Raw genomic sequence first — 72,089 nt, 5'->3', positions numbered from 1 at the left:
GGCTATTTTTTGCTTCTTTTATATCTGCAGAAAGGGATTCTAATCTATTTTCAACTCCAGCTAGTATTCTTATTATTGTGATTCTAAATTCTGGTTCAGACATCTTGCTGGTATCTGTGTTCGTTAAATCCCTGGCTGTCGTTTCTTTGTGCTCTTTCTTTTGGGCTTAATTCCTTCGTTTTGTCATTTTGAAGGGAGAAAAGGAATTAATGAGGTAGAAAAATTGAAATTAAAAAAATAGTGAAATTTAAAAAATATTAAAATTAAAAATTAAACACACACACACACACACACACACACACAAATCGAATAGATGATGCTTGATCCTAGGTGTGTTTTGGTCTGGGTGTTGAAAATGGGGGAAAGAAAAAAGTGGGGGGAAGAAAAAAAAGGAAAAAGCTTGAGAATTTGAAAAAATGAATACACTGAAGTAGACTAAAATGAGATGATGGGGGTAAAATAGAATTTTAAAAAATATACACAAAAGTAAAACATATAATAGAAAAAAATTAAAGAAAAATATTTTAATAAAAATTAAAAATAAATATTTTTTCTTTTTCTGTGTTTAAGAAAAAAGAAAAGAAACAAAAAAGAGAAAAAAGATTTAAAAAAGAAAGAAAAAAGAAATCATTTGAAAATTTGAAAAAGTGAATAGACTGTAGTAGACTAAAATAAAATGATGGAAGTAAAATAGAATTTGAAAAAATTTACATAAAAGCAAAAAATATAGTAAAAAAATTAAATAAAAATATTTGTAATAGAAATTGAAAGTAAAATGAAGTTTTTCTCTTTCTGCACTCAAGAAAAAGAAATGAAAAAGAGAAAAAAAGGAAAAAAAGGAAATTGAAAATTTGAAAAGGTGAATACACTGAAGTAGACTAAAATAAAATGATGGAAGTAAAATAGAATTTAAAAAATTACGCAAAAGTAAAAAATATAGTAATAAAAATTAAAGAAATATTTTTAATAAAATTGAAAATAAAAATGAATTGTTTTCTTTCTGTATTCATGAAAAAGAAGCATAAAAGAGAAAAAGAAAAAGAAAGAAAGAAAATTGAATAGATGAACCTGCTAACAGATTGAAGTAGGACTGAAATTGCTTCGTTTTCCCCTAGAAGTCAGTCTACGTAGTGCTTTATAGTCCATAAACTAAGCCGAAGGTGAGACTTGTGTTCTAGAAGAGCGAAGTTGGCTCACTTGGGCAGGGCTCAGTGTAACAGCTCTGCTTTTCACTAGATGGTGCTGCTAGCCTACTGGGGTAGAGTGTTGCAGCGCTCATAGGTGCCTGTGCGCATGAGCAGGAGCGGTAAAAAATGGCGCCACTCAGCTACCAAGTCTTCTCCCAGATCAGCAGTCGTGCACCGGTCCTCTATCTTCAGCTCTCGTCCACTCCCCGCTTTTTTACTCTCCGTGACCAGGCCCCAGGCAGTACCTCTCTCCTGAGTTTTGTCTCAGATGCGGCTGTTTTTCCAGGCCCCTTACTTCCGAAGGACTGCGGCTTTGACCCGTTCCACCCCTCTGTGGGAGGGTCTCACCGAGCAATGGCCAAATGCTGGCTGCACCCAGGAACGCCTGCTGGACCCTGCTGCTGCCGGTGCCCCGAGACTGCAGCCAGGTACCAGCCCGCCCCAGAAAAAGTTTGTGAGACAGTGTACCAGCTGCATTTCAGGGATTATGGAAAATCACAACACACATCTGGCACCTGGCTTCACCCTTAACGACCTTGCCCCAGCACCAGCAAATGTGGCCGCCTTCCGGGGTCTGCTGGGACCAGGTGGCTTCAACAGTCTCTACCAAATGTCCTTCCAGCAGTGGAACCACTTTTCCCCGTGTGGCCCGAGAACCTCCCGGACCCCACTCTGTTCCTGGGGATTCGCCCTTCCCACCAGAGCACCGTCAGGTATCGAGCTGCGGAGTTGCAGCCTTTGCGCTCCCCTTGTTTACAGTCTTAATGGAATTTAAACCCTTTCCTTTCTCCTTTCTCCCTTTTTAGTTTAGTCCCTGTGGCTGTCCAATTTTCCGCTTTCTCTCCAGCTGCTTTTGCGGAGGGGTGCTTTTCCCGTATTCTCCCCCCTCCCCAGTCTCCGTCCCCTCTCCACCTGCAAAAGAGATTGCCTACCTTCTGCAGTTTCTCTCTCCCCAAGTTCACCTCTGCGCGCCGTGTACCTGCTGAATTCTGTGGCTCAGGTGGTGCAGATTGTTGTGTTAATCCTCCAATTAGTTTTCTAGGTGTGTAGGATGGTTCAGTTTTGGTCTGGCTGTATTTCATGGACATGAGACACACAAAAAACTTCCATGCTCTTCCGCCATCTTGGCTCCTCCCTCCTAAAAAAAAAGTTCTTTCTATATTTTATATATTAAATCCTTATTAGTTGCATGAGTTGCAAGTATTTTCTCCCAGTCTATAAGTTGCCTTTTTCACTTTCTTGATAATAGTATTTGATGTGCAAAGGTTTTTAAATTTTGATGAATGCAACGTTATTTTTTCTTTGGTGTTTATGATTTTGTTTTTCCTATTCCCAAACCTAGTGTAATAAAGATTTTCCCCCTGTATTTTATTCTATGAGTTTTATTAGTTTAGCTCTTACATTTAGGTCATTGACCCATTTTTTAAATGTTTATTTATTTTTGAGAGAGACAGAGAGAGAGACAGAGAGAGCACAGGGGACGGGCAGAGAGAAAGAGGGAGACCAAGGATCTGAAGTGGGCTCTGTGCCGATAGCAGAGAGCCTGATGTGGGATTCGAATTCAGGAACCCTGAGATCATGACTGGAGCCAATGTTGGATGCTTAACCAACTGTGCCACCCAGGCGCCCTGGTCAGTGACCCATTTTTGAGTTAGTATTTGTATATTGTGTGAGACAGGGGTCCAATTTCATTCTTTTGCACGTGGATGTCCAGTCATCCTGGCACCATCTGTTAAGAGACTATTCTTTCCCCATAGAATTGGTCTTGGCACCCTTGTTGAAAATCAATTGACCATATATGTGAAGGTTTATTTCTGGACTCTCAATTTTATTCCATTGGTCTATATGTCTGTAAGTAGGCCAATACCACACTGTTTTGGTTAGTGTGAACTTGTTTTTAAATTAGGAATTGTGAATACTCCAAATTTGTTTTTATTTTTCAAGATTGTTTTGGCTATCAAGACTTCTTTCAATTGTGTAAGAATTCAAAAACTGGCTTTTGTGTTTCTGAAAAAAAAAGATCATTGGAATTTTGATAGGCGTTGCATTGAATCTATAGATTGCTTTCCTAGTATTAACATCCTAATGATATTGTCTCATTTACTCATGAGCAGACATGTCTTTGCATTTAAATATTTAGGTATTTAATTTCTGTCAGCAATTTTTACATTTCCAGTATACAGATATTTTACCTCTTTGGTTAAATCTATTCCTAAGCATTTTATTCTTTTAGATGCAATCGAATTGTTTCCTTAATTTGCTTTTTTTGATTGTTCATTGCTTCTGAATAGAAACACAATTAACTGTTTTCCAGTTTTATCAAGAAATAATTGACACACATTACTACATAAGTTCAAGGTATACAGCATGATGGTTTGATTTTTATATATTGTGAAAAGATTACCACAATAGGTTCAGCTAGCATCCATCTTCTCATATAGATAGAATAAAAAGAAAAGGGAAAAAAGGAAAAATATTTTCTCCTTGTGATGAGAACTTCTAGGATTTTCTCTTTTAACTTCCCTGTATATCATATAGCAGTTTTAGCTATAGTCGTGTTATACATTATATCCCTAATATTTGTTTATTTTATAACTAGAAATGTGTACCTTTTGACCACCTTCCTCCAATTCTCCCACCCCCGCACCCTTACCTTTGGTAACCACAAGTCTGATCTCTTTTTCTACGCGTTTTTGTTTTGTTTTGTTTAGATTCCACATGTGGGATTACACAGTATTTGTCTTTTGCTGTCTGACTTATTTCACTTAATATAATGCCCCCAAGGTCCAACCATGTTGTAGTAGGTTTTTCTTCTTTTTTATGGCTGAATAGTATTCTATTGTATATATGTATACGGCACCTTCTTTATCTAGTCATCCATCAGTGAACAATTAGGTTGTTTCCATGTCTTGGCTATTGTAAATAATGTTGTTATGAACATGGAGGTGTAGATATCTTTTCAAGTTAGTGTTTATGTTTCCTTGGATACATTCCCAGAAGTAGAATTGCTGGATCATATGGTGGTTCTGTGTCTAATTTTTTTGAGGGTCCTCCATACTGTATTTAATAGTGGCTGCTCCTTCTTACAATTGCACCAACAGTGCACAAGTGTTCCTTTTCCTCCACGTCTACTACAATATCAGTTATCTCTTATCTTTCTGATGATGGCCATTCCAACAGGTGTGAGGTGATATCTCATGATGGTTTTGATTTCCATTTCCCTAATGACTAGTGACATTGAGTATCTTTTCATGCACCCATTGGCCTTTCATGTGTCTTCTTTGTAGAAATGTCTATTCAGGTCTTTTGCCCACTTTTTTTTTTAAAGTTTTTTGTTTGTTTATTTATTTAGAGTGTGTGTGCACATGGGAGGAGCAGAGAAAGAGGGAGAAAGAGAGAATCCCAGGCAACCTCTGCACTGTCAGCATGAGCCGAATGCAGGGCTCAACTCACAAACCATAAGATCATGACCTGAGCCAAAATCAAGAGTCAGATTCTTAACTGACTAAGGCCACCTAGGTGCCCCTCTTTGCCCAGTTTTTTTTTTCACTCTTGAGTTATATGGGTTCCTTATATATTTTGGATATTATTCCCTTTTCAAATATGTGATTTGCAAATATTTTTCCCCCTTCTGTAGTTTTTCTTTCTACTTTGTTGATGGTTTCTTTTATTGGAAACATAATTGATTTTTTGGAGTATTTATCTTGTTCCCTCCAACTCTGCTGAATACACTTAATAGCTTTAGCAGAGTTTGTGTGTGTGAGTCTTTAGAATGGAGTCTTTAGAATTTCTGTATATAGGATCATGTCATCTGCACATAGGGATGGTTTTACTTTTTCCTTTCTAATTTAGGTAAATTTTATTTCTTTATGTTGCCTAATTGCCCCACATTTCACCTTTGAGTATGATGTTAGCTGTGGGTTTTCATAAATGTCTTTTATCATATTAAGGAAGCTTGCATCTATTCCTAGTTTTCTGGGTATTTTTATGATGAAAGGATGATGGGTTTTTTTCAAGTACTTTTTCTGCATCCATTGAGACTATCATGTGTGTGTGTTTTTTTCACCCTCAATCCATTCATGTGGTGTGTTAAATTGATTTTCTTGTTTGAATCACACTTGAATTCTGGATATAAATCCCACTTGGTCATGATGTATAACCATTTTAATATACCGTTTAATTCAGTTTCCTAGTATTTGGTTCATGGTTTTTACATCTCTATTGATAATGAATATTTATCTGCAGTTTTATTTTCTTGTAATGTCTTTGATATCATGGTAATACTGTCCTCTTAGAATGATACTCTAAATTCTGGAAGAGTTTGGAAAGAATTGGTATATATACTTTTTTAAATATTTGGTATAATTTACTAGTGAAGTCTTCTGGTCTTATGCTTCTCTTTGGGAGGCTTTTGATTATTGATACAATCTCCTTACTGGATATGGACATTTTCAGATTTTCTATTTCTTCTTAAGGCATTTTTGGTAGTTTGTGTTTCCAGGAATTCATTTATGTTGTGTAGGTTATCATCAGATTTACTGAAATATAATTATTCATAGTATTTTTTATAATCATTCGTGTTTCTGTAAGATTAGTTGTAAGGATTCTACTTAAATTCCAATTTTAGTTACTTAGGTCTTTTTCCCCCTTACTCTAGGTAAAGGTTTGTCAATTTTGTTGATATGCTTTTGTTTTTGTTAGTTTTATACATTAACTTTTTTTTAAGTAGGCTTCATGCCCAGCATGGAGCCCAATGCGGGACTTGAACTTACAACCCTGAGATCAAGATCTAAGCTGAGATCAAGGGTCAGATACAACCTATTGAGCCACCCAGGTGTGCCCTTCTCTGTTAACTTTCTGTTCTCTGTTTCTTTTAGTTCCACTCTAATCTTTATTATTCCTCCTTCTACTAGCTTTGAGTTTAATTTGTCTTTTTAAAAAATTCCTTATGGTGCAAGTTAAATTATTCCTTAAAGGTATTTTTTTCTTTTTGGGGGGCTGGGTGACTCAGTTGGTTAAGCATTGACTTTGGTGACCTGATGCTCAGTGAGCTCAAGCCCCACTTTGGGTGAACATGAGACCTGCTATGAGTTCTGCACAGTCTCTCCCTCTCTCTACACCTCGTGGGATTCTCTCTCTCTCCTTTCAATCTCTGCCCCCTGCTCACTCACACTCTCTGTCTAAAAAATAATGTGTGTGTGTGTGCACGTGAAATGTTGAAAGAATCAGTCATATACATCCCACCAAAGAATATAAAGAAGTGGTCAAAAATAAACACACTCAAGCTCAGGGGGAAAGCAAACCTAAATTTAAAAAAAATATTTTTTATTTTTTAATATATGCATTTACACCACACACTTCCCTCTTAACATTTTTTTCTCCTTTATCCCATAAGTTTTGATATGCTGTGTTTCATTTTCATTTGTCTCAAAGTATTTTCCAATTTCCCTTGTGATTTCTTCTGTGACCCATTGGTTGTTTAAGAATTGGGGCATTGGGGTGGCTCAGTCAGTTAAGTGTCTGACTCTTAGTTTTGGCTCAAGTCATGATCTCATGGTTTATGGGTTCAAGCCCTGCATCAGACTCTGCACTGACAGCGTGGAGCCTGCTTGGGATTCTCTCTCTCTCCCACCTGTCTCTGCCCTTCCCTGCTCACTCTCTCTCTCAAAATAAATAAATATGCATTAAAAAAAAGAATGGGCAATTTAATTCCACTTATTTGTGAATTTTCCAGTTTGCCTTCTGTTACTGGTTTCTAGTTCAATCCATTGTATAGATATTTTGTGAATGATTTTACTGTGAAGATATTTTGTGTTGATTTACATCTTTGGATATTTACTGAGATTTATTTTGTCCTCTAACATATGGTCTAACCTGGGAAATGTTCATGTACATTTGAGAAGAATGTATACTGTGCTGTTTTTGGTAGAGTGTTCAGTACATGGCTTTTAGGTCTAATTAGTTTATAGTATTGTTCAAGTCCTCTGTTTCTTCATTAATTTTTTTAGTCCAGTTCTCCCATCAATTATTAAAAGTGGTGTAGTAAAGGGTGCCTGAGTGGCTCAGTTGGTTAAGTGTCCAAATTCAGCTCAGGTCATCATTTCACAGTTCACGAGTTCGAGCCCTGCATTGGGCTCTGTACTGACAGCTCAGAGTCTGGAGCCTGCTTCATGTTCTGTGTCTCCCTCTCTCCCTCCCCCTCCCCTGCTCACTTTCTCTCTCTCTCTTTCTCTCTCCCTCTCAAATAAATAAAAACATTTTAAAAAGAGTTGTAGTAAGTCTCCAAATATTATGTAGAACTGTTTGTTTCATAATCCTTAGTTCTGGCTTCATATATTTAGGGGCTCTATGGTTAAACGTGTATATGTATATAATTATTATATGTTTTTGCTGAATTGACATTTTTATCAAAATATAATGTTCTTATTTGTCTTTTATAAACTTTTACTTTAAGCTTATTTTTTATGATATTAATATAACTACTTTAGCTTTTCTTTGTTTACCGTTTACAGGGAATTTTTTTTTTAATTTTTTTTTTCAACGTTTATTTATTTTTGGGACAGAGAGAGACAGAGCATGAACGGGGGAGGGGCAGAGAGAGAGGGAGACACAGAATCAGAAACAGGCTCCAGGCTCTGAGCCATCAGCCCAGAGCCCGACGCGGGGCTCGAACTCATGGACCGCGAGATCGTGACCTGGCTGAAGTCGGACGCTTAACCGACTGCGCCACCCAGGCGCCCCTATAGGGAATATTTTTTTCCCCATCTTTTCACTTTCAAACATTTGTCTCTTCATATCTTAAATGAGTGTCTTGTAGATATATAAATAGGTCAGGTCATTTTACTTACCCAATCTGCTAATCCCTGAATTTTGATTGCAGAGTTTAATCCATTTACATTTAAGTAATTACTGATAAGGAAGAATTTGCTTCTCCCGCTTAGCTCTCTTTTTTCTGTATGTCTGTTTTTTGTTGCTGTTGTCCCTTGATTCCCATATTGCTGCTTTTTTTTGTTTAATTTAGTTTAATTTTTGTAGTACAACATTTTGACTTCCTCCTTCTTTCCCTTTCTATATATTTTTTGTTTATTTTCTTAGTAATAGTTATAGGACTAAAATTAACATCTTAAACTTACAACAACCTAGGGGTGCCTGGGTGGCTCAGATGGTTAAGCGTCCGACTTTGGCTTGGGTCATGGTTTCCCAGTTCATGGGTTCTAGCCCCATGTCGGGTTCTGTGCTGACAGCTGGGAGCCTGGAGCAAGCTTTGGGTTCTGTGTCTCCCTCTCTCTGCCCCTCTCCTGCTCATGCTCTGTCTCTCTCTGTATCTCATAAATAAATAAATAAATAAATAAATAAATAAATAAATAAATATTAAAAAAAAAACTGATAACAACCTAGTCTGAATAATACCAACTTAGTTTCAATAGTCCATAAATTCCCTTTTTCTGTACATCTGTATCTCTCCTCCTTATATTATTATCACCAAAGAATACATCTTTATTTGTTTGCTTGTTTGTTCATGCTTATTTTATATTATATCCTTATGGTGTGCTCATTAATATAGATTTATAATTTTGTTTTATGTATTTGACTTTTTAATCACATAATTTAAAAAATAGGAGTTACAGAGAGTATATTAAGACTGACTTTTCTATTTACATATGTGGTTACCTTTACCAGTGAGTTAGAGGAAACAAAGGCAAACACCTTGCATCAGTCCTTCAGGTAGCCCCCAGATAGGTTAGGAAAGATAAGCACAAGTCTTTGAGAATAAGGTCTATTCTGTTCCCTCCAGAAGCAGAGACTATGTTCCCATATGTGAAATGTGGGCTGTGCTCTTCAAGAATGCTGCATAGTGGGAAAAGGGAGTCAGCAAAGGCAATTAGAAACATACAAATTGGGGCACCTGGCTGGCTTAGTTAGCAGAGCATGTAACTCTTGATCCCAAGGTCATAAGTTCGAGCCCCATGTTAGGTTTAAAGCTTAGTTGGGAAGGAAGGAAAGAAGGAAGTACACAAAGGTTTCTTACCATTTTAATGTTGCCTTTTTCTTGATCCAATAGTCTCTTCATTGCTATAAACTTTTGCCTTTTTCCCAGAGTTCTGACAAAATAGATTCTGACAGTTTTTGTTCAATTTTTCAATGTTTCTGTGGTGGGATGGGCCCCTGAAGCTATCTACTCGACCATTTTTATTGGTGTCTCACCTCCTATTCTCTTTTAAAGCATGTACTTTAAGTCCATTCCAATGAAGTTTCATCCACACCACTTCACCAAGACTGTTCATTTCTAGATCACCTGTGACCTCCTATAATAAGGGCTCTGGTCACCAGTTCCAACATGTGTGCGTGTTTTTCTCTAAACATCCAACAATTCTCCAAAACCAGCTGGGTATCCTACAATTCAACTCAATTCTGATACTATGTATCCAGAGATAGCATCAGATTCCATAGGTTAAGGGCTCAGTCTCACAAGACTGCCCTTTACTTCAGATGCCAATTGCAAACCCATATTGTTACCTGTGCTTCTGACCCACTGGTTACAGGTTAGAGGTTCCCACAACCACCTCCTTAGGTTTCATTAATTTGCCAGAGTGGGCTTTAGATGCCAGTCATGAGTCCAGATCAATACTGGTACTTCTCACAGACTAGTTATAAGGCAAAGTTTCCCATGACCATTTCCATAGGTTCAATTAATTTGCTAAAATGGCCACAGAACTCAGGAAGCCTATTTACTCACTAGATTACTTTCTTATTACAAAGGATTTTAAAGGATACAAATCAACAGCCAAATGAAGAGATACATAGGGTAAAGGTCCCAAAAAACAGTTTCTGTGCTCATGGAATTTGAGCCTAGCATGGTGGTATATGGAAGTGTTCTGGTTTCCCAACCTGGAAACTTTCCAGATACCCCCCCCACTTTTGTTATGAGGCTTCATTACATAGGCATTATTGATTTAATCACTGACTGCTGGTAATTGATTCAACCTCCAGACTCTCTCCCTTCCCTGATAATCAGAGGTGGGACTCAAACTTCCTCCCCTCTGTTCATGGTTGAGTCCCCTGGCAACCATCCCCCATTCTTTCTTTATGGATTTGAAGCAATTTCAGGAACTGAGGACAAGACACCAAATATTAAAGCAAAAGATTCTCCCATTGCTGTTATCATTCAGGAAATTCCAAGTATCTGGGGAGCTATAAGCCAGAAACCATGGAGGAAGACCAAATAAATATATATGAGAAATATATTCTGCTTATCTCAATGACCAAATATATATTTCTTATAAATCACAATATTGTGCCTCCTCACTTGTAAATCCTCATCTTACTTGATCTATCAGCCTTACTTAGCACTTTTCTCTTTTTAGATTCCAAAACTCACACTCTTGTTTCTCCTACCTTTCTTGTTGTTCCTTTTAATCTCTTCGGTCATTTCTTTCCCTTCTCATCAGTTGTAGTGTCTAGAATGAGGGTGTCCTTATTTGCCCAGGACTTTCCTGGTTTTAAAACTGGAAGTCTCAGAGCGCCTGAGTGGCTCGGTCAGTTGAGCATCCAACCTCGGCTCAGGTCATGATCTCACAGTTCGTAAATTTGAGCCCTCCCTGCATTGGGCTCGCTGCTGTCAGCCTGTCAGTGTGGAGCCTGCTTTGGATCCTCTGTCTGCCCCCCGACACCCCACCCCTGCTTGTGCTCCTTCAAAAACTAAATAAAATGTTTAAAAAAAACCCGGAAGTCTCTTATTCAGGAACTGACTTCATCTCAAGCAAACTGGGAAGGTTGGTCACGTTTTCCAGAGCCCATTACTTGACCCACTTCTCTTCTCTGTCTGCACTCATCCTTTGGGGATCTCATTTATTCGTATGACTTTAGAACTCTCTCGGGGCACCTGGGTGCTGCAATTGGTTAAGTGTCCAACTCGATTTCAGCTCTGGTCATGATCTCACAGTTCATGGGTTCAAGTCCCACAATGGGCTCTGCACTGACAGTACAGAGCCTGCTTGGGATTCTCTCACTCTCTCTCTCTCTCTCTGCCCCTCCCCCCCCCGCTTGCACTCTCTCTCTCTCAAAATAAATAAATAAACTTAAAAAAAAAAAAAAAAGAACTCTCTCTTGAATTCTTCCTGATATTTGAAAGGTCTACTTGACTTCTCAAATGTATCCTGTCCTACACTGAACTCCATGATCTCTTTCTACATATGCTGCTTCAGGAAACTTCCCCATCACTGTTGATGATTCCCTCTGTGGATGGCAACTGTACCCTTTTAACTGCTCAAGCAAAATATCCCAAGGTCACAATCTGTCATGAAATCTAATTGTATCTACAGAATATCTCCAGAATCTTAACAGTTATCACCACCTGCACTGCTACCACCATGGTCAAAGCCTATCACCTGTCTTTCCCCCTGCAATAGAGTCCTAAATGATCTCTCTTCCTCTTTGTCTCCTTTGTCTATTCTCAATACAGCAGCCAGAATGATCCTTAAAAAAACAAAAAACAAAAAACAAAAAAAAAAAAAAACCTTTAAAAAATGTTATTGTAGTGAGAGCACTTAACATGAGATCTAACCTCTTAATTTTTTTTTACGTTTTCCTTTCAGTAGTCTTAATTACAAAGAAAAAGTGGTATATATAGCAGGTCTCTGTTTACGAGGATGTGGAGACATGGAAATTTCCACTGTGGTGGGGACGTAAAATGGTGCAGCTGTTGTAGAAAACCATATGGAGATTCCTCAAAATATTAGAAATAGAACTACCATATGATCCATCAATCCTACATCTGAGTGTTTACAAAAAAAAAAAAAACAAATTAGAATTTAAAAGAGATATTAGCATTCCGATGATCATCACAGAACTAGCCACAATCGTCAAGATGTGGGAACAACCCAAATGTTCAACAGATGAATGGATAAAGAAAATTTGGCTGATACACACAATAGAGTATTATTCAGCCTTAAAAAGAAAGAAATCCTACAGAATGTAACAACGTAAGGACATTATGCTAAGGGAAATAAGCTAGTCACAGGACAAAAGTGCATAATTCCACCTATATGACGTATCTACAAAACTCAGAGAGTAGAATGGTGGCTGCCAGGGGCTAAAGGAAGGAGGGTGAAATGGGGAGTTGCCAACCAAAGAACCTAGAATGACCTTTGTAAGATATCATTTCACCTAACTCACAGAGTTAGAGCCAAAGCCCTTGCAAAGGGTACCTACCAGAATTAGACACCCCTTACTCAGGTGATTTCAGTTACTTCCCAAAGCACAGCCCTTATACATCTCTGGTTTCCCCAAGATTCTAATCCCTAACCTACCCTGTATATTCTTTCTGCTGAGTGAATGCTTCACTGCACCCCATATCCTCCCAGCACAGTCCTTATGCTTTATGGAACTCCTACTCAAGGATCAGCAGACTCCTCCCCTCCTTCTCTAAATATTCCCTCCACCACTTTGCAATAATTGAAGTCTGTCTGTCCTCTGTGGGCAGTAACCTCCTTCAGTTCACCCAAGCAGAGGCTGTTTAGGCTCTCAGACTGAAGGTTGAGAGTCAGAATATAGTGCCCCTTCATATTCCTCCAATGCCAATTCTTGACCATAGTTCTCCATTCTTCTTCTTCTTCTTCTTCTTTTTTTTTTTTTTGAGATTTATAAAATTTAATTCTTAAATAGAAAAAGAATAGAAGTAGTTGGCCAAAAATTCAAATTGGGTATACACCAGAACCCAGCCCCCCAGTCATCCACCTGCACATATATGTGTCCCTGTACATGTATACATGTACACAAATAGACTCATACTTGCATCTTTACAAAGCGTGTACACATATAAACACATAAGAGCAAACATCTCACATGCACACATGAAAGTCTGCTCATCTACATGATTGTTTTTGTAAAATGAGATCATGCTTTTCATAGTTTCAGTTTATTAGTATACATTTTCTGAAGTAGTATATAGATACATACAGAAAAGTGCACCCATCAGTTTGACGAATTGTCTCAAAGAGAATATACACATTAATACTCTCTCACTGCTTATTGCTTTCACTTAGCACTGCATTGTGGAGATCTTCCCATCAATACATAGAATTCAAGCTAATCCCGTTTAATGAGTCCATTCTAGGGCTGAATGTATAATTTATTTAACTAGCCCTGAATCTTTAGGCTTTTTGCATTATTCTGTTAGAAAAATGCTATTGTTACTATTTTATTTATTTATTTATTTATTTATTTATTTATTTATTTATAGAGCATGCATGAGCAGGGGAGGAGCAGAGAGGGAGGGAGAGACAGAGAATCTCAATCAGGCTCCACACTCAGTGCAGAGACAGATATTGGGGCTCAATCCCACCACCCTGGGATCATGACGAGCTGAAACCAAGAGTCTGACGCTGAACTGACTGAGCCACCCAGGCACCCCGATACAATTATTCTTGTGTATGTCTGTTTGGCTATTTTTATGAACGTATCCAAGAGTGCAAATACTGGGTCCCCTAGCCATGTTATGCCAACATGTCCACAAGTCCCCTTGCAGCCTACTGTCCATTAGACGGCAGCCTGGCCTTTGTTGCTCTGGGGCTCCATCATCCCCATGGGGACTCATGAGCTCAGCTCTGGGCCTGCCTCTCCTGCCATCACCCCAGCCACCAGAGGAGCACCTCTGAACTTCCTAGTGATGCCACTGCTCTTGTCATCAGGGCATTGCCAGTGGCTTCAAAGGATGGAGTGTCCTTGGGGTCCTCCTGTTGAACATAACCCCCTGGGGGACTGCTGGCCTCATAACATATGCCTTCCAGCATGTCCACTTCCCTCAGCTTCTTTACTTGTCCCACCTCCTGCCACGACAACTCAGGCATTTCACTTCACTTAGTGTTGGCCATCACTTTCTCTGGACTCCAAAGAGCTCCCTGGGCAGCAAGTTTGCCCATCCCTTGGGGTTAGGGTTACCACTTAAATTTGACTTTCAGAGGCTCCTGGGTGGCTCAGTCAGTTGGGCATCCCACTTAAGCTCAGGTCATGATCTCACAGTCTGTGAGTTCAAGCCCCGCGTCGGGCTCTGTGCTAACAGCTCGGAGCCTGGAGCTTGCTTCAGATTCTGTGTCTGCCTCTCTCTCTGCCCCTCCCCTGCTCATGCTCTGTCTCTCTCTGTCTCAAAAATAAATGAAAACATTAAAAAAAATTTTTTATTTTAAAATTTGACTTTCAGATAAACAAGTATGTTGCAGCAAAAATATGTCTCAAATATTGTATTAAACATACTTTTATTTAATATAGCAACCCTCCCTAGGATCCTTGCCAGGGTTTTAAATCCTGTGTCCCCAAATCAAATAGATTCTTGCTTGTCCAGTCTTATATTCTGTTCCTCTTGATCAAACATCTTCAAAATCCAGTGATAGGGATACACCCTAGCTCATGTCAGGGTGTTCTAGGTAATGCTTGCAACGCCTTCCATATATATTCTCTTTCTTCCCTTATCAAGTCTAATACATTCCCAGACAGGTTTTGCTAGGATTTAATTATAGGCCTGAAGTCTAGAAGAGGAAGTAGAAGCAGTACCTATTGTTTTGTGGAGGAGAGAGCTCTGTAGCATCTTTGAGCACAGGGAAGCTCCAACTCTTCCTAGTGAAGGAGGGGCCCTCTCTGCAGGTTCTGAGGGTCCAGGTGGTCTGCAGAGCCATAATTTTCTGGAATTTGCATCCACATGTTTCCATCCCATGTTTCAGAATCCCAGGCTTTACCAGTCAACGCCCTGACTAGTGGTGTGTTAGTAAGCATTTAACAACTAGCTCTCAGAAAAGGAGGAGGAAATCTCCCTGAATCTTAGTATTTGTTGATTTCCAGGGTATAAGTATCCCACAGCAGCTGATTTTAGACTATGAATATGATACCATTGGACATGAAGCTCTAAAGAGACGCTAGCAATTGGTCCTTGAGAACTAGAAAGAACTGGGTCCAGCATACCACCATCACTGCCCTTAGCATAACCAGACTTTGGCTGTACAATTTAAACATCTCTGGAGCTCTGTCACTCTATCAGGCCTGTGTCTGTTACACAGCTGTGTCCACTCTTCTGCTGCAGGAGACAAGGGCCTCTTTGTCAGCTACTGAAGAGGCCATCTGCCTCTTACACTTAGACTGCTAATGGCCCTCAGTCTCCCATTGTCCTTCTGCAGGGCAGCAATACAACTTAGCAGTAGCCAGCCAACTCTGCCATCCTTGTAGGCATTGTTCCCTCCATATTTTTCAAATACCTGAATAACACAACCTACAAGGATATTATCCTTCCCTGGCAGTTTCCCCAGGGTACCACCAATAAAATCTTTAGTAATTGAGCCCTCTTTGAGTCAGGGACTAGCTTAATCTCATATAGCCCTCAGAATGACATTCTCTTTATCCACTAAGAGATAAATGAGCCAGTCTCTAAGCCCAATCTTACTGTCCATTTTTTGAAAGACTCCTGGCACCATTAGAATTGGTTTTGGTCCTGTGAGAAGCAAATGTCAAAATGGGATTAGATGTGCAAAATATTTATCAAGGGATGTGTCTTTGAATTATAAATGGGAGGGAGTAGGTAAAGGTGGTGAGTGGTCAGACCATGATGCAGGTCTGAGTCTCATGAAGGAGAAGGGGAAGAAAGGAATTGGAAAGTATAATCACAGCCTACAGTGCATTGCTGAGAAAGTTCCATCTGAGCTTATCCAAAAGTTGTAGGCCAGAGAACTCCTGCATCTCACAGGAATGGCTTTTACTAAGACCCGGGAAGCTCTCAGCTATTGACAGGTGGGAAGCGAGGGAAGGAAGGCAGCCATGCAGGTGTGGATCCAGAGGTCCTCAGTCAACCACACCACCAACAGCAAGGAGATCTGAGCCTTGCATTACACGGTTGCCATTTCTGTGTTTTCTGGAAAGTCTGTCTAAATTATATCTAAATGGAAACTATGTCTAAAGACTTAATGGATCGAATTTAAGAATGTTTGTCTAGAACGGATCATTGGCAATGTTATGACCTCACACCGCATCAATTTAGAAGGCTCACAACATCTGGTATACCTGCAATTTGTGATGCTTACACTAACCCCTGGGTTTGGACCATAATAGTCTCATCAATGTAGTCATCCTGGATCACAGTCTTCCTCACCAGTGACCTCCCCACTCACTGCCATCTCAGCCACCCATGACCACCGTCTTAATGTGAAACTTGTCATCTCTGAAATCCTGCCATCTCCAAAATAGTTACTCATATGAACATTCCCAGCCCCATGTATCCATTCATCAAGCACACTTCACAAGTGTTCTGCCTGGTTTGTTCCAGTGTTGATAATGTAACTATTTTCAATCTCATCAAGAAACAAATTGTGTGGGAAATGGCACATATTTCTAAAGAAACATTTACTATCTTTCAAGTTCTGTTCTTGATGTTGCAAATCGTATTTAATTTTCAAAAAATTCTCTGAGGCAGGTATGGTTATCCCTATTTTACAGGTAGCAAGTGACAGAGATGGATATGAAACTGTGTCTGCTGACCCTGGAGCCCATACCCAGCTAATAGAGACAGTCTGGCAAGGCAGCCAGAGGAATTCATACTCAATGTGGTAAGTTAAAAAAAAAAAAAAAAAAAGGAACCAACAGGGATTATTAAATAGGGAAGTAATATAATTAAAACAGTATATTTAAAAAGTTAGTTTGGTGATGATACGCAGTTGAGATTAAAGGAAAGAAAAATTGAAATCAGATCATTCAGAAGGCAAGCACAACTATCCAGAGGCTATGTGCAGGGGAACGGGGACAGGTGTAGCGAAGAATATAAGATTTAGAGACATTTTGAAGGAGAAATTAATGTAAAGCTGTTTGCCTAATATTTTAAGGCCACTGAAAGAGTTAACAGAGTCAAAGATAACTCCAGATTTCAAGGCAAGGTGACTGGGAAAATTGCATTGCCCTTAAAAGGATGGGGAGACGGGGTGGCTGGTATGGGAGGTACATTTGTGAGTTTTGTGGATGGGCTGTTAGTGGAGTCGTGAACATGGAGGTGTGCTTCTGAAGAGGCCATGAGCAGGGAAGGCAGAGGGCCAGAGGCCATGCTTTGGGGAAACTCTTCATTCAGAGGGTAGAGGGGGGAAAAGCCAAGACGCCAAAGGAAAATAATCGAAGGAGAGGTTGGATGAAAACCAGTCAGTGAAGGACCAAAGAAGCTAAGTGTATGGTATTGAAATCATGTTATTCCAAAGATTTTTATATTCCCTGGAGTATTTAAAATTAAGGGCAGTATAGACAATATTCAATTTAGCATTTTTGGTTGAATAATATCATTAATAATAGGGCTGTTTTTAAATGGAAATTTTTGCAACTGAGCCGAGGATGTGACATGTCCCACAATAAAAAAGGACTAGACACGGTTCCACAATTAAGATAAAAGAACCAGTAATTATAGAACAGCCAAATAGGTCTTCAGACAAAGAAAAGGCCTGCTCAGAAATAAGGTGTTTGGAGTCTGGCCATCCATTTATTCATCATTCCTGAAAGTATAGATACTTTTAGAACATCCTGTCCTCAGCCAGCAACCTTGACTCCCAGCTCCTTCTCTAAAATTGAGGCTCTGGAGATAGCTACCCCCCAAATACTGGCTTTTCTCCCAGACTGTGGCAAGTAAATATTGCTTTGGTTTCTTTTCTCTGAAAATTGTCAGACTTTACTTCTCTTATGCTCTTAAAACTCACACAGTTGTTACTGGTATTTAAGCTGTCTCTACACTGGAGTGTTGCGTTTTACAAATGTTTAGGCAAGAACTCACCAAAGTAAAAAATGAGCTAAGTGGATATGCCAAGCACATGAAACATAATAAATGAGAAGAGTGAAACCAACTCCCCCCCCAAACTGGAAGCTGTTCAGCAAGCTTAGAACATAGAACATAGCCCCAAAGCCTGAATACTCCAAAGCAGTTACTTTGCGATATTGTGACTTATAATAAGCAATATATGTCTGGTCTTCTTCCTCATTTCTGGCAGTGTTCTTAAAACCCTTGGAATTTCCTAAGTGTTAAGAACCATAAAGTTGTCTTGATATTTATTTAACAAACCCTTTTCAACTACACCTGAGTTTATATTAGTGAGGTGACTTTTGGAAAGCCCCTAAGGATGGGGACTGGTGATTGGAGGCTTGGAACTTTCAGTCTCTCCCTCATGAGCTCCAGGGAGGGGGGGAGGGGCTGGCGATCGAATTCCACCACCTAAGGCCAGTGATTCTATCAATCATGCCTATGTAGTGAGGCCTCCATTAAACCATGAAAGGACAAGGTTTGAAGGGCTTCTGGGTTGCTAAACATGCGGAGAGTTGGCTCCTTGGGGATGTGGCATGGGAGCTCCACACCATTGCCTTGCTTTGTGTATCTCTTCTGCCTTGATGTTCCTGAGTTCCATCCTTTTCTGATAAACTGGTAATCTAGTAAGTACAATGTTTCTCTGAATTCTGTGAGCCACTCTATCAAATTAAGCACACCTAAGGAAGAGGCACTGGAGCCTTTCATCTATAACCAGTGGGTCAGAAGCACAGGTGATAACCTGGGCTTGCAGCTAACGTCCGAAGTGTGTGTGTGGAGGAGGTGGTCTTATAGTACTGAGCCCTTAACCTGAGGGGTCTGATGCTGTGTCCAGATAGATGATGTCAGAATTAAATTGTGGGACACCCAGCTGGTGTCTGAGCATTGAGTGCTTGGTGGTATGGGGAACCCCCACCACCACCACCATTGGAATTGGGTGCAGAACTCATACTCACACAAAGGCCATGCATGTTCAACAATCATATCAATATTTCTTGTACTGTGTTCTAATGCAAGGCAACAGTCTCAGGGTTTTTCTTTCATTTTAGTTTTACAGACAATTATTTTCCAACCCACAACAAATTGGAAGCCTGTGTGTGTGTGTGTGTGTGTGTGTGTGTGTGTGTGTGTGGCTTTGGGCAGTGTGGAGAAAGCCATTAGAGCTACAGCAGGGAGAAGCAGAGCAGACATGGTGGTAGTGAAGAGCAGATAAGAAACCCCAATGCGCAGAAACAAGAACTAAAATGAGTAAGGTTGCCCGGAGTCCTTTATTGTCACAGCAAATGGGGCCAGTTGTCAAACATGACCTCTGTCGCCCCAACTTAAGTTCAGTGGGGACTCTCAGCCACAAAGAATCACTTAGATTATATGCCATATTTTCCCTGGCAGGAAATATGTAGTATATTTAGGAAAGTTATCCATCCGGGGCACCTGGATGGCTCAGCTGGTTAGGCATCTTGCTTCGTCTCAGGTCATGATCTCACAGTTCATGCATTTGAGCTCACTGCTGTCAGCACAGAGCCCACTTTGGATCCTCTGTGCCCCTCCCCTGTTCGTGCCCTGTCTCTCTGTCTGTCTCTCTCAAAAATAAACAAAACAAAACAACAAAAAAGGAAAGCTATCCATCCAAAATGGTTAGCATTTTCCAAAAATGTTTTGAGGACTATAAAAGTAGAATTTGGTGACTTCATATTTTTAATTAGCTTATTGTACCCCCACTAATGTTGGATAAATGAAGTTTTACTATGCTACAATTCCCCTGCTGTGTATAATGATGCCACACTGAATAATTTGAAATAGATGGAAATTGAAGTTTTTGAACCTTGACACAAAGATTTCTTTTTTAATTAAATATCCTACATATGTGTTAATAGATATGCCTGTAAGGTACATTTCCCTGTGCATGGAGTCGAGTCCAAATTTCTCATTGATTTATATATTAAATTCATATGCTTAAAAAACTTCCCAAAGTGTTTTGTAAACAATGATAAAGTAATAAGACTAATCCAGTGCTTCTCAGAATCGGCAGCCAGGTGGTGTGGAGCAACAGCATGGATTTCTTACGGCCCTGAGTCAAGTCTGGAGCTGATCAAAGGTTGTTAGTGTGGCCCTGAACAAGCCCCTTTGCCCCCAGAATCTTGGCTTGCTCATTTATAAATGATTCACCTATGTAGATGCTTTGCTTATTTCAGAAGCATTTCTAGAGCTTCTACTAAGTTGGTAGGTCTCCACCACACAAAGGTAAGCAACACAAGGCCTCTGGCTTAATAGGTTTTCAAAGAACCTTGAAACTATTTTGAACTTTGGGGACGAATAAATTCAGAAATGAATTCAAGACAAATGAGATTTTAGTTGCAAAATGCAAAAGATTATGAAACTCACTTCCTGCTTATTGTCTAAGAGCAATCATGTTTCATTTCTCCTACCTAGGAAGTGCTAAACTCCAGTTTAGCCCGGGGACCGTGCTGCCCCAGCACCACCTACTGGCTCCTGGGGGGACGGTCAGGCCAGCCCAGCCGCCTGCTTCCCCCTCCTGGCCGCCTTTACAGAGGCGGAGATGCTGCGGGGGGCCTGGAGTGCTGGAACATTGCGGTGTAGAAAGCTGGTTCTTACCGAAGCCCCAACCCCAATGGGCTAACACAGCAGCTTCCCAGCCTGGCGGGACCTCGCGCATACAAAGCCCTGTGACTGCTTTAATTATTACAAGATGGGAATCATTATTTTATTAGAGCACAATATCTGATACAGGTAACAATAATAAGCTCACATAACTTAGAACTGAAACTGGAACCTAGGCGTCTGACTCCCTGCCCTCTCAGTGTTTCCTCTACAGAGCTGTCTGGTAGAAGGTGACTAGGCAGGCACCTGCTTGCAATCCCCTGGGCACCCTCGTGCAACACGGCTGAAAGCCCCGTGTTAGCAGAGACCCCATGCATATTTACAGACAACTGAAGGCCCAGGTTTGCCCTTAGACCCCTCTTTTCTGATTCTTACTGGCTGTTCCTAGCATTTTACTAGAGTTAGGGATTTTCTATCAGAATTGTATCTGTTTCGGCTTTGAGGAAAAAATGAAATATTTGTTCCTGTAGAAAGACAAACTATACAGTGTTGAGCTGCCTGGATTCCTCCACAGAGCAGAGCCTGAGACAAAGGTTTGCACATGGATAGGTGATGCCATGGGACTGGGGGGTGGTACGAGGGGCTCCAAGCAGGGAAGGAGAGAACCACTAAGGCAAGAACACGTTCTCCAAGGGTTTCCACCACGGCTACTGAAGCGCTGTCCAGCCTGAATCTTCTGAAGAGCCTTAGGAAATGTGTCTCAGAACTTGTCTCGCAGGGGATGGAGGCCGGACCCTGGCCTATATCTCCCACACAGTCTCTGGCTTGTGCACTGCAGCCTCCAGTAGGCAGCAGGGCAGGGAGCAAACTCTGTGAACCAGCGAGATGTAGTCAGATCCCTGCCCCCCGCCCCCCAGCAATGGCCTTGGAGAATGGTGCGATGCATGTTCAGGGATGATGCTGTTTTGGCTCTACAATAAAATATTTTGGACGTGTCATAGATGATTTATAACAACCACCTAAGTTATTAAAGCATTATTGATTGATTGGGTAGGTGGAAAAATGTGGAAGCTTTGCTGGGGTTGGGAATAGGGTGGGCCCCCTTTCAGCCTGTGTAAGTCTGCAAAAGAGTATCTCCGGTCACACCTGATGAGTGCGCTCTCAGACTGTGAGGTTAGCAGTGTTGCTGCGAATAATAATATTATATTTAGAAATCTGTTCTTGAAACCAAGGTTATGCATGAATGGTTCCTAAAAAACAAAGAGTTATTATTTATTTGGCTAATTATGTCTAACTAGGTAGCTAAATGCATAATAAGGATCCAAAGAGCATTTTACCACAGAGAGAGATTAATTGAATAATTAATAGCCTTCTCCATTTGGCCTGAATAATTAAAAAGTCCAAAGGAAGTACAGGCTGACTTCCATCACAACGAAACACCTTGAGGCCAGGACCAATGGCATATTAAAAGCAGTATTCAATATAACTAAGTTGCAGAACAACAACAAACTATGTGAGCGTTCTCTTAAAGCTTATCACAACAATTTTGACCCTGAGGAATAAACATTGGATTTTTCAATACTGCCATGTTGCGGGTACATTTTGTGGTGTGTTTGCTTCTTGTCCAGGCGGACAAAGCGTGTTACTCCAGGAGCAAACCAGCCACTTCATTGTTAGGGTGGCATTTGGGTAGGAAGGGAGAGCCAGTTACTGGCTTACTTATCATGCACATTTCTGGAGATTATCACACCGGTTTTAAAAGCAAAAAGGACACATTAAATGAAAACAGATGGGAGTTTTTCTATAATAAGCTTCACTCCCTCTTTAAGTTCCTCTTTGTGATTTAGTATCTAAAATTCCCCTCACGTTATGTCGTAGTAGTAGGGATCCTGTATAGCATTGTTAGGCTGGTTGGTAGTACCTTGGAAGCCTCAACTTCAGCTATTAGCACTCTCTAGCACCAGGGCCATCTCCTTCGGCACTTTTCCCTCTAATGATGGCTTACTGCCTGCAGGGCAACAAGAGTTTCTGGTGTATTGAATTACAAGCCAAGGGCTTTGGCTAAAATCCAAATGAAATTCATGGTTTCTCCACTCATCTCCTGTAACGATATAATTAAAATAGTTCCTTGATTAAAAGATCAACATTTTTATGGGGCGCCTGGGTGGCTCAGTCAGGTAAGGGTTTGACTTCTGCTCAGGTCATGATCTCACAGTTTGTGAGTTCAAGCCCCGCACTGGGTTCTGTGCTGACAGCTCAGAGCCTGGAGCCTGCTTCGGATTCTGTGTCTCCCTCTCTCTTTTCCTCCCCTGCTCGCACTCTGTCTCTCTCTCTCTCTCAAAAATAAATGAAGATTAAAAAAAAATTTTTTTTTTATTATTTTTTTTTAATTTTTTTTTTCAACGTTTATTTATTTTTGGGACAGAGAGAGACAGAGCATGAACGGGGGAGGGGCAGAGAGAGAGGGAGACACAGAATCGGAAGCAAGCTCCAGGTTCTGAGCCATCAGCCCAGAGCCTGACGCGGGGCTCGAACTCACGGACCGCGAGATCGTGACCTGGCTGAAGTCGGACGCTTAACCGACTGCGCCACCCAGGCGCCCCTAAAAAAAAATTTTAAAAAGGTCAACATTTTCTTATTGCAACGTCTCTTAAGACGCATCTTAGATTTGACATCAACTTTTTATATTATGTTGTCTGGTGCACTTTGCCATCAATTCCACCATACAATCAAGAAAATACTGAACTATATAAATCCAATATATCATTGTATTTCAGGAAGGTGCAGAGGAGTTTAAGAACAATGAAGTTTAAGGCAGTGCTTTTTAACTTTTTCCCTTCCAGCAAATCTGTAGGACCTGACTGTGATTACAGGTGTGGTGGAAATTTGGAAAGACTCCTGTATTGGGTGATTGCTTTTGCTCCTCCCTCCCCCCCTGCCCCTTCCCTTCCCACTTTGTCCCATAAGGGACAAAGTCTACCCAAATTACAGCCCCTTCTCCCACCCTCTGCTGGGCTTTCCCTGCTCTACAGTTTGCAAATGTCACCATCTGACATACTAGATGCTTCGCTTATATATTGTGCTTTCCCCTCTCTCAATAAAGTTCCCAAGGATGGGAATCTGTTTTGTTCACTGATAAACTCTAAAAGTACATGCTGTTCTAGGCACATGGTAGGCTCAGGAAATATTGCTTGAATGACTAACCATTTGAATGGATAACCATTCTAGTGGGGAAAGACGCATAAACAAACTGATGAATAAACCAAATAATTGCAGGTTATAACACCAAGTGATGAGAAAGTGAGTCATCAGGGAGGCCCCTGAGGGGAGGGGAGGGGAGGCTTCTGGGAAAGGTGACTAGTGCAGACCCAGTGATGAGGGTGCCACAGCATGTGTGTTTTAGGCAGAGGCAGCAAGATGGTGTCCGGGAGGAAGATGAACAGAGAGGTTCATTCCAGGCTGTCACTGAGAGGGGAGGGAAAGATATGAGGCTGGGGGGAAAGTTGGAACCAGCTCGTGCTCAGCCCTGGGGGCCATGATAGAAAGTGCATTTTATTTCTAAAGCAATAGCATATCATTGAAGGATTTTGAAGTCACTTCATGAACTACCTGAACTAAAACTCTTGATTCTTTCTCCAGGGAAGTACACACATTACCGCTTGAGAATCTCTGGTCTAAGCCAGAACTTGGTACCTATCTCACTAATCCTTAAGTATTAGGATTCCTTTTTTTCCTTCTTTACGGCTTCAAAACAAGAAATCCTTAGCAACATCTCTCAGACCTTAGCAACAACCCCTATACATCTGTATAGCTCTAGGCTCTGTGATTTCACATTGTATCAAAACCCTTGTCTGTCTACTGCCTGGGGAGGGGGTTGCCTTCTTTACTAAAACATCGGTGTTCCTCTGTCTCTTTCTCTCTTCTGCATCCCCTCTCCCAACCTTCTCTCTGCTTCTCTTTTAAATGACTGCTCCTGAGCTAATCTGAAAAGCCAGATTTGATTTGCATTGCTAACTTCTGGACTCCTATTCTCCTGTGAGAAGCAGGTTACAACCACTCAAGCATTCTCTATGCTAAACACAATTCCACACCTTTTCTTTTCCCCAAAGAGAATTTGCATTCCTTTCTTATATTAGCCCTCACCTTTTGGGAGAACTCACTGGCAGCCATCTATTGAAGACTGGACTGTCAAGACTCCCTTAGCATCTCCATAGCAACGGCTAAGATGCACCTGCGACTTTTTGGATTGCCCTGGCATAAAGTTCCCCCAGAGTTCTTTCTGAAGGCCTGGATGTCATCCCATGAAAACAAGTAACAAGCAATCTTTTCAGCAAGGCTTTCTGAATGTAGATTTGGTTTCGTGTTGTTCTCGTAATAGACTTATGGTTCAGTCCTGCACTGAGCAATTTTAGCCTATCATAGGAACTAAACTGAAGCCAACAGCCACCAAATGATGACAAAGTTGTCATTCTGTCTGAAAGCACAGGCTCTTTTCCTGGGTAGCATCCTGGAGATGAACGGAAAAAGGTTTTATTTTTCCCCTCTCCAAGTGAGGGAAACTTCTCCAGCATACATAAGGGAAAAATGAGTCGATCACACATGTGAACATGGGCATTCTTATTGTAGCAAATCTTAAAAGACTGAGAGGCCAATGAAGTGCAAGTAGTCACATTTTTTTTTCTTTAAAGTCTATTTTTATTTTATTTATTGTGAGAGAGAGAGAACAAGTGGGCGAAGGGCAGAGAGAGAGGGAGAGAGAATCCCAAGCAGACTCCATGCTGTCAGCACAGAGTCCAATGTGGGGTTCATACTCATGAACCATGAGATCATGTCCTGAGCCGATATCAAGAGTCAGACACTTAACTGACTGAGCCACCCAGGTGCCCCAAGAAATCACATTTCTTTTTGTTTTTTTTAATGTTCTTATTTATTTTTGAGAGAGAGAGAGAGAGCAAGCAAGCATGAGTGGGGAAGCGGCAGAGGGAGAGGGAGACAGAGAATCCAAAGCAGACTCCAGGTTCTGAGCTGTCAGCCCAGAGTGCTCAACACAGGGCTCAAACTCACAAAACACGAGATCATGACCTGAGCTGAAGTCGGATGCTTAAGCGACTGAGCTACCCAGGTGCCCATCAAAATATAAAACTTCTAATTGAAAAAAATTACTTTGGTTGTACTTCATCAAACCTCCTGCCTTTCTGGATTCAGATGCAAGCATGTCATATAACAATGTGTGTGTGTGTGTGTGTGTGTGTGTGTGTGTGTGTGCGCGCGCGCGCGTGCGCACATACTTACACTGTGACTTGTTCCCAAAAGGATTTCAGGTGGCTCCATCACACCATGTGATAGATAACCTAGGCTGTGCCAAATGCAGAATATGAACAAGGGTTCCAAATAACATCACATTAAACTTCATTTGACTTGTTAATAGCAAAGGCATTTAAATCAAAAGTCTTACTGTCTTCCAAGTGCTGGTGTTCCACACCTTCATAAACGGAACTATCTCTTTAGCTAGTCATCAGGTCCTCTGGGTGGCCAGTTTTCACTCAAATGAAAGCAATGTGGAAAAGCACATCATTCACGATGTGTGCACTTAGTGTTATTGGTCACTTTCTAATTTCATACATGAGTAGGTACAGTCATATGTGTATGTGTTTTTCATCTCCTCTGACAAATTCCATGGGTGAATTATTTTTTCTCAAGAGAAAGTCTCTATTCTGTTGACTGTAACAGGAACATTAAATAAAATAGGGGAGAAATGGAAGTTAAAATGTTGTTTTATCCTGGAGCTAAAACATATTCATCCCAATGTGGGATAGATACATATTATAATGATTAAGCACCTAAAAATGTAAACTGCCCTGCCAAAGCATGTGCACTAGATGCAGCTTTTACTAAATAGAAAATATGACTGCTGGAAAAGCAAGACATGTTTTACCCCTGTGACATGTTGCCGATAAATTAAGAACAGCTTTATCCCAATGAAGATTTTGAGAATGTTTAAAAATCTCTTCGTGGAGTCTAAAAATTTGTCAAATCATAGCTGGACTCAAAATACCATAAGCAATAAGAAACCAAGTGAATATGTCATAGTTTGCTTGAAAATTTTGTTTTTTAGAATAAGGTTCTATGGAAAACAACCCTAAACAAATAGAACAATGCGTGTTACACTATTCAATTTGGTGTGTCTGCTGAAAGGATTATTTATTCTTACTATTTTATAGAATCCTTGGGGATATATTTGTTTGTTTTGCTATGTTTTTCAGGCATATTTTTAAGTGCCAAAATAATTTTAATGAATTTTTAATAATTTTTCATTTCAATCTATCGCTCTAAATATGGTGAAGCAAAATATCTATGGAGCTTTCTATCAAACCTTAACTGGCAAAAATAACAGACACAATTTTGGGGCCAAAGCTTTCACTTTGCCAGGCACATACATCCTTAGACATTTTCCCCATGTAAAAGTCTTCCATAATGATGGCCTTGAAAGGGCCTTGGATGCCTCCTTCTAAGATGAGATGTTTGTATCTAGTTACTTATTCAGGGGACACCTTTCTCTTCCAAGTAATGAAATAATTCTTACAAGCTAATACACAATATTAAATCACTCAGGTAATAGTCAGGATCCTAACTCCTCTTTAACTGCTTTTCCTATGCTGATTTGGAAGATAATTCTGAACAGAGAATTATGCCCAAGAATCACACTATCTAAACTTGTTTTACATTTGAACTACATTATGATGGGTCCCTCAAACATGAGTATTTTTAAACTAGTGATAAAATAACAAAAACAGTCATCCCTGTCTCCGAGGGTTAGTGTAAGGATTACATGACATAATCCATGGAGCAGAGTCCTGACATAAGATAAATCCTCAACATATGCTAGATTTTGTTAGTGTTGCTAGAGGCAGCAAAGCGACAACTCTTCTGCAGAGAACAATTGTACATTCTGCGTCAAATACAGGGATAAATATTTTAAATTGTATTGATGAGCCAGCAAGAGTGAAGGAATCCTGAGCTAAACACTAAATGAAAATGAGAACCCTGAGTGATAAGCAGGGGAATTAGGCTTTTGTGTTGAGGGCATATGTTCTTTTATCTTTTGTTTGTTGTGTATTGGGTTGGGCGGGGGGAGGGGGGGTGGGTGAGGGGTGGCTATCTGTATGGAAGTCAAAGCCCAGGGCATACTTTGGGATATAAATGGAGGAATGTAAGAATAAACCCTCTGAGGACAGCTCCCATGTGGTGTGACAGAGACAGGGGAAATCTTGCCTCGTTCTGATGGGGACCTGAAAGTCAGCTAAGGAGAGGACAGTAGTCCTTACAGGATACCTCTCAAAATGAAGCAACAGGGACCAGTAGGGGCTCAGGGAGCCAGAGATCTGCCTATGCAAGAGGCAGGTGGGGACAGTCTGCAGAGAGACTCTGTTGAACCCTGCCAGTGGGAACAACTGACATCATCTATGCACAGAACAAATCAATCTACTGCAGATGCCTACATAAGATGAACCCAAAAGAGAAAGTGGACTTCCCTATGGGCTATCACCCAAACCAGAGAGTTCAGTGAGGAGCTGGAATAACTTCAGTTGAAACGAAGAAAACTGTATCTTTTGTTTGCACGGCCTTATTACTGTAGAGTTTATATCCATTGAACTAATAATTACTGAGCACTTACTATGTGTTGAGAAATTGGGCTAGCTCATTATATACATGATCTCATTTAATTAGAACTCCATAAAGTACACACTCTTATTGTCTCCATTTTGCAGATGAGGACACTGAAGGCTAAAGGTTTAATAATTTGCCCATGGTTACACAGCTGGGAAATAACCCACGTGGATTCAAACCTAGGCAGGCCCATGTTCTTAACCATTATAGTTTTGTTTTTTCTTACAAGCTTTTCAGGGTATCTATATTGAATGGAAGGAAGGAAGGGAATAAGGAAAGAAAGAAGGAAGGAAAGAGGGAAGGAAGGAGAGAAGGAAGGAAGGAAGGAAGGAAGGAAGGAAGGAAGGAAGGAAGGAAGGAAGGAAAGAAGGAAGGAAGGATGCCTCTGCCTAAATCTGGTAACCTGAATGGCTAAATCTGCAATGTAAAGGTGAACTGGAAATGTGTCCTCTCCCTCCAATTCCCAGGAATCCAGTGAAGGAAGTTGCCTGTCGCAAGTCTGGGTACTAGTGGGAAGAAAAAACACTTTCCCTCCCTCATCCCATATTTTATAACCACCAATTGGACTTAACATGTTTTCAGTCTGAATTCATACTATTGGGTTGAATCAACAAACCTCAAGCCAGGAACTTTAATTCAAGCGACCCAGAATTGAGAAGGAACTCAGACAACCAGCAGATACAAGTGTAAATGCTCCAGAGGAGTCCACCTTCAACTCCATCTTCAAAGAACTTCCACAGATGAAAGTCTGAAAAACATGAGCTCATATTTTAAAATAATCTCTCTCTCTTTTTTTCTTTCTTTCCTTCTCTCACCCTCTCTTTCTCTCTCCCAATCTATCTTTCTATCTTTCTATCTATTTAATCACCTGTTTATCTATCTGAAAACAAAAAACATTGGGGTGCCTGGGTGTTCATCTGGTTAAGTGTCTGACTCTTGGTTTCAGCTCAGGTCATGATCTCACAGTTTGTGGGTTTGAGCCCTGCATTATGCTCTGTGCTGATGGTGTAGAGCTTGCTTGGAATTCTCTCTCTCTGCCCCTCCCCCACTTGCTTTCTCTCTCTCTCTCTCTCTCTCTCTCTCTCTCTCTCTCTCTTCTTCTCTCTCTCAAAATAAATAAACAAAATTTACAAAAACAGAAACGTTGAGGAAGAGTCACACAAATCAACATAGATCTGCAAAGATTTAGGATATTATAATTAATATTTAGAGAGTATTAAATGTGTCTTTAATATGATAAAATATAAAAGAAGGGTCTAAAACATGTAAGCGGTGGTCAACCTTTCTATAGATGAGAAGGTCAACCTTTCTCATCTATATCTATATCTGTATGTATTTAAAAAAGCGTGAGCCCATGCTGATATTTTGTATTCCAACCCAACACCCCAATTTCATCCTAACCTGTCCCCCTTTCTTACTTGTAACTCCTTTCTCTGACATTGAGAAACCTGACTCCCATACTCTGCATTATTTTATTTTCTCAATCCTAGAATACACCTAAAAGAGCTTCAGAATCTCTAACGCATGCCCTTGAGAAAAACAAATTTACTATCTTGAGTACAAGATTTGGGTACAATTCTTTTATAAAGCAAACTCACACTATACAACCAAGATACTGTTTTCCAAAGTGATTAGGTTATTCTTTCTCCACCTCTTCCGGTATGGTTATGTTGTTCATTTGTATTACCATTAGGCTCAATTGTCTGTTTGTACTCCATTTGATTTCCTCCCACAGCCTGGTGGACTTTAATTCTTTATCTTGGAAGTATGTGAAACATTACCATAAGCACATTTTGTTTAAAACCACAAAGACAAGATAGCCTATTATCACCATTTTATTCAACATTGTACTAGAGGTCTTAGCTGATATAATGAGGTCAGAAAGAGAAATAATGTTTACAAGGACTATGAAAAAAATACTCATTGTTTTTAAACAATATTATTGTCTATAGAGAATTCAAAAGAATTCTATAGATATCTTTTTATAATTACTAAGACTTTAACAAGCTTATTTGCCAAAAAAAAAAAAATCAAGATGAAAACCAATGGTATGCCAATGGTATACTACAGTGACAAAAGTAACATATAATAAAAATACCATTTTAAAAGCATTAAAATGTAAACTATATAGAAAAATCCAACAAAAGATGTAAAAGAACTTTATGGAGTTTATGAATGTTATGTAGAACTTTATGAATGTTATGTATGAGACATTACTGAGAGATGTTAAAGCACACCAAAATAAAGGGTGCTATATTATATGTCCAAAATTGGTATACTTAATAACATAGGCATATCAGTTCTCCTCAACATAATCTACAGATTTCATGCATTCCAATCAAAATCCCAACAACTGAGGGAGGGAAGGTTAGGGTTCCTCTTAATGGATTTGACAAGATGAATCTAAAACAAAGAATAAACAAAATTACGCAAGACTCCTGAGAGAGAGGAGAACAAGATGGGGAACTTGTCCTACTAAATATTAGCACTTAATATATAACTATAACTAAGACTGAGTGGTACCTACACATGAAACATAAAATGGAAGAAAATATCAAGCTCCAGAACATATCCACATGTATCTGAAAACCTGAGTTCCTACACAGCTGGCTTTGCAAATCAATAGAAAAAGAGTGGAATTTTCAACAAATGGAGCTCTGTCAAGTGATTATCCATATGGAAACAATGAAAATTGAATCTTATTTTTCATCAGACAAAAACAACTGTAGGTAGATTAAAAACTTAAATGTGAAGGGCAAAACCATAAATTCATAGAAGACCGAAAGGAAACTCCTTTTATAATCTCAGGGGAAGCAGAGTTCTCAAAAATAGACAAAATATGATAAATTTAAGAGGGAAATATTAATACATTTGACTACACTAAAATTAAGAAATCTGTTTATCGCACAACTTCAATTAGGTTAAAAGATAAGCCGAAACAAGGAGAAAATGGTTGCAATACACATAACCACCAGTATAAAGAATTCCTACACAACCCCACTCCAAAAGGCAAATAGTCATCTAGAAAAATAGACCCCAAACGTGAATAGGCTGTTCATAGAAGAGGAAAAGATGATCAACCACATGAGCTATCAGGGAAGTGAAAATGAAAGCAATGAGGTGCTATCTCATAGCCACCTGATTCCCCAAAGTTTAAAAATGCAATAATGCCCAAGTGTTGGGCAGGAAACAGAGTAACCAGAACTTCTACACTACTTGCAGGAGTGTAATTGGTATGATCAATCTGGAAAACAATTTAACGTTATCTGTTAAATTGAAAATGTACATACCTATTGGAGAGGCCAGTCCTAGCTACCTGCCCTAGATACTTTTGCACATGTATGTCAAGGGATATATCCAAGGAAATATATAGCAAAAAATTAGCAGTGGTCTAAATTTTAGACAATAATAAAATGTATGCATTGAGGGTGGTCTAGTCATTCAATGAGCCTTTGCAGAACAATGAAAATGAATGAGCTACAGCCACACATATGCACTTGATTCCCTTCACATAAAGTGAAAGACATGAAAAACTATAGAACAGATTGTTTAGGGATGAAACATACATGGAAAAACTATACAAAAAGGTAAAGGAATGATAAACACAAAACTCATGTGAGTGGTTACCTGTGAAGGATAAAGGTAGGGGACAAGCTTAAAGAAGCTTCCAAATCAAAAGTAAGATTCTATTTCTTAAATGGAGTGTTAGGTGCATAAGTGTTTGTTGTCCCTCTATTCTGTATACCTTACACATATTACAAATGAGTTTATACCTGAGATTCAATAATGTATTAAGAATTTTTTTTTAATTGTAGAATACAGTGTAACACTTTTTTAGTTAACCCATTCTCACAGACACAACTGCATACATTTGTGACTATGTAGCTGTGTAGCTGAAGGGTCCACTCTGAAAACAGTGCCCACTTCTAAAAAGAAAGACTGACATTGTGGTTAGGTTTGGGGTCAAGGCAAATTTCGATATAGTTTTGTTTTTGCATTTTCTACATTGAGAATATATTTTTATATTAACTGTGTAACTTAAATAGATTTTATGAATTTGAAGAGAAGAAATTTGAAGAGAATTTGAAAGAAAGAAAGGAGAAAGGGAAGTGGGGAGGGAGGAAGAAAGGATGATGAGCAAAAAAAATTCAAAATAAAAATCAATATGCTCATAAGGAGACATCTAGTAAAAGGAAGAAAAAACTGAGGGTGGGGCTCCTCCCCCACTGTTAGGCAGGCTTCCAGGAGGGAGGTCACTTCCCCAAAGAGTGGCTGACCTTCACTGCTTCAGGGCCAGGGGTGTGGGGACAGGATTTAAATGACTCAGATGCTGGGTGAGTCACTTGGTTTCAGGAAAGGAAAAACCTGGGATTAGCTTCTCAGTGGAGTCACCTTTTCTGCTTTCAAGGTGTTTCTGCAAAAAGTATGCTATTAAGTATGGCTTTAAAAAAAAGTGGACACTTCAACTTCTATTGTTAATTATTCATCATGTATTTTTGCTTCTAGAGCACTGAGTCCTTAAAAAAATGAATTGTATTTTTTTTAACAGGTGAGGTTCAAATTTTATCTAACATTTTCCTGTGAGAAAATGTCACTTGTTGGTGAACGTTAGGTTCTGTCTCTTCTTGATTCCTCTCCTTGGCTGGTAAATGTTTTCCTTCAAGACAGTAATCAAATTCGCAGATGAAATGATTTTTAAATGTACTTAAAAACGCAATAAAGTAAGCCAATCGTTTGTTGTTTCTCCAAGCACAGGTTTGGTTTCAAGGCAAGAGAGACATTAATAAAGGCAGAAAGCTAATCTGTAACCCAAACGCTTTAATAAATAAAGAGAATAGCTTTAAAAGAGCAGAGAAAATGCACTGACCTTTTTCAAGTCTCTCTGTAAATGCAATATTATTTATGACACGCAGATTTGTTAGCATGTTTCTAACCTTGAAGATCATCTATCCTAGGAGTCCTGTTCCATTTGGCTGACTTAAAGACAGTGATTGGAAGGCCAGCAAAGAGTCATCTTTGTCTCATTATTTGGAACAGTTGGCCACATCTGTTATGAAATCATGACCACAAATACATTACTGCATAGATTGTGTTTTTAATTTTTCATAAGTTATAAATTATATGTGCTTTATAAATGAAGTAATATGTAGCAGACATTTTAAGAATGAAAGGCATTGAAAAAAAAATTAAAAAAAAAAAAGAATGAAAGGGAAAGGAAGAAGGGGAAAAGGGAGCGGTAAGAGAGGGGAAAGAAAGATGGATGGTCTTCTTCTAGGAGCTTAACAACATCCCCTATGGCCACAGCAGGCAGAGAACATGGTGATTAGGATGGTGACTGCTCATCCTGCAGATGGAACAGACCAGTGGCCAGTGGATCTCAGCACATGCTCAGGGAATTTATTATGCAGCCATTTATGGGTTAAAAAGCAAGAGTTGAAATCATCTGTGGTCAACCCTGAGTGCCCTGAAGTAAGATGCAGACGTCCTGTTGTCTGAATGTTGCAGAAGAGAATGTAAGCGGGCAATTAACACTCTGGAGAAAGGCTTCCACAAGTTTTAGTGATAGTGGCTTGGAGATGGACCCATATGACTCATTGTGTGTGAGGGTGTGTGGCTCTTATTACAGGATATAGGTTTATTCATTCTAAACAAGTCCTTTTTCCAGTCCCATGAAGTCCCAAGTTTAAAGAATATTTCTGGGTGTTAGACACCTGAACTGGGTAGACTCTGTGACTCTAAGAGTCAAAATTCTAACACCCAGAATGAGCAAGATTAGGTGCAATCTCTCTTACATAATATTTTTTCTTAATGAACCAGGTTTCTATATCTGAGTGTACTGCAGTAGGTTTCCAGAGTACTTTCCACATGTGACTTGGGTTATAGTTACTTGTGTAGTTAGCATATTTCCCCACAAACATGCCAAACTCCAGGCGGGCAGGGCTACCTCAACTTTCTATCTCCTCTAGTTCTCAGAACCGAATAGTGTTAATGATGATGATGGTGATGATGATGGTGATGGTGATGGTGGTGATGATGATGACAGTGGTGGTGATGATGATTATGGTGAAGATGATGATGATGATGATGTGTGATGATGGTGGTAATGAAAGCTAACACATTTATGCTCACTATTTACAAAACATTCTTCTAAGTGTTTTATATTTATTAATTCATTTAATCCTCATGACAACCTTTTGAGGTGGGTACTATGATTTTCCCCATTTTACAGATAAAGAAACTAAAGCATGGAGAGGTTAAATATAGTATCCAGTTCCCGGTAATTTTTTAGTAAATACTTGCTTGATTGAACTTGAATTTTATCTTTTTGAAATAGGCTTAGTGACATTAGTCTAATCTAATTTTTATATACACAAAAATATATTCCTATTTTGATTTTTTACTTGTCTCAGAAATTAAGGTATTTTCCACAATATTTATCTGAAGGCTGGTTCATGATAGTTTCAAAACAATACAAAAAATAAAACAGAACTCTTGTGCTACATATTTGACTATTTCTGATGTTTTACTATCTTTCTGATGGTTTTAGCTTATCATAATTAATAACAAAATTTCACTTTTGTCTATGTGCTCAGCATAGTCCATCTTGTCTTAAATGGTCAACAAAAACTGTCAGTCTTGTGCCTGTAATTTCTTTTCCCCAGAGGCTAATATTGTTAAGTCACTGTTGTTAAAAATTATCTGCTTATCAGCACTCTCAACAATAGCCAAATTATGGAAAGAGCCTAAATGTCCATCAACTGATGAATGGATAAAGAAATTGTGGTTTATATACACAATGGAATACTGCTTGGCAATGAGAAAGAATGAAATCTGGCCTTTTGTAGCAACGTGGATGGAACTGGAGAGTGTGATGCTACATGAAATAAGTCATACAGAGAAAGACAGATACCATATGGTTTCACTCTTATGTGGATCCTGAGAAACTTAACAGAAACCCATGGGGGAGGGGAAGGAAAAAAAAAAGATGTTAGAGTGGGAGGGAGCCAAAGCATAAGAGACTGTTAAAAACTGAGAACAAACTGAGGGTTGATGGGGGGTGGGAGGGAGGGGAGGGTGGGTGATGGGTATTGAGGAGGGCACCTTTTGGGATGAGCACTGGGTGTTGTATGGAAACCAATTTGACAATAAATTTCATATATTAAAAAAAATAAATTAAAAATAAATTAAAAAAATATAAAGAAAAAAAATTATCTGCTTATGAAGAAAAGAGAGATAAAAAAAAACACTAGACCATGAGGGGAGAATTAGAGAACTAAATGATTCAATGAAACGTAATAATATCTGTATCTTAGGAGTTCCAAAAGAAAAAGAAGAGAGAGAGAAAGGGGCAGAAAGTTTACTTGAACAAATTATAACTGAGAACTTCCCCAATCCAGGGAAGGAAACAGACATCCAAATCTAGGAGGCACAGAGAAATCCCTTCAGTGTAACAGGAATAGGTCTTCTCCATGACATATTATAGTGAAACTGGCAAAATACAAAGATAAATAGAGAATTCTGAAAGCAGCTAGGGACAAATGGGCCTGAACCTAGAAGAGTAGACACATAAAGATAGTAGCAGACCTGTCCACTGAAGCTTGGCAGGCCAGAAGGGAGTGGCAGGAAATATTCAATGTGCTGAATAGGAAAAATATGCAGCCAAGAATCTTTTATCCAGCAAAGCTGTCATTCAGAATAGAAGGGGAGATAAAGACTTTCCCAGACAAATAAGAACTGTAGGAGTTCATGACCATTAAACTAGCTGCAAGATATTCTTAGGAGGACTCTGTGAGTGGAATTCTGCGAAGACTACAAAGAACCAGAGACATTACCACAAGCATGAAACCTACAAATAACACAATGACACTAAATCCATATCTTTCAATAATAACACTGAATATAAATGGACTAAATGCGCCATCAAAATACATAGGGTATCAGAATGGATAGTAAAACAAGATCCATCTATATGCTGTCTACAAGAGACCCATTTTAGACCTGAGGACACCTTCAGATTGAAAATGAGGGGATGGAGAACCATCTATCAGGCTACTGGATGCCAAAAGAAAGCTGGATGAACCATCTATCATGCTACTGGATGCCAAGAGTAGCCATACTTATATCAGACAAACTAGACTTTAAAGGTTGTAACAAGAGATGAAGAAGGACATTATATCATAATTATGGGGTCTATCCATCAAGAAGAGCTAACAATTATAAATGTTTATGTACCCAACTTGAAGGCACCCAAATGTATAAAACAACCACAAATATAAGCAATATTATTGATAAGAATGTGGTAATTATAGGTGACTTTAATATTCCACTTACAACAATGGACAGATCATCTAGGCAGAAAATCAGTAAAGAAACAATGGCCCTAAATGATACACTGGATTAGATGGACTTGACAGATATATTCAGAACTTTTCATCCAAAAGCAGCAGACTACACATCCTTTCAAGTGCACATGGAACATTCTCCAGGATAGATCACATACTGGGTCACAAAACATCCCTCAATAAATATAAAAGAATTGAGATCATATCATGTATATTTTCAGTTCACAATGCTATGAAACTTGAAACCAACCACAAGAAAAAGTTTGAAAACCTCTAAATGCATGGAGGTTAAAGAACATCCTACTGAAGAATGAATGGGTCAACCAGGCAATTAAAGAAGAAACTTAAAAATATATGGAAGCAAATGAAAATGAAAACAAAACACATCCAAACCCTTTGGGATACAGCAAAGGCAGTCCTAAGAGAAAAATGCATTGCATTCCAGGCCTATCTCAAGAAACTAGAAAAACCCAAAATACAAAATCTAATAGCACACCTAAAGGAACTAGAAGCAGAACAGCAAAAAAACCCCAAGGCCAGCAGAAGAAGAGAAATAATAAAGTTTAGAGCAGAAATAAACAATATAGAATCCAAAAAATCCATAGAACATATCAATGAAATGAAGAGCTGGTTTTTTGAAAAAATAAAAAAAATTGATAAGCCCCTACCTAGACTTCTCAAAAAGAAAAGAGAGAGGACCCAAATAGATAAAATTATAAATGAAAAAGGATATACACAACCAATCCCTCAGAAATACAAGCAATTATCAGAGAATGCTATGAAAAATTATATGCCAAGAAACCGGACAACCTGGAAGAAATGAACAAATTCCTAGACACCCACACGCTACCAAAACTTCTTCCATGAGAATAAATAGAAAATTTAACAGAGCTAGTGAAGAAATTGAATCAGTTATCAAAAATCTCCTAACAAATAAGAGTCCAGGACCAGATGGCTTCCCAGGGGAATTCTACCAGACATTTAAAGCAGAGTTAACACCTATCCTTTTCAAGCTCTTCCAAAAAATAGAATGGAAGGACAGCTTCCAGATTCATTCTACGAAGCCAACATTACCTTGATTCCCAAACCAGATGAAGACCCCACTAAAAAGGAGAATTACAGGCTGATATCCCTGATGAACATGGATACAAAAATTCTCAACAAGATACTAGCAAACTGAATGCAACAGTATATTAAAAGAATTATTCTCCGTGATCAAGTGGGATTCATTCCTGGCCTACAGCGCTGGTTCAATACTTGCTAATCAATCAATGTGGTACATCACATTAATAGAAGAAAGGATAAGAACCATATGATCCTCTCAATAGATGCAGAAAAAGCATTTGACAAAATTCAGCATGATTTCTTAATAAAAACCCTCAAGAAAGTTGGGATAGAAGGAACATACCTTAACACCATAAAAGCCATAGATGAAAGCCATATATTAACACTAATATCCCCAATGGGGAGAACCTGAGAGCTTTCCCCTGAGATCAGGAACTCGACAGGGATGTCCACTCTCCCCATGGTTGTTTAACATAGTGTTGGAAGTCCTAGCCTCAGCAATCAGACGACAAAATGAAATAAAAGGCATCATAATTGGCAAAGAAGTCAAACTTTCACTTTTTACACATGACATGATACTCTAACGTGGAAAACCTGAAAGGCTCTACCAAAAAGCTGCTGGATCATACACATGAATTCAGCAAAGTCACAGGATACAAAATCAATGTACAGAAATCAGCTGCATTTCTACACACCAATAATGAAGCAACAGAAAGAGAAATCAAGAAATCGATCCCATTTACAACTGCACCAAGAACCATAACACACCTAGGAATAAACCTAACCAAAAATGTAAAAGATCTGTATGCTGAAAACTCTAGAAAACTCATGAAGGATATTGAAGAAGACACAAAGAAATGGGAAAATATTCCATGCTCATGGATTGCAAGAATAAATATTGTTAAAATCTCAACACTTCTCAAAGCAATCTACACATTCAGTGCAATTGCCCAATCAAAATTGCACTAGCATTCCTCTCAAAGCTAGAACAAACAGTCCTAAAATTTGTATGGAACCACAAAAGACCCCAAATAGCCAAAGTAATATTGAAAAAGAAAACCAACGCAGGAGGCATCACAATCCCAGACTTTAGTCTCTACTACAAAGCTGTAATCATCAAGACAGTGTGGTATTGGCACAAAAGCAGACACATAGGCCAATGGGATAGAATAAAGATCCCAGAATTGGACCCACAAATGTATCGCCAACTGATCTTTGACAAAGAGGGAAAGAGTATCCAACGGAAAAAAAAAGTCTCTTTAGCAAATGGCGCTGGGAGAACTGGGCAGCAACATGCAGAAGAATGAAACTTGACTACTTTCTTACATCATACAAGATACACTCAAAATGGATGAAAGACCTAAATGTGAGACAGGAAACCATCAAAACCCTAGAGGAGGAAATAGGCAATAACCTCTTTGACCTCAGCTGCAGGAATTTCTTGTTTGACATGTCTCCAAGGCAAGGAAAATAAAAGCAAAAATGAACTATTGGAACCTCATCAAGATAAAAAGCTTCTGCACTGCATGGAAACAATCAACAAAACTGAAAAGCAACTTACGAAATGGGAAAAGATATTTGCAAATGACATATCAGATAAAGGGTTAGTATCCAAAATCTATAAAGAACTTACCAAACTCAACACCCGAAAAACAAATAATCCGGTGAAGAAATGGGCCGAAAACATGAATGGACACTATTCCAAAGAAGACATCCAGATGACCAATAGACACATGAAAAGCTGCTCAACATCACTCATCACCAGGGAAATACAAATCAAAACCACATTGAGATACCACCTCACACCAGTCAGAGTGGCTAAAATTAACAACTCAGGAAACAACAGATGTTGGCGAGGATGTGGAGAAATAGGAACCTGCTTGCACTGTTGGTGGAAATGCAAACTGGGGCAGCCACTCTGGAAACACTGTGGAAGTTCCTCAAAAAATTAAAAATAGATCTAACCTACGACCCAGCAATAGCACTACTAGGAATTTATCCAAAGGATACAGGAATGCTGATTCATAGGGCCACATGTACCCCCATGTTTATAGCAGTGCTTTCAACAATAGCCAAATTATGGAAAGGGTCTAAATGTTGGTCAACTGATGAATGGATAAAGAAGATGTGTTTTATATATACAATGGAATACTACTTGGCAATGAGAAAGAATGAAATCATGCCATTTGCAGCAACGTGGATGGAACTGGAGGGTATTATGCTAAGTAAAATAAATAAGTCAGGGAAAGACAGATCATATGTTTTCACTCATATGTGGAACGTGAGAAACTTAACAGAAGACCATGGGGGAAGGGAAGGGGAAAAAATAGTTACAAACAGAGAAGGAGGGAGGGAGGCAAACCATAAGAGATTCAAATACAGAGAACAAACTGAGTTGATGGGCGTGGGGGTGGGGGAGAGGGGAAAATGGATGATGGGCATTGAGGATGCCAATGTTGAGAGGAATCTACTCCCAAAACCAAGAGCACAGTATACACACTGTATGTTAGCCAACTTGACAATAAATTATATTAAAAAGAAAGAAAAGAAAAAACAATGATCTGCTTATGTCACTTCCCAGTGTAACCCCATGAGATATAGCTTCACATTGCTCACAGGCAAGAGATGAAAGTCAGTTGGGATCCTCCAGCAAATGTGGGGATACCAAATAGGTGGCTGGTGCAGATTAATTTGTCTTTTGTGAACAAATATGCAAGCAATGTGATACTAGCTGATACACGCTTTGGAGAAAATGGAAGCCAGGTGGGCTGTTTGGTGTGTACATGCACGTATGTGTGTGTCTACCATTGTGTTTTCTTTGATGTGTAAATTCGTACAGGACAAGGCAATCAGCCAAATACCCTGAGCAGATTTTCATAAAGTTTTATGATCTTTGAGCTACAGTTACACAGAACTGTTTTCAAAATGCCTTTCCCTCCACTATCCCTTGCATAAAATATAGAAAAAGCAAATTATCAGCCTTTTATGCAGCTTGGTTATGATTCAACAGTTCAAAATGTCCTTATTTCAAACTGGCCTGAGGGAAGTCTGGCTAAAATCAAGACTTTGGGGAGACAAGTGACATGACACTAAGCAAATTCTGAAGCTCACTGTTTATCTTTTTCCAATTTTGGATCCCATATGTGTACTTCTTTCTAGATTGTCTAGAATCAAGCTGATTTTTTTTTTTTTTTTTTTTTTTTTTTGCCTTCAAGGATATTCTGTAAGCCTGGTGCTTGCTGGCAATGGCCACCCCCTGGAGAGCAAGGGACACACTGACAGGAGAAAGGGCTGTGCCAAGCCGCCATCATGGGGCTCATTAACCCAAGTTCTTCAATATGGCTGGAGGTGAGAGTAGAACTTTACACCAGAAAACCTCCTTACAGTCCCAGGCATTAAGAAAAATAAATCAGACTCCATTTTTAGAAATTAAAATAAAAAGAAATTTCTTAATAAAAAGAAAAAACAATCTTCTCTCTTTATCCTATGTCCATAGATGGAGATGGAATGGTAGGGATAGTGGAGATTTATTGGTTCCAAACAAAGATCACCCTTGGGACGTTATCTTATGTGGCTCATATATATGGCAAATAGATTTTTTAAACCAGAAGATGTGACATATAGTCATGGGATGGAATTTTTTAACCGAAACTATCTGGAAAAATATAACTAATGTGGTAATATTGTTCAGGTTCTCCCAGAGGCAGACCCTGCAACAAGGATTTGAACACACATGGTTAATTTGCCAGGTGAAGCCAGGAGACACTGGTAGGGGAATGGGGAAGTGAGACAAGAAAGGAAGTACGTGAAGTTCTCAAGCCACTAGGAGGCAGCATCCAGCAAGCCAGCCTGGGAGTTCATGCCAGTTGAGGGGTAGAGACCGTGAGGGTATTTATTACCCAGGAGCTGTCCATGCGCACTGGTTGAGGTATGCTTCCAGGAGTCTATCTTCCTGGCCCTTCTGGCTTACCCTGGAAGAAAGCTAAGAACCAAGTAGGTCCTTGCTGTCGAAAAAAAAAATCCCATAAGCATTGTCACAAACGGTGGCAGGCATTTGCAGTAAGTAGTTTTGCTGAGTGAAGGTGAGTGGCAGGGGTATGAGCAAGGTACCCATCCTGGTGCTACAAGTGGTTACAATGCATGTAATGCACTTCGCTGACCAGATAACAGGACTGCTTCATGAGGCTTTTCCTTTCCCTCAGTCACCTGGAAATGTTTTATTTTTTATTTTTTTTTATTTTTTTAAGTTTATTGTGAGAGAGAAGGAGAGTGTGAACAGAGGAAGGGCAGAGAGAGAAGGAAAGAAGGAGAATCCCAAGCAGGCTCCATACTGTCAGTGCAGAGACTGACATGGGGTTGGATCTCACAAGTGGGGAGATCATGACCTGAGCGGAAATCAAGAGCCGGATGCTCAACGGTCTGAGCATCTTGCAGACCCCTGCAACGGCATCTTGCAGAGGCCCCAGGAAATATTTTATTTTTAACACATAACCAGTACCTTGACCATGCTTAGCACTCAGGAATTCAAACCAATTGCTGAATAAATGAATGAATGAAGAATTGGCTTCTATAATAAGCTGAGAATACTCTACTCGTTTCCTCTCTTCTTCCTTTTCTCCCCATGTACATCCCAGGGGGGAGTACTGTGACTCACTTGCCCTACTGCTACCATGGTGAGTATGTCAAAGCTCTGGATGAGCAGTACCTCATCCTCTAATAGTTGTGGATGTCACCCAATGACACACAGGCAGGTGGCAGTGTCTTCTTTCTCCAGGATCTTGGGAAACCTGGTGAAACAATGGGATCTAACAGTGGTATCCTTAGACCGAGACAGATTAGTGTTTCTCACATCAAAGTTCAGGGCAAGGTATGCTCAGTGTTTATGGGGATAGACCTGCAACACGCAGAACTGCTCTTTGGTGATGACATTCGGATCTCATACAAACCTTTCCTGGGCACCTGCTAGGTGTTGAGCACTGTTCCAGGTGCCTGCACATTGATTACAGCATTTAACCTGTGACCGTGGGCTGCGATTTCTGTTAAAGAGAGGGGGCACCATTCTCAGGGCCCCCCAGGTCTGGCTGGCTGGATTGGATACTGGAGACACTGAACTCAACAGTGTCAAGATGGGCAATTGCACACACACTTTGTTCAGCACAGCCTTGTGTTGTCGTTGTTTTTAACTGATGCCATTGGGCAGGGCAGGGCCACTCCAGTTTGCCCCGTTTCTCCACACCTCACAGTGGGCGGTAACCAGCACTTCACTTACCTACCGAGGCTCTGGCCTGGCCTTGGGACAACTCGGTTGTGCACCCTTTGAACTATAGCTTCCAGCAGTATATGTCCATGGAGATCCAGGGAGGAATGGGTATTGTTTTGGCCAGCTTTCTCTGTCACTGTGAACATCCTCTTTCTCTGCTAAGAGTAAAGTTGGGGGAAACCTTGGAAGGATGGGTGGTAAAAAGGGCAAGGTGGTTGGGGGAAGGACCCTCAATCTCCTCAAACCAGCCTGAGGACCGACCTGTGCACACTATGGTCCAAGCTTTCGTATTTCTCCCACATCTGGTAACTTCCTTCTCCCAGCACCGTCCCGTGAACTTTATCCCTGGATGTGCCTCTCAACCCCTCTTGCTCCAGAAACTCTCCCATTTTCTGTCCTGAAATTTAAAACCCAGTCTTTATTCTGCCCACCCCACCCCCCACTGCTGTTCCTCACCCCAAGTAGAGGGTTTGCAATCACAGCAGGAGTGCAGGAGGAGGTCTTTGTTTCTTTAATACAGCCAAGCTAGAGGGAAGAGGTCAGCTCTGGCCCTCTCTGTGTTGCAGAGTTGAGAATGGGATACGTAAGGGACCACTTGCCTCAGGGATGGGGGTTTGGGGCCCAGAAAGAAGACCAGAGCTTGCACCTTCGTGTTAGGATCTCCACATCTCCTAACTAAAATATAACTGGGTGATGCTGAGAAGTTAGAGGCAGCTGATGGGTAGTGGCAGTGAGATCAACCTCATATTTTGTTTTTTATCTGTTTTTAATGGAGCTGGATGCAAAGAAGGGTAAATGATTAATTCAGGGGATAAAGAGTTATTCGATGAAAATAGTTTGCAAGCATCATCTGAAAGTAACAGAAATCTGTGGTGATTAGATTCTAAATGGGGGGGGGGTGTGTTATACATGCCTTCATAATAAGGAAGAGTTTACTCAACACTTGGAACTTTCTAACCAGCATGAGCTCATCCAAAAATGTGCTAAAGCAGCATTTCCTTTGGAGGGACACATCAACGCGGGGATGGTATCATTAGAAGAGGGAGGTATTGAAACTCAGTCCTCTAAGGACCTGTAAAACTACCCTGCATAATTGGGGAAGTAATCCAAGTGGCACACACCGGTGCCTGAACAAATTACCCAGAAATTGACTGTCTTCAGTGCAAACTAATTTAATCTCCTCAGAATTTAGCCTTCTTGGCAAAGCTGCACTTCCCCAGAGGAGAAAAAGTGAGTGAATTAAACAGCAGTTTCCCCCAGGTACGCTAGCCTACCCACTCCAGGAAAAAGTCTACAGGCCAATCAGAAATAAAGGGATTCATTTTACATATTTGGCAAAGAGCATGGTGTTTGCCTTGGCTCCCTTAAAGCAGCCTTTGCAGCAGCCGGATTTATACGGTGATGGTTACTGCAGAGGAAAATGACAACTGGCTGCAGGCAGCCACCCACCTTTGACGAGCTAGGGGACTGTTCCTGAGGCACTCATTATACTCCTCCAGACTTCTTCCAGCTCTGGGTACCCCACGATTCTGTGTACACAGTCACCTGAAGCGAGGTAGACCCCGGTGCTGTTTGCAGCCCCTCCAAGTTAACATCTGCTTTTGTTTTCTTTATGCGCATAAAATGTTCAGGATTAACATTATGCTTTTTCATATTCTCTCTGAAATTGACACAAAATCATGAAGTGGCTGAAGGCTGTGAGCTGGATTGTGGAAGTTGATGACAGAAACCTCAGTGACCCCAGAAGGTGTAGAAACACAGTAACAGCAGGTGAAAAGCTGATAAACTAGAGTTAAACACATAGTTGTTTCAGAGAACATCTGCCTCTCTTATTTGCTTTCAAAAGAAAAACTATGAACCAGTGTTGGCTCCTTGAAGGATACATAGTTGCCTTGGGGTGTGTGTGTGGGGGGGGGGTTAAAAAAAAACAGCAAAATTTGCCATCATAGCCATTTTTAAATGCACAGTTCAGCAGTGTTAAGCCTATTCACATTGCCGTGAAACAGATTTCCAGAACTTTTTCATCTTGTAAAACTGAAAATCTGTAACCATTCAACAAGAACTTCCCCCTTACCCACTACCCATTGTCACCCACCATTCTACCTTCTGTCTCTAAGATTTAACTATTTTAGGTACCTCCTATAAGTGGAATTGTAAAGTAGTCATCTTTCTGAGTCTGGCTTATTTCCTTAGCATAATGTTTTCAAGGTTCATCTATGTTGTAGCATGTGACAGAATTTCCTTTCTTTTCAATGTTGGATAATATTCCATTGTATGTATATGTCACATTTTGTTTATCCATTCATGTGTTGATGGACATTTAGGTTGCTTCTATTTTTTTGCTATTGCGAATAGCGATGCTAAGAACATTGGGTGCACCAATCTCTCAGACTTTTCTTTCAAGTATTGTGTATATATCCAGATGTGGAATTGCTGGATCATATGGCATTTCTATTTTTAATTTTCCAAGGACACTGCAAACTGTTTTCCATAGCAGTTGCACTATTTTATAATCTTACCAACAGTGTATGAACAGGGGTTCCAATTTCTCCACATCCTCATTGACACTTATTACTAATGGGTATGAGGTGTTATTTTACTGTGATTTTGATTTGCAATTCTCTGATAATTAGTGATAGTGAACATCTTTTCATGTGCTTATTAGCCATTTGCATATCATCTTTGGAGACATGTCTACTCAAGTCCTGTGCCCATATTTTAACTGGATTATTTATTTATTTATAAGATTTATATTTCTTTTTTTGTATGTAATTTATTGTCAAATTGGTTTTCATACAACACCCAGTGCTCAACCCAACAGGTGCCCTCCTCAATGTCCATCAGCCATTTTCCCCTCCACCCTACCCCCCATCAACCCTCAGTTTATTCTCAGTATTTAAGAGTCTGTTATGGTTTGCCTCCTTCCCTCTCTATAAGTTTTTTTTTTCACCCTTCCCCTCCCCCCGGTCTTCTGTTAATTTTCTCAGGATCCACGTATGAGTGAAAACATATGGTATCTGTCTTTCTCTGCCTGACTTATTTCACTTAGCATAACACTCTCCAGTTCTATCCATGTTGCTAAAAATGGGAAGATCTCATTCTTTCTCATTGCCAAGTAGTATTCCATTGTATATATAAACCACATCTTCTTTATCCATTCATCAGTTGATGGACATTTAGGCTCTTTCCATAATTTAGCTATTGTTGAAAGTGCTGATAAACATTGGGGTACAAGTGCCCCTTATGCATCAGCACTCCTGTATCCCTTGGGTAAATTCCTAGCAGTGCTACTCCTGGGTCATAGGGTAGGTCTATTTTTAATTTTTGAGGAACCTCCACACTGTTTTCCAGAGTGGCTGCACCAGTTTGATTTCCCACCAACAGTGCAAGAGGGTTCCCATTTCTCCACATCCTCATCAGCATCTATAGTCTCCTGATTTGTTCATTTTAGCCACTCTGACCGGTGTGAGGTGGTATCTCAGTGTGGTTTTGATTTGTATTTCCCTGATGAAGAGTGACGTTGAGCATCTTCTCATGTGCCTGTTGGCCATCTGGATGTCTTCTTTAGAGAAGTGTCTATTCATGTTTTCTGCCCATTTCTTCACTGGATTATTTGTTTTTTGGGTGTGGAGTTTGGTGAATTCTTTATAGATTTTGGATACTAGCCCTTTGTCCGATATGTCATTTGCAAATATCTTTTCCCATTCCATTGGTTGCCTTTTAGTTTTGTTGATTGTTTCCATGCAGTGCAGAAGTTTTTATCTTCATGATGTCCCAATAGTTCATCTTTGCTTTTAGTTCTCTTGCCTTTGGTGATGTGTCAAGTAAGAAATTGCTGTGGCTGAGGTCAGAGAGGTTTTTTCCTGATTTCTCCTCTATGGTTTTAATGGTTTCCTGTGTCACATTCAGGTCCTTCAACCATTTTAAGCTTATTTTTGTGTATGGTGTAAGAAAGTATTCCAGTTTCATTCTTCTGCATGTTGCTGTCCAGTTCTCCCAGCATCATTTGTTAAAGAGACTGTCTTTTTTCCATTGGATATTCTTTCCTGCTTTGTCAAAGATTAGTTGGCCATACATTAGTGGGTCTAATTCTGGAGTCTCTGTTCTATTCCATTGGCCTATGTGTCTGCTTTTGTGCCAGTACCATACTGTCTTGATGATTACAGCTTTGTAGTAGAGGCTAAAGTCTGGAATTGTGATTCGGGGTCTTTTGTGGTTCCATACAAATTTTAGGATTGCTTGTTCTAGCTTCAAGAAGAATGCTGGTGCAATTTTGATTGGGATTGCATTGAATGTGTAGATTGCTTTGGGTAGTGACATTTTAACAATATTAATTCTTCCAATCCATGAGCATGGAATATTTTTCCATTTCTTTGTATCTTCTTCAATTTCTTTCATAAGCTTTCTACAGTTTTTGGCATACAGATATTTTACATCTTTGGTTAGGTTTATTCCTAGGTATTTTATGATTCTTGGTGCAATTGTGAATGGGATCAGTTTCTTTATTTGTCTCTCTGTTGCTTCATTATTAGTGTATAAGAATGCAACTGACTTCTGTACATTAGTTTTGTATCCTGCGACTTTGCTGAATTCATGTATCAGTTCTAGCAGACTTTTGGTGGAGTCTATCGGATTTTCCATGTATAATATCATGTCATCTGCAAAAAGTGAAAGCTTAACTTCATCTTTGCCAATTTTGATGCCTTTGATTTCATTTTGTTGTCTGATTGCTGATACCAGAACTTCCAACACTGTGTTAAACAACAGCGGTGAGAGTGGATATCGCTGTCTTGTTCCTGATCTCAGGGGGAAAGCTCTCAGTTTTTCCACATTGAGGATGATATTAGCTGTGGGATTTTCATAAATGGCTTTTATGATGTTTAAGTATGTTCCTTCTATCCCAACTTTCTCGAGGGTTTATATTAATAAAGGATGCTGAATTTTGTCAAATGCTTTTTCTGCATTGATTGACAGGATCATATGGTTCTTATCTTTTCTTTTATTAATGTGATGTATCACGTTGATTGATTTGCGAATGTTGAACCAGCCCTGCATCCCAGTAATGAATCCCACTTGATCATGGTGAATAATTCTTTTTATATGCTGTTGAATTCGATTTGCTAGTATCTTGTTGAGAATTTTTGCATCCATATTTTTGAGGGATATTGGCCTGTAGTTCTCTTTATTTGCTGTGTCTCTGGTTTCGGAATCAAGGTAATGCTGGCTTCATAGAATGAGTCTGGAAGTTTTCCTTCCCTGTCTATTTTTTGGAACAGCTTGAGAAGGATAGGTATTATCTCTGCTTTAAATGTCTAGTAGAATTCCCCAGGGAAGCCATCTGGTCCTGGACTCTTATTTGTTGGGAGATTTTTGATAACTGATTCAATTTCATCACTGGTTATGGGTCTGTTCAAATATTCTGTTTCTACCTGTTTGAGTTTTGGAAGTGCGTGGGTGCTTAGGAATTTGTCCATTTCTTCCAGGTTGTCCAGTTTGTTGGCATATAATTTTTCATAGTATTCCCTGATAATTGCTTGTATTTCTGAGGGATTGGTTGTAATAATTCCATTTTCATTCGTGATTTTATCTATTTGGGTCCTCTCCCTTTTCTTTTTGAGAAGCCTGGCTAGAGGTTTATCAATTTTGTTTATTTTTTCAAAAACCAACTCTTGGTTTCATTGATCTGCTCTACTGTTTTTTTAGATTCCATATTGTTTATTTCTGATCTGATCTTTATTATTTCTCTTCTTCTGCTGGGTTTGGGGTGCCTTTGCTGTTCTGCTTCTATTTCCTTTAGGTGTGCTGTTAGATTTTGTATTTGGGGTTTTTCTAGTTTCTTGAGATAGGCCTGGATTGCAATGTATTTTCCTTCGCTGCATCCCAAAGCGTTTGGATTGTTGTATTTTCATTTTCATTTGTTTCCACATATTTTTAAATTTCTTCTCTAATTGCCTGGTTGACCCATTCATTCTTTAGTAGGATGTTCTTTTACCTCCATGCTTTTGAAGGTTTTCCAGACCTTTTCCTGTGGTTGATTTCAAGTTTCATAGCATTATGATCTGAAAGTGTGCATGGTATGATCTCAATTTTTTTATACTTATTAAGGGCTTTTTTGTGACCCTTAACTGGATTATTTAATTTTTAGTTGTTGAATTATAGGAGTTCTTTATATTTTATGGATATTAACCCCTTATCAAGTATATAGCTTGCAAATCATTTCTCTCATTCTATAGGCTGCCTTTTCACTCTGCTGACTATGTCTTTTGATGAACAAAAGTTAAGTTATATGTAGTTCCATTTGTCTATTTTTGCTTTTGTTGCCTGTGCTTTTAGTGTCGCATCCAAGAAATCATTGTTAAATCCAATGTCATGAAGCTTTCCCTTATGTTTTATTTTAGGAGTTTTAGTTTGGGGACTTAAATTTAGGTCTCTGATTTATTTTGAGTTAATTTCTATATATGATATAAGATAAGGATCCACAGTCCTACTTTTGCTTTTGGATGTCTAGTTTTCCCAACACCATTTGTTGAAGAGACTGTCCTTTCCTCATTGAGTGGTCTTAGCACCCTATCAAAGATCATGTAATCATATACAGGAGGGTTTATTTTTGGACTTTCTATTCTATTCTACTGGTCTATTTGTCCGTGTTTATGTCAGTGCCACAATGTGTGGATTGCTGCAGATTTGTAATAAGTTTTGAACAAGAAAGTGTGGACCTTTGCACCATTTTTGGTTAGGTGTTTTGTGTGACATCATTGGAGTCTGAATCTTGAACTTCTGAGAAGAGCATCCAGGCTTCAAAGTTCTTACCAGCACAAGGAATTAATATGGTGGAGAAATAGGGGGACCAGGATTTCTCTCATCCTTCAAACACAGCTGTATTGAGGTCAGAACACTTGGAACACCCAGGATATCAATCTGCAGAGAGACAGAAAAGTCTCCACAGGTGGAGGGAACAACTTGGCAAAACAGAGGTATGTGTTTGTGAATTGGGGGAGATAAAACAACGTAGGTACAGAGAGGAGGGAACCCCTTCTGTGGAGAGACAAAAGGGAGAGAAAGAGAGGCTTCTGGAAGTATGTTATTGTGTCAGGACAAGAGAAAAACCTCTCTGGACCATGGAATGGGAAACGGAAAATACGGAGAGTGCCAGTTTCTACTTTGCAAAAAGATCCGAGTTTTCAAAAGTGCGTGACTTTCTCCAGACCAAAGCCCATGCCTGTGCATGCCCCTGGGGTGGGTGGTAGTGAGCCTTCCTGGGGAGGGGTAGCATTCTCAAGGGCATACTGGGAGGGAACAGTCCCCTCCCTGGAGTACTGTGGGAAGAGGGTTTATTGTCCCCCAAGGACTAAAGACCTTGCATGTGCCAGCCAATGGCCCTTTATGGGCAGGGCGGAGTGGTGATACCCCAGAACAGAATCCACACAGTGCAAGGCCCCTTAAGACCTCAGGTTTTGAATCCCAGCCAAGAGTCTAGGAGGCACAGGACACTGTGGAGCAGGACAAGCCAACTGTCCACCCTTACTCTGTGAGGGCTGCCTGAACACAGTGATTTGAGATACCCAGTCCGGGGAAGAGAGATTGGGGTGTCACCATTTTTCTTCCCATCACCAATGCAGTGCGGCTTCAGGTAAGAGGCGTGACCTGCTTACACCAAACCCCGCCCCCTCTGTGCCTGGTAACTGCTGTCTACTAGAGCAGGACTGACACTGAGTGAACCAGACAGCCTCTCCTCCAGACCAGCACAGCCACCCAGTCCCAGGCACCAACAGATGACTGTTCTGTGGTTTTGTTAAGTCTCTCTCTCTTATTTTATCTCTTTTCTTTACGTGCTTTCTTTTCTCTTTTCTTTTCCTTTCTACCCTCTTCCCAACCCTCCCCTCCCCCCGCCCCACTTTGGAATCAGGCTCATAGTTTCTTATTTGATTTTTGGTCAATTCTTACTATATATATTTTCTTTCTTTCTCTGTTCTGTTTGTTTAATCAGGCATTTTTAATCTATTCTTTTTACACCTTTTCTATATCTCCTTCTTTATTTTCCTTTCTCTCTCTGTCTGGATTAAACCTTATAGTTGCTTTGATTTTCTGCTTGGTCTTTTTTTTCCCGCCCCTTTCATTTTTCTCTTTGCATGGGATCAGGTTCCCTGCCTTTTCCTTTTTTCCAGGGTTACTTCAACTAACAAATCAAAGCACACCTGTTAGAAGGCCCAAACAATCCACCACTACCAGCAAGGAGAAGCTTTGCAGAAGACTGACCAATGGGATAGAACAGCCAAGTACACAACAGCAGAGTGCACACAACACACTCCAAAACACTTCCTGAAGTGCCAGTCCCTGGACAGTGTATGACCCCTTTTTAATATAGTAATTTTCACAGATGCAGGACATATAACAAGCTATTAAAACACATAAAATACAGAAACCTAGCCAAAATTGTGAAATGGAAGAATTCCCCTCAAAAGAAATTCCAGGAAGAAAAGACAGCCAGAGAATTGCTCAAAACAGATGTAAACAATATATCTGAACAATTTAGAATAATAGTCATGAGACTAATAACTGGACTTAAAAAAAGCATAGAAGACAACACAGAATCTATTGCTACAGAGATCAAAGACCTAAGAAATAGTCATGGTGGGTTAAGAAATGCTATAAACAAGATGCAAAATAAACTAGATACAGTGACAGCAAGGATGGAAGAAGCAGAGGAGAAAACAGGTGAAATAGAAGATAAAATAATGGAAGATGATGAAGCTGGAAAAAGAGGGAAAGGAAATTACTAGACATCGAGGGGAGAATTAGAGAGCTAAGTGATTCAATGTAATGAAATAATATCTGTATCATAGGAGTTCCAAAAGAAGAAGAAAGAGAGAAAGGGGCAGGAGGTTTATTTGAATAAATTATAACTGATAACTTCCCTAATCTGGGGAAGGAAACAGGCATCCAAGTCCAAGAAACAAGGAGAGCTCCCTTCAGGATCAATAAAAACAGGTTAAGGGGCGCCTGGGTGGCGCAGTCGGTTGAGCGTCCGACTTCAGCCAGGTCACGATCTCGCGGTCCGTGAGTTCGAGCCCCGCGTCGGGCTCTGGGCTGATGGCTCAGAGCCTGGAGCCTGTTTCCGGTTCTGTGTCTCCCTCTCTCTCTGCCCCTCCCCCATTCATGCTCTGTCTCTCTCTGTCCCAAAAATAAAAAAAATAAATAAATAAAAATGTTAAAAAAAAAAAAAAAACAGGTTAAAACCATGACCTATCATAGTGAAACTGTCAAAATACAAAGATAAAGAGAGAATTTTGAAAGCAGCTAGGGACAAATGGTCCTTAACTTACAAGGGTAGACACATAAGGGTAGTTAAACAGACCTGTCCACTGAAACTTGGCAGGCCAGAAGGGACTGATAGGAAATATTCAGTGTGCTGAATAGGAAAAATATGCAGTCAAGAAGACTCTATCCAACAAGGCTGGCATTCAGAATCGAAGGAGAGATCAAGACTTTCCCACACAAGCAAAAACTAAAGGAGTTCATGACCACTAAACCAGCCCTGTAGGAGATCCTAAGGGGGACTCTGTGAGTGGAAAGCAGCAAAGACTACAAAGGACCAGAGACATCACCACAAGTATGAAACCTACAGTTAACACAATGACACTAAATCTATATCTTTCAATAACACTGAATGTAAATGTACTAAATGCTCCATCAAAAGACATAGGGTATCAGAATGGAAAAAAAAAAAAAACAACAAGATCCATCTATATGCTGTCTACAAGAAACTCATTTGAGACCTGAGGACACCTGCAGATTGATAATGAGGGTATGGAGAACTATCTATCATGCTACTGGATATCAAAAGAAAGCCAGAGAAGTCATACTCATATCAGACAAACTAGATTTTAAAACAAAAACTATACCAAGAAATGAAGAAGGGCATTATATCATAATTAAGGGATCTATCCATCAAGAAAAGCTAATAATTATAAATGTTTATATCCCCAATGTGGAAGAACTCAAATATATAAATCAATTAATCATAAACATAAATACCATGATTGTAGGGGACTTTAATCCTCCACCTACAACAATGGAAAAATCACCTAGGCAGAAAATCAATAAGGAAACAATGGCTCTGAATGACACATTGGACCAGATGGACATAACAAATACATTCAGAACTTTTCATCCAAAAGCGGAAGAATACACATTCTTCCCAAGTGCACATGGAACATTCTCCAAAATAGATCACATACTAGGTCACAAAACATCCCTCAACAGGTATAAAAGGATTGAGATTATACCATGCACATTTTCAGATAGCAACACTATGAAACTTGAACTCAACCAGAAGAAAAACTGTGGAAAGTCCACAAATAAATGGAAGTTAAAGAACATCCTACTAAAGAATGAATGGGTCAACAGGGAAATTAAAGAAGATATTTAAAAATATATGGAAGTAGGTGAAAATGAAAGTACAACAATCCAGCAAAGGTGGTCCTAAGAGGAAAATACATTGCTATTCAGACCTATATCAAGAAGCAAGAAAGGCCCAAATACACAACCTAACCTCATACCTAAAGGAACTAGAAAGCAGCAAAAAAAGCCCATAGCCATCAGAAAAAGAGAAATAATAAAGGGTAGAGCAGAAATAAACAATATAGAATAAAAAAAAAACAGTAAAACAGATCAAAGAATCTAAGATCTGGTTTGTTGAAAGAATAAACAAAATTGATAAACCCCTACCAGACTTCTCAAAAAGAAAAGAGAGAGGACTCAAATAGATAAAGTCATGAATGAATGAGGAGAAATAAGGAAGTGTGAGTTCTCCAACTTTTTCTTCGTTTGCAAAATTTTTTTTGACTATTCAAGTTCCCTTGAGATTTCATATGGATTTTAGGCTGAAGTTTTCTGTTTCTTTAAAAAATGCTATTGGAACCTTGAATGGGGATGTACTGAATCTCTATCACTTTGGGTATTACAATCATCTTAACAATATTAAATCTTCCAGTCCGTGAGCATGAAATGTCTTTTCATTTGTTTGTGTCTTTTTAAACTTTTTTCAGAGATATTTTGTACTTTTCAATGTACAAGGCTTTCACCACTTTGGTTAGGTCTATTCCTAAATATTTTATTATTACTAATGTTATTATACATGGAATTGTTCTCTTTATTTTCTTTTTGGATTGTTCATTGTTATTGTGTAGAAATACAACTAATTTTTGTCTGTTGATTTTGTATCCTACAACTTTGCTGAATTTATTTGTTCTAACATTTTTTTTGTGGAATCTTTAGGTTTTTTTACATGTAGGATCATGTCATCTGCAAACATACAATTTTACTTCTTTTCAACTTAGATGATTTTTATTTATGTTTCTTGCCTAATTGCTCTGGCTAGGACTTCCAATACTATGTTGAATAGAAGTACAAGTGGTGAGTCTGGTATCCATGCCTTGCTCCCGATATTAGAGAAACAGCTTTCAGTCTTTCACCATTGAGTATGGTACTAGTTGTGGCCTTTATTATGTTGAGGTAATTATCTTCTAATTGTAGTTTTTTAGTGTTTTTGAAACACATGGAAAGATGTTGAATCTTGTCAAATGTTTTTTCTGCATCAGTTATAATGATCATGTGGGTTTTTTTTCTTCATTCTGTTAATGTGGTGAATTACATGGTTTGATTTTCATACGTTGAACCATCCTTGCCTTCTAGGAATAAATCCCACTTGGTCATGGTGTAAATCCTTTTAATATACTATTGAATTGGGCTTACTAGTATTTTGTTGAGGATTTTGGCATCAGTGTCATCAAGATATTGGTCCATAGTTCTCTTTTATTATAGCTTTTTTGTCTAACTTTGGTATTGAGACAATGCTTGCCTCAAACAATGAACTTGGAAGTGTTCCCTTCACTTCAGTTTTTAAGAGTTTCAGGACAGTTGATGTTAATTTTTTAAATGTTTGGCAGGACTCCCCAGTGAATCCATCTGATACTGGGGTTTTTCTTTGTTGGAAGGTTTTTGATTACTGGATCAATCTCCTTACTATTTATAGGTCTGTTCAGACTTTCTATTTCTTCATGATTCACTCTTCATTGAGTGTTTATTTCTTTGCATTTGTTCATTTCTTCCAGGTTATCAAATTTGCTTTGCTTTCATTGCATTCCATAGGTTTTGGTATTTTGTGTTTTTGTTTTCATTTGCCTCAAAGTGTTTTCTATTTTCCATTGTAATTTCTTCTTTAATCCACTGGTTGTTGAAGAGTATGTTGCTTAATTTCCACATATTTGTGGATTCTCAGTTTTTCTTATACTACAGATTTCTAGTTTCATTCCATTGTCATCAGAAAAGATGGTTTATATGATTTCAATCTTCTTGAATTTGCTAAACTTGTTTTGTGACCTCATATGTGGTCTATCCTGAAGAATGTTCCCTGTGCACTTGAGGAGAGTGTATATTCTAATGCCTTTGGGTGGTGTTTTGTATATGTCTGGTTTGTCAAACTGATCTAGAGTTGTTCCAGTACTATATAGTATTCATCTACTATCTAATTAGTCTACCCATTATTGAAAGGGGCAGGGAGGTTGTAGTCTTCTCCTGTTACTGTGTTTCTCTCTCCCTTCAATTCCACCAATGTTTGCTTCATATATTTAGGGGCTCTGAGATTTGGTGCATAAATATTTAAATTGTTATGTATTCTTGGGGAATTAACTTTTTTATCATTATATAACAGCTTTTGATTTAAAGTCTATTTGGTATGATAGTTGTATAGTCACTCCTACTCTCTTTCGGTTACCATGAGCATAGAATATCTTCTTCCATCCTTTCACTTTCAGTCTGTGTGTGTCTTTAAATCTAAAGTGAATATCTTATAGACCATATATAGTTGAATTCTTCTTTTTTTAATCCATTCATCCAATCTATGTTTTTTGATTGAGGAGTTTAATCCATTTAAATTTAAGGTAATTACTGATGGGGAAGGACTTATTTCCATTTTGTTATTTTCTATATGATTTGTAGCTTTTTCATCCCCTTTCCTCTTGTAATGCCTTCCATTGTGTTTTAGATTTCTTTTTGTAGTGACAAACTTTTATTCTTTTTTCATTTCTCTTGTGTGTATTCTATAGATATTTTCTTTGTGATTACCATTGCAGTAACATAAAATATCCTAAAGTTACTGCATTCTCCTTTTTTTTTAATTTAGAACATTTCTATTTTAAACTGATAACTTAATTTCTATCACAAACAAAAACTCCAACATTTTAAACCTCGATCCCCCCACATTTTATATTGTTTATATTACAAATTAAATTGTATACACAATTACACAGATTTATAGGTTTTTATTTTTATTTTTTTTTAATGCTTTTTATTTTTGAGAATAGAGAGATAGCATGAGTGGCAGAGGGGCAGAAAGAGAGAGGGAGAGGGAGAATCCCAAATAAGTTCCACACTGCCAGTGCAAAGCCTGATGCAGGGCTTGGTCTCATGAATTGTGAGATCATGACCTGAACCCAAATCAAGAGTTGGACACTCAGCTGACTGAGCCACCCAGGTGCCCCCAGATTTACAGGCTTTTTATTGTCTTTTAAATTCTATGCACCTTTTTTTTTTTCAACTTCAAGGACTCCTTTAACATTACTTATAGAGTAGATCTATTAGTAATAAATTCCCCCAGGTTTTGTTTATTTAGGACTGTCTTAATTTCTTTTTCATTTTCAAAAGACAGTTTTGTTGGATACCGTATTGTTTTTACCAGTTTTTTTTTTTTCTTTCAGTACTTTGAATATATTATCCCACTCCCTTTTGACCTGCAAGTGTACTGTGCTCGCTTTGGCAGCACATATACTGACCTGCAAGTGTACCACTATGAAATCCTCTGGTAGGCTTAGGGAGCTTCCCTTGTATGTAGCAAATTGCTTTTCTCTTGCTGCTTTCAATATTCTTTGTCTTTAACTTTAGACATTTTGATTATAATGTGTCCCTGTGTGGTTCTCTTTGGTTTTAGTTAGATTTTTTGAGATTCTTGAATTTATTTGTCTTAGTTTGATTTTTTTGAGCTTACTTAATTTATAGGTTCATTGTTTTTCTCGGATTTGAGTGATTTTGTCCATTATATCTTTAAGTAAGCTCTTCTTTCCTTTCTCTCTCTCCTCTCCTTTTGGGATTCCCATAATGTGCATGCCTGGTCAGCTTGGCAAACAGGGAAAAGACCAGTGTAGTTAGAAATGGTAGACCAGAATGAGAATAGTGAGCAGTGAGGTTGGATAGGGGGCCAAATGTGTAGGGCTTCATAGGCTTTTGTAAAGATGTTGATTTTCACCCTGAATAACACAAGAAGTTGATGGAAGATTTTAAGCAAAGGAATGAGATCATTTGGCTGTTTCATTGAGAAGAGCTTATTGCAGGGAAAGAAGGGATAGTGGGTGAGAACAGAAGCAAGGAGTACAGTTAGGAGAGTAGTACAATGATACAGGGGAGAGGGAAGTTGACTTGGACTGGAATGGTATCAGTGGAGGGTAAGAGGGGGTGTTTCTAACACTGAATTAATGTATCCAGTGCTATTGGTTGGCCAAGCAAATGAAGGCTTAGAATTTGCCACTGAATTTGGAAATATGTTCACTTCCTTAAATAACTTTGACTATAGCCATTTAGCTGGAGTGGTGGGCTCAAAAACCTGAGGGAAGGACAGTCAAGATAGACTGGAAGGAGAGAATAGGTAAAGATGAACACTACTTTTAGGGCATTTGCTTTAAGTGGAAAGAAAGTAGTGGGGCAGTAGCCAGGGTGATTAGTGGGTTCGGGAGAAGTTTGTTTTTTGTTTTGTTTGTGTGTGTGTGTGTGTGTGTGTGTGTGTATTTATTTATTTTTTTATTTATTATTAAATTTTATTTTTTAAATTTACATCCTTGGGGCGCCTGGGTGGCACAGTCGGTTAAGCGTCCGACTTCAGCCAGGTCACGATCTCACGGTCCGTGGGTTCGAGCCCCGTGTCGGGCTCTGGGCTGATGGCCCAGAGCCTGGAGCCCGTTTCCGATTCTGTGTCTCCCTCTCTCTCTGCCCCTCCCCCGTTCATGCTCTGTCTCGCTCTGTCCCAAAAATAAATAAAAAACGTTTAAGGGGCGCCTGGGTGGCGCAGTCGGTTAAGCATCCGACTTCAGCCAGGTCACGATCTCGCGGTCCGTGAGTTCGAGCCCCGCATCGGGCTCTGGGCTGATGGCTCGGAGCCTGGAGCCTGTTTCGGATTCTGTGTCTCCCTCTCTCTCTGCCCCTCCCCCGTTCATGCTCTGTCTCTCTCTGTCCCAAAAATAAATAAACGTTGAAAAAAAAATTAAAAAAAAAACGTTTAAAAAAAAAATTTACATCCAAATCAGTTAGCATATAGTGTAACAATGATTTCAGGAGTAGATTCCTTAATGCCCCTTATCCATTTAGCCCATCCTGCCTCCCACAACCCCTCCAGTAAATCTCTGTTTGTTCTCCATGTTTAAGGGTATCTTATGTTTTGTCCCCCTCCCTGTTTCTATATTATTTTTGCTTCCCTTCCCTTGTGTTCATCTGTTCTGTGTCTTAAAGTCCTCATATGAGTGAAGTCATATGATATTTGTCTTTCTCTGACTGATTAATTTCGCTTAGCATAATGCCCTCCAGTTCCATCCACATAGTTGCAAATAACAAGATTCCATTCTTTTGGATTGCCAAGTAATACTCCAAGTAATACTTGTATACACATACCACATCTTCTTTATCAATTCATCCATTTATGGACATTTGGGTCTCTTTCCATACTTTGGCTATTGTTGATAGTGCTGCTATAAACATGAGGGTGCATGTGTCCCTTTGAAACAGCATACCTGTATCCCTTGGATAAATACCTACTAATGCAATTGCTGGGTTGTAGGGGAGTTCTATTTTTAATTTTTTGAGGAACCTCTGTACTGATTTCCAGAGCTGCACCAGCTTGCATTCCCACCAGCAGTGCAAAAGTAATCCTCTTTCTCTGCATCTTCGCCAACATCTGTTGTTGCTTGGGTTGTTAATGTTAGCCATTCTGACAAGGGTGAGGTGGTATCTCATTGTGGTTTTGATTTGTAGTTCCCTGATGATGAGTGATGTTGAGTATTTTTTCATCTACCGGCTGGCCATCTTGATGTCTTCTTTGGAGAAGTGTCTATTCATGTCTTTTGCCCATTTCTTCACTGGATTATTTGCTTTTTGGGTGTTGAATTTGATACGTTCTTTATAGATTTTGGATACTAACCCTTTATCTGATATGTCGTTTGTGAATATCTTCTCTCATTCTTTCAGTTGCCTTTTAGTTTTGCTGATTGTTTCCTTCACTGTGCAGAAGGTTTTTATTTGGATGAGGTCACAATAGTTCATTTTTGCTTTTGTTTTCCTTGCCTCAGGAGATGTGTTGAGTAAGAAGTTGCTACGGCCAAGATCAAAGAGGTTTTTGCCTGCTTTCTCCTCAAGGATTTTGATGGCTTCTTGTCTTACATTTAGGTCTTTCATCCATTTTGAGTTTATTTTTGTGTATGGTATAGGAAAATGGTCCAGGTTCATTCTTCTGCATGTCACTGTCCAGTTTTCCTAGCACCACTTGCTGAAGAGACTGTCTTTATTCCATTTGATATTCTTTCCTGCTTTGTCAAAGATTCATTGGCCATAGGTTTGTGGGTCCATTTCTGGGTTCTCTATTCTGTTCCATTGATCTGAGTGTCTTTTCTTGTGCCAGTACCATACTGTCTTGATGATTACAACTTTGTAGTATAGCTTGAAGTCCGGGATTGTGATGCCTCCTGCTTTGGTTTTATTTTTCAAGATTGCTTTGGCTATTCAGGGTCTCTTCTGGTTCCATACAAATTTTAGGATTATTTGTTCTAGGTCTGTGAAGAATGCTGGTGTTATTTTGATAGGGATTGCATTGAATATGTAGATTGCTTTGGGTAGTATCCACTTTTTAACAAAATTTGTTCTCCTTACCCAGGATCATGGAATCTTTTTCCATTTTTCTTGTGTCTTCTTCACTTCTTTCATAAGCTTTGTATAGTTTTCAGTGTATAGATTTTTCACCTCTTTGGTTAGATTTATTGATAGGTATTTTATGGTTTTTGGTGCAACTGTAAGTGGAATCAATTCCTTGATTTCTCTTTCTGTTGCTTCATTGTTGGTGTACAGGAATGCAACCAATTTCTGCGCGTTGATTTTACATCCTGCAACTTTTCTGAATTCATGAATCAGTTCTAGCAGTTTTTGGTGCAATCTTTTGGGTTTTCCATATAGAGTATCATGTCATCTGCAAAGAGAGAAGGTTTGGCCTCCTCCTGGTCAATTTGGATGGCTTTTATTTCTTTGTGGTGTCTGATTACACAGGCTAAGGTTTCCAATCCTATGTTGAATAACAGTGGTGAGACTGGACATCCCTATCCTGTTCCTGACCTTAGGGGGAAAGCTGTCAGTTTTTCCCCGTTGAAGATGATATTAGCATTAGGTCTTTTATGTATGGCTTTTATGATCTCGAGGTATGCTCCTTCTATCCCTACTTTCTTGAGGGTTTTTATCAAGAAAAGATGCTGTATTTTGTCAAATGCTTTCTCTGCATCTATTGAGAGGATCATATGGTTCTTGTCCTTTCTTTTACTGATGTGATGAATCACGTTAATTGTTTTGCAGATATTGAACCAGACCTGCATCCCAGGTATAAATCCCGCTTGGTCGTGGTGAATAATTTTCTTAATGTATTGTTGGATCCGGTTGGCTAATATCTCATTGAGGCTTTTTGCATCCATGTTCATCAGGGAAATTGGTCTATAGTTCTCCTTTTTATGGGGGTCTCTGTCTGGTTCTGGAATCAAGGTAATGCTGACTTCCTAGGAAGAATTTGGAAGTTTTCCTTCTATTTCTATTTTTTGTAACAGCTTCAAGAGAATACGTGTTAACTCTTCCTTAAATGTTTGGGAATTCCCCCTGGAAAGCCATCTGGCCCTGGACTCTTGTTTTTTGGCAGATTTTTGATTACTAATTTGATTTCTTTACTGGTCATGGGTCTGTTCAGATTTTCTATTTCTTCCTGTTTCAGTTTTGTTAGTGTATATGTTTCTAGGAATTTTTCCATTTCTTCCAGATTGCCCATTTTATTGGCATATAATTGCTTATAATATTCTGTTATGTTATTTTTATTTCTGCTGTGTTGGTTGTGATCTCTCCTCTTTCATTCTTGATTTTATTTATTTGGGCCCTTTCCTTTTTCTTTTTGATCAAACTGGCTACTGGTTTATCAATTTTGTTAATTCTTTCAAAGAACCAGCTTCTGGTTTCATTGATCTGTTCTACTGTTTTTTGTTTTTTTTTTTTTGTTATTGTTGTTGTTTCAATAGCATTAATTTCTCCTCTAATATTTATTATTTCCTGTCTCCTGCTGGTTTGGGGTTTTATTTGCTATTCTTTTTCCAGCTCTTTAAGTCATAAGGTTAGGTTGTGTGTCTGAGACCCTTCTTCCTTCTTTAGGAAGGCCTGGATTGTTATATACTTTGCTCTTATGACCGCCTTTGCTACGTCCCAGAGGTTTTGGGTGGTGGTGTTATCATTTTCATTGGCTTCCATGAACTTTTTAACTTCCTCTTTAACTTCTTGATTTAGCCCATTCATTATTTAGTACAATGTTCTTTAGTCTCCAAGTATTTGTTACCTTTCCAAATTTTTTCTTGTGGTTGATTTTGAGTTTCATAGCATTGTGGTCTGAAAATATGCACAGTATGATCTCGAACTTCTTGTACTTGTTGAGGGCTGATTTGTGTCCCAATATATGGTCTTTTCTGGAGAACGTTCCATGTGAACTGGAGAAGAATGTGTATTCTGCTGCTTTAGGGTGAAATGCTCTGAATATATCTGTTAAGTCCATCTGGTCCAGTGTGTCATTCAAAGCCATTGTTTCCTTGTTGATTTTTTGATTAGATATCTTTCCATTGTTGTTAGTGGGGTGTTGAAGTCTCCTACTATTATGGTATTACTATCGATGAGTTTATTTATGTTTGTGATTAATTGATTTATATATTTGGGTGCTCTCACATTTGGCACATAAATGTTTACAGTTGTTAGGTCTTCTTGGTGGATAGACCCCTTGATTATGATATAATGCCCTTCTGCATCTCTTGATACAGTCTTTATTTTAAAGTCTAGATTGTCTGATATAAGTATGGCTATTCTGGCTTTCTTTTGTTAATCATTAGCATGATAGATGGTTCTCCATCCCCTTATTTTCAATCTGAAGGTGTCGTTAGGTCTAAAGTGGGTCTCTTGTAAACAGCATATAGATGGATCTTGTTTTCTTATCCATTCTGTTACCCTATGTCTTTTGTTTGGAGCATTAAGTCCATTGACGTTTAGAGTGAGTACTGAAAGATATGAATTTATTGCCATTATGTTGCTTGTAGAGTTGGAGTTTCTGGTGGTATTCTCTGGGCCTTTCTAATCTTTGTTGCTATGGTATTTATTTATTTATTTGTTGTTGTTGTTGTTGTTTCATCTTTCCTCCCCTCAGAGAGTCCCCCTTAAAATTTCTTGCAGGGATGGTTTAGTTTAATTTTAATTTTTGTTTGGGAAACTTTTTATCTCTCCTTCTATTTTGATTGACAGCCTTGCTGGGTAAAGAATTCTTGGCTACGTATTTTTCTGATTCAGCACACTGAATATATCCTGCCACTCCTTTCTGGCCTACTACGTTTTTGTGGGTAGGTCTGCTGCAAACCTGATCTGTCTTCCCTTGTAAGTTAAGGACTGTTTTTCCCTCGCTGCTTTCATGATTCTCTACTTGCCTGAGTATTTTGTGATTTTGACTATGATATGCCTTGTTGATAGTCGGTTTTTGTTGAACCTAATGGGAGTCCTCTGTGCTTCCTGGATTTTGATGTCTGTGTCTTTCCCCGGGTTAAGAAAGTTTTCTATTATGATTTGCTCACATAACCCTTCTACCCCTGTTTCTCTCTATTCCTCTGCTGGGACCCCTATGATTCTGATGTTGTTCCTTTTTAATGAGTGACTGATTTCTCTAATTCTTAAATTGTGCTCTTTTGCCTTAATCTCTCTCTTTTTTTTTCTGCTTCATTATTCTTTTAAGTTTGTTCTCTATATTGCTGATTCTCTGTTCTGCCTCAACCACCCTTGCTGCCGCCGTGGCATCCACTTGAGATTGCAACTCAGTTATAGCATTTTTTATTTCATCCTGACTAGCTTTTACTCCCTTTATATCCGCCGAAGATGATTCTAATCTATTTTTGACTCCAGCTAGTATTCTTATTATCATGATTTCTAAATTCTGGTTCAGACATCTTGCTTGTATCTGTATTGGTTAAGTCCCTGGCTGTCATTTCTTCCCGCTCTTTCTTTTGGGGGAATTCCTTTGTTTCATCACTTTGAAGGGAGAAAAGGAACTAATGAGGCAAAAAAAAATTAAAATAGAAAAGAAATTAAAATTTAAAAAATATTAAAATTAAAAAATTAAAAAGAAACACACACACAAATCGAATAAATGATGCTAGATCCTAGGTGTGTTTTGGTCTGGGTGCTGAAAGGGGCTTGATAGATTAGAGAAAAAAGGGGAAAGAAAAAAGAAGGAAATCATTTGAAAATTTGAAAAAATAAACACACTGAAGTAGACTAAAATGAAGTGAAGGAAGTAAAATAGGATTTGAAAAAATTACACAAAATTAAAAACATAGTAGAAAAAATTGAAGAAAAATATTTTTAGTAAAAATTGAAAATAAAAATGAATTTTTCTCTTTCTGTATTCAAGAAAAAGAAAAGATATGAAAAAGAGATAAAAGAATAAAGAAAAAAAGGAAAGAAAGAAAATTGAATAGATGGACCAGAAAACAGACTGAAATATGACTGAAATTACTTCATTTTCCCCTAGAAGTCAAACTATGAAGTGCTTTATAGTCCGTAAACTAAGCAGGCAGAGAGACTTGTGTTCCTGAAGAGTGAGTTTGGTCCAGTTGGCGGGGCTTAGTGTAATGGCTCCATTCTCCACTACATGGTTCTACTTAGCTTACTGGGGTGGATTGCTGTGGTGCTTGTAGGTGCACATGCGCGGGAGCAGTAAAAATGGCATCACCCAGCTACCTAGTCTCTAGTATCGGAACTCTGTTCTCCCTGATGAACAATCGCACACCCCTCCTTTGTCTTCGGCTTCCATACAGTCCCTGCTTTTACGCAGCCTGTGACCAAGCTCCAGGCAGGACCTCCCTCCTGAGCTTTGTCTCTGATGCGGCTGTTTTTCCAGACCCCTTACTTCTGTGGGACTGTGGCTTTGACCCATTCTTCCCCGCTGCAGAGGGTCTCACCGAGCAATGGCCGGGTGCCGGCTGCACCCAGGAACGTTCGCAGGCCGTGCTGCTGCCAGTACCCAGAGACTGCAGCCAGGTGACAGCCCGCCCCAGAGAAAGTTTGTGAGATTGTGTAGCAGCAGCATTTCAGGGATTCTGGAAAATCACAACACACATCTGGCACCAGTCTTCACCCTTAATGACTTTGTTCCAAGACCAGCAAATGTGGTTGCTCTCCTGGGTCCACTGGGACCTTCCCTTTGGGAGGGAGTCACACAGCCTCTACCAGGTGTCCTCCCAGCAGGGAAACCTGCCTCTCCCTGTGTGGCCTGAAGAACCCTGGACTCCATTCTGCTCATGGGGATTCGCCCTTCTCACCAGGTATGGAGCTGTGGCGTTTCAGACTCTGTGCTCCCCCTGTTTATATTCTTAATGGAATTTAAACCCTCTCCTTTCTCCTTTCTCCCTTTTTAGTTCAGTCCCTGGGGCTGTTTCCACTTTTCCTCTTTCTCTCCAGCTGCTTTTGGGGTGGGGTGCTTTTCCCATACTCCCCCCCCCCCCAATCTCTGTCCTCTCTTCACACACAAAAGCAGTTCCCTGCCCTCTGCGACTTCTCTCTCTCCCAGTTCACCTCTCTGTGCTGCGTACCTGCTGAATTCTGTGGTTCAGATTGTGTAGATTGTTGTGTTAATACTCAGATAAGTTTTCTAGGTGTGCAGGATGGTTTGGTGTTGGTCTGGCTGTATTTCATGGAGGCAAGACACACAAGAAACTTCCATGCTGTTCTACCTTCTTGGCTCCTCCTTGAGAAGTTTTGTTTTAAAATGAAATAATTCCACATTTATAATATGGGAAGATTTGGTAGAGAGAAAACTACTGATGATGCAAGAGATTTTATATTAAAGAAAAGGTTTTCCCCAAACAATACCAACTTTTATGGCATGCCATGAGATCCATTCAGATATTTTCCATTCCTTTCCAGTCTGTTCTGTTCGATTCCATTCAGCGCTGGTCATGCCATTTGAAATTGCTTTCACAACTTGAGATTTGAACAAAGTACTGTATCCCACCATGCTGCCTAATTTAAGTTTCTTCTTCTTGCTAAGAATTGTCTTTCTGTGACAGTACTTACAATGGGGAAGGCTTTGCTCAGAAAAGTCAGCTTAGGACAGTTACAGACTTGAGAAGCTCAAAAATGTTTTGATAGAACATTAAGAAACTCAGTACACTATTACTCAAGTAGGACTTTTTATTTGATTAAAGTGCTAACATCACCTCCATTGAGTCCATGGGTCCAATGTCAACCACCTACAGAGGTACTGGCTAATTCAAAAGAACAAGAAATAAGAAGTGATGAAATATTCATCTGTATTGCAATAGTGTTTGTTTTGTGCAGCCTTGATATGTGCTTTCACCCTCCTAATAGGAATCTTTGGCGTTTTAACACACTGAATTGACATTTTAAATTGAGTGGTTGGGTAAAGCTTCTTTTTTAAGGACACGTGATTCTCTTAATATGTGCAGGAATGTTACATTAATTATTCCTAATGGTATAACAATAAAGAATAGTGCACACATGAGAGTATAAGAGATACTTTAACAATTAAAATCATTTTTGAGTATATTGTGCTCATGTATACACACACACACACATACACACACACATCAACCAGATTATTTTATAACTGTCGCCTCAACACATATTCACTAAGTGAATGAATGAACAAATGAATCGATGAAGAATCAAATGGATGTGTGAATAGGGCCACCTGGGTGACTCAGTCAGGTAAGTATCCGACTTCAGCTCAGGTCATGATCTCATGGCCCGTGAGTTTGAGTCCTGCATCAGGCTCTTTGCTGACAGCTCAGAGCCTGGAGGCTCCTTTTGATTCTGTGTCTCCCTCTTTGTCTCTACCCCTCCTCCACTCATACTTTCTCTATCTCAAAAATAAATAAACATTAAAAAAATTTAAATAATTTTTAAAAAATGGATGAGTGAAAAAAAAAAGAATGATGAAGTCTACCTAATTTACCAAGGTCTGAGGTTTGGCCAACTTTTTCAGCTTAGGTTTTCTTCCCCACCCTTCCCCTCACCCCGAATCTATTTAGAAAAAATGACTTTTAACTATCTCAAATGGGGGTGTGATGTGACTATATATTATAAAAATGACCATGAACTTTAAAAAAGAATAAGGTGTTTTTAGAATGGTAATGTTACTATGCTACCTTCCTGCTTGGCCCCAAACCATCCAGTAAGGTTGGCTTGTGATAAGAGCATTGTGCATGAATTCTTATCTTAGAGAAGAAATAAAGCATTCTTATTCAAACTGAGTTGAATGTGGAAGTGCAAAGATGTTAAACTTGAGTAAACTGTGTTATTCAAATTCACATCAGGGGCGCCTGAGTGGCTCAGTGGGTTGAGCATCCAACTTCGGCTTAGGTCATGATCTCACAGCTCATGGGTTCGAGCCCCTGGAGCCTGTTTCAGATTCTGTGTCTCCCTCTCTCTCTGCCCCTAACCCACTCACATTCCATCTCTCTCTCTCAAAAATAAATAAACATTAAAAAAATTTTTTTTATTAAACAAAATTCACATCAACACTTTCATCTTTGCTCACATTCCTCCTTGTGTTGAGACATTGAGATGATACATCATCAAAACAGAAAACTAAGTACACAAATAATCACCAGTACAGGTTTTACTTCCTGTGAGAATGCAAAGATGCTAACTAAGGGCTGATGTGTAGAGTGGACTTCCTTCCCGGGTTTAAGGAGGGTTTGGATTGATGCCACTGGCCCACCACTGGTTGAGTACCTTCGGTTAATTTTCCAAGAAGTGATGATGTAGTTGTGATGGCCTGATTTGCCCAGTTTCACTTGGGACAAAAACCATGCATTTCTGACATGGCTGGCTAGAGAAATGAAGCTCAGCCTACAGATGTGGATGGGGTCAAGTAAAACAAAAGAACCGAAGTAGGTATCAAATGTGCTACATACGCTCCATGAGCACCAACCTGTCCTCAGCGAAGCTGATCTAATTACTTCTACACATAAAGAAATAGTAGCGGGGGTGAAGCCAGACTTTGCATATTGGAATGCAAGGTTGGAAAGCAGGGAATAGGAGGGATTCTGGTGGGAGACAACCATTATCTGACTTTAATGACCCAAGTAACAACTTTCCAGTCGGCAAAGAGTTAGATAGTGAGCAATGACACATGAAGTCATAAAACCACTGTGATGTTGATGCCAGTGCTAATGGGACGAGAGATTGCCAGTCTGTGCTTGTCACTGTCCTGTAGGCAAAGCTTGATGGCTCCATTTGGAAGAGCTCCTTTCCAAGGCAGAGATGCAGCAGGCTCTAAAGTGAACCAGTGAGACGTGAATTTTATAGACTTAGGAATTCTTTGGCTTTGTTTTATCTCATGTCATATGACTTAAGAACATTTTACAAATATCTGGAACTTACATCATTGTCTAAACTAGTCCTCAAACTTCAGCCTGCATCAGAACCACATGGAGAGCTTTTCAGAACAGATTGTGGATCCCAGACACAGAGTTTCTCATTTGGTAAGGTATGCTACTGGTGGGGTGGGGATTGGGGGAAGGCGCACTTTGAAGACGACTGGCCTAATGCAATACCAAAGAAAGAGGGTCTTTTCTCGCTGACAAGTTGTCTTAGAGCAATTTGTGGTTTGCTAAGTGAACCTCAATAAGCAGTTCTTTAGAAGCAAGGATATATACACATAGATATAAAACAGAACTGTAAGGGTTCAAACAGAAGAGCAGAGCCAGTAGGAGATTTTAAATATGATGCAGTTGTGGGGGCTAGTTAAGCAAGCCTAACGTCTATAGGACAGTTGATCAAGAAAGTATTATGGGAGAGCCTGAGTGGCTCAGTCTTGATATTGGCTCAGGTCATGATCTTGCAGTTGTGAGATCGAACGCTGTGTCAAGTTCCTTGCTGAGTGTGGAGCCTGCTTGGGATTCTTGTTCTCTCTCTCTCTCTCTCTCTCTCTCTCTCTCTCTTTCTGCCCCTCCCCCACTAGCATGCACAGTCTCTCAAAATAAATAAATAAACTTTTAAAAACAAAAGAGTATCATGAACAGGTTGGAACTCCACAGGGAAAAAGTTGTTTGGGGTCCCTCAGCTTAGGAAGTTTTTTGGGGTCCCTCAACTTTCTTTTAAAGGGCTCTCCAGATTAGGGCAGGTCCATGAAGGATAATATCCCCTTAATTTTTTTAATTTTTATTTTTTTAAGTGATCCCTATACCCCATGTGGAGCTGGAACTCATAACCCTGAGGTCAAGACTCACATGCTCTTCCAACTGACCCAGGGTGCCCCCCCATCCCTTTAACTAACTTAAAGTCAACTAATTGGGGATTTTAATCACATTTGCAAAATACCTTCACAGCAGCAACTAGATCAGTGCTTGGCTGTATAACTGGGACTGTAGTCAAACCTATCCAAGCTTATATATCCAAAACTTATCACACACCTCTATACAAATCAGTCAGTTCGGCTTTTGAGGATGAACAGTAACTGTGGAATAAAATTATTTTCTTTTCTTTGTTATAACCAACAGCACCACACATTTCATAAAAGTCAATAATCACTCCTAAATTATATCTTTTCCTCAGCACCAGCAATAGTTGGACATACACAAAAAAACGGAGTGGAAAGGGCATTGACCTTGTAGAAAGGTGGAGCTTCATACACATCCACCTCTATTTCTTTTACAAGCGTGTCCTTGAACACGTTCCTTAAAATTGTTGATCCTCACTCTTCTGAGATGTAAACATGAAAGACTCTGTCCACACTGTTTAGAGCAAGAGAGCTGCAGGAGCTCAGAGACATCTCGTGGCTGACTGTGGATGGTTGATGACAGCAGGGCTATTCTCCTTACCTCTGTGTGTGAGTACACCTTCTCCAGAGTGAGACTTTGGGACTTAACCAAACCACTTGTCTGTATCAGTGGAACTTAGCCCTGGTCATATAAGAGAACTGCCTGAGAGGTTTTAAAACTACCCATGACAGGTCCCAGCCCAGACTAATAGAGTCAGAATCTTTCCAGGTAGGGCCTGTACACCTTGTAAAAGCTCTCCAAGTGATTCTCATATATAGTCAAGGACAAGACCCACTCAAGTTGCCTGGGTGGCTCAGTCAGTTGAGCATACAACTTCCACTCAGGTCATGATCTCGTGGTTTGTGAGTTCGAGCCCCGCATCGCAGAGCCTACTTAGGACTATCTCTCTCTTCCTCTCTCTCTGCGCCTCCCTGATTTGCACTCTCTCACTTCCAAAATAAATAAATTTTAAAAACAAAATAAGACCCCCTCACCGAGGCTAGTTAGCACCTGCCCCTCCACCCCATCTCACACCCATTGCCTAAACCTACAGCCTGGCTGTCCCTCGTTCCAAAAGCACTCTATTCATTGTTGAAATAGTCTTTCTTTTCTTGGTGATACTGATTTTTAAAATAACCTAACACAAGGGAAACAAAATCCAACTTGAAAACCTTAAGTTATCCCTTCTTTCACCTGTTCATTTAAAACCAACACAGGTGACACCTTCCATGATTAAAATTCATGTCAGAAGTACCTACATTGTATAAAATATGATGAAGTTAAACTTTATTTTTCAAATGATGATATTTACATTTTAAAGACAGGGCTTCTTTTAATGTGATTTTAAAATGGAACGTTTCATTTTTCATTAATGTCTTTATTTTTATATATGCCCATAAAAGATTATACACACACACACACACACACACATATATATACACACACATATGTATGTGTGTATATATATATATATAAATGGTGGTCTAGCAATCTGCATCCACATGCACACACAGAGAGTAGGAGGTGTAGAGAGGGGGAACATTTGTTGGAAAAGATGTAATTAGAAATAGACATCAATCTATATATTTTCATCAAATGATGAACTATACTATACTATACTATACTATACTGCGTCTTCATTTCACCCATACAGGTCTATTTATTAGTATGTGACACGGTTTTATCATTTGGTATTAGAAAGAGACAAAAGGCGGGGCACCTGGGTGGCTCAGTCAGCTAACCGTCCGACTTCAGCTCAGGTCATGAACTCATAGCTTTTGAGTTCAACTCCCACGTTAGGCTCTGTGCTAACAGCTTGAAGCTTGGAGTCTGGAGCCTGCTTCTGATTCTGTGTCTCCCTCTCTCTCTGCCTCTCTCTCTCTCTCTCTCTCCAAAATAAATACATATTTAAAAAAAGAGAGACAAAGAGAAATGGTGAGGATAGCTGTATCAGGATTGTGGTTGGAAGCAAATAGTGGAAGATACAATAAAAATGATACAAGCAAGTAGATTAGTTTGCCTGGAGTCTCCTAACAAACTACTATAAACTGGAGGGGGTGGGGACGGGGGTGCTTGAAACAATCTTCTACTGGTGTCTCACAGTTGTGGAAGGCAGAAGTCCAAAATCAATACATTGGCAGGGCGATGCTTCCTCTGAAGTCTCTTGGAGAACAATCCCTCCTTGCCTCTTCCTGCTTTGGTGGCTCTGGGTGTTCCCATGGCTACATCATTCTAGGATCTGCCTTTGTCTCCATGTGGTCTTCTCCTTTTATCCTCGTGTCTTCTGTCTCTTTTGAGGATATTTGTCACTGGATTTAGGGTGCACCTGGATAGCCCAGGATGACCTTATTTCAAGATTCTTAACTTCATTACATCTGCAAAGAAGCTTTCTCCAAATAAGGTCACATTCCCAAGTTCCAGGTGTCAGGATATTGACATACCTTTGTGGGGGCCACCATTCAACCCACCACAAGTAAAAGGTTTATATGTCTCGAGTAACAAGAAGTCCTGGGCAGGCCACCCCTTTCCTTCTTTTCTCCTGGCCACAGTGCAAATATTTTCATCTTTAGGCTCGGAAGCCTTATCACTGCATGATGCTTGATGCATCCCTAAGCAACACATCCATGGTCCTGGCAGGAAGACTGAGGATGGGCAAGACATCCAAAGGAGGCAAGCAAACAGGGCCTGTCCACTTCAGAAAATCTTTCCTGGAAGGCTCACCTGGTGACTCCAACTTGCATTTCATCCACTAGAACTGGATCATATGGCCACCCCTGGCTATAGCCGGTCTGGAGAAGTGAACATTTTATCTTCCCAGCCCCTGTAACAGAGGAAGGCAAGGATATAAGAATTGTGGATGGCTTGTGGGTGGTCAATCCTTAGCGTCTTCTGCAAGTATTAAAAGGGAGAACATAATATTGGCTTAAGACCTAGATCCTTCAGGAACTTCCCAGTGACATGCTAGAAATGGAGCGGAACACCTCCTTCCACACGTCAACACTATTTGGGTTTGGCTCCCCTGTATGGATGCTGGACACTTATGTAATATTTTCTGAATATTGATGATACACGTTTTGAGTCTTTAGATTAAGGGGTACCAATAAGATTGCCAGATTTGCAGATAAAATATAAGACACCAATTAAACTTGAAATTGGATAAACACTGAATGAGTTTTTAGTATAAATATGTCCCAAATATTGCATGGGATAATCCAATGTTAATCTGAAATTTGAATTTAACTGAGTATCTTGTATTTTACATGGCAATCCTAGGTAGGAACCTCTACCATGGGCCAGAGTATTCACCCTTCACCCATGGACTAACCCTTCAGGGGTAAGATTACTGCCTATTCCTACCATTGTAAAGATAAGTTTTAAAGTGAAGATTGATGGGCGCCTGGATGGCTCAGTCGGTTAAGCATCTGACTGCAGCTCAGGTCATGATCTCACATTCATGAGTTTGAAGCCCCACATCAGACTTTGTGCTGACAGCTCAAGAACCTGGAGCCTGCTTCAGATTCTGTGTCTCCCTCTGTCTCTGCCGCTCCCCTG

Source organism: Lynx rufus, unplaced genomic scaffold (genome assembly GCF_022079265.1).
Source record: "Lynx rufus isolate CCGP_SWC_20201006 ecotype Redwood Valley unplaced genomic scaffold, mLynRuf1.p SCAF_29, whole genome shotgun sequence".
In the NCBI taxonomy this organism is placed as follows: domain Eukaryota; kingdom Metazoa; phylum Chordata; class Mammalia; order Carnivora; family Felidae; genus Lynx; species Lynx rufus.
This window is presented reverse-complemented; position numbering follows the sequence as displayed.